The sequence below is a fragment of the Coffea arabica genome, chromosome 9c, assembly GCF_036785885.1.
Source record: "Coffea arabica cultivar ET-39 chromosome 9c, Coffea Arabica ET-39 HiFi, whole genome shotgun sequence".
In the NCBI taxonomy this organism is placed as follows: domain Eukaryota; kingdom Viridiplantae; phylum Streptophyta; class Magnoliopsida; order Gentianales; family Rubiaceae; genus Coffea; species Coffea arabica.
Genome location: NC_092326.1, coordinates 32,320,930 through 32,393,018, shown reverse-complemented (window position 1 = coordinate 32,393,018; position 72,089 = coordinate 32,320,930). Strand labels below are relative to the sequence as shown.

At 34.5% G+C, this 72,089-nt stretch overlaps 2 protein-coding genes and 2 long non-coding RNA genes across 9 annotated transcripts in view; 2 read left to right on the top strand and 2 right to left on the bottom strand.

Annotated features, from left to right (window-relative positions):
- Positions 1-3,014, top strand: part of LOC113708083 (F-box protein At3g07870) — a 3,087-nt gene extending 73 nt beyond the window's left edge. The window contains exons 1-2 of one of the 2 annotated variants that reach the window (XM_027230547.2): positions 1-1,375; positions 2,712-3,014. The exon at positions 1-1,375 is cut by the window's left edge and continues 73 nt beyond it. In XM_027230547.2, coding sequence (XP_027086348.1) covers positions 1-1,375; positions 2,712-2,817 — 1,481 coding nt within the window. In that variant the 3' untranslated portion in view covers positions 2,818-3,014. Of the gene's footprint in view, positions 1,376-2,705 lie in introns of both variants that reach the window. The other variant, XM_027230546.2, reaches the window with a different exon arrangement.
- A 12,126-nt stretch (positions 3,015-15,140) lies between these two features.
- On the bottom strand, positions 15,141-30,351 carry LOC113707964 (cation-chloride cotransporter 1). 4 transcript variants are annotated; one of them, XM_072064329.1, is made up of 14 exons: positions 30,297-30,351; positions 29,331-29,634; positions 27,617-27,766; positions 27,425-27,509; positions 27,061-27,152; positions 24,824-24,938; positions 24,566-24,666; positions 24,246-24,307; positions 23,678-23,905; positions 22,973-23,087; positions 20,462-20,656; positions 19,299-19,699; positions 17,348-17,509; positions 15,141-16,508 (listed from the first exon to the last, which is right to left on the bottom strand). In XM_072064329.1, the coding sequence occupies exons 1-14, from the start codon at positions 30,334-30,336 to the stop codon at positions 15,427-15,429; spliced, it is 3,132 nt and encodes a 1,043-aa protein (XP_071920430.1). In that variant the 5' UTR covers positions 30,337-30,351; the 3' UTR covers positions 15,141-15,426. The 4 variants fall into 4 exon arrangements, with proteins under 4 accessions (XP_071920430.1, XP_027086177.2, XP_027086176.2 ...); XM_027230376.2 differs by lacking the exon at positions 30,297-30,351 and adding an exon at positions 29,810-29,965; XM_027230375.2 differs by lacking the exons at positions 29,331-29,634; positions 30,297-30,351 and having other exon boundaries at positions 27,425-27,522; positions 27,617-27,756.
- A 541-nt stretch (positions 30,352-30,892) lies between these two features.
- LOC140014044 (uncharacterized) lies at positions 30,893-37,527 on the top strand. The gene is made up of 3 exons (XR_011820921.1): positions 30,893-31,283; positions 33,979-34,047; positions 37,252-37,527. It is a non-coding gene; the product is annotated as an uncharacterized lncRNA (long non-coding RNA).
- A 6,174-nt stretch (positions 37,528-43,701) lies between these two features.
- On the bottom strand, positions 43,702-51,356 carry LOC140014065 (uncharacterized). Of its 2 annotated transcripts, XR_011820952.1 has the most exons (5): positions 51,125-51,356; positions 50,792-51,001; positions 47,351-49,699; positions 46,812-47,204; positions 43,702-44,292 (listed from the first exon to the last, which is right to left on the bottom strand). It is a non-coding gene; the product is annotated as an uncharacterized lncRNA (long non-coding RNA). The 2 variants fall into 2 exon arrangements; XR_011820951.1 differs by having other exon boundaries at positions 47,351-51,001.
- Positions 51,357-72,089: the final 20,733 nt, after the last annotated feature.

Sequence of the window (72,089 nt, the reverse complement as noted above, 5' to 3'; positions counted from 1 at the left end):
GAGAAGCATCTGAAGAGGTTGCACATTTCGGTACCTCTATCACGGATGTACCTGAGCCTATCTTCAAGAATATTGTGCTAAGACTGCCCATTAGGGCAATTATCATGTGCAAATGTGTTTGCAAACCTTGGCGTCGGGTAATTTCAGACCCTCAATTTGCTAAGATGCATTTTGAACTTGCACAGCCCTGTCCTCTAGTCCGGACCTTGGGTAACGCACGAGTTGCAAGAATGCTTCACCTAATTGAGCCATCTGACGTTGACAACTACGATTCATTTTCTGATTCTCGTTTTGCAAAGCATCTAAGGCTTAATTATGGTCGGGATTTTTATTTGAAACTGGATACCAAGTTGAAGATTCCTTTGCGCAATGCTGAACAAATGCCACAGCCACATAATGTCAGTGATACCAAATCCCGTCTTAGTAGTGAGCGTGGTTTTAAGAAGCGTTGTGTAAAAGTGAGACCAAAAGAGCATAAGTTCCAGATCGTCAATTCCTGTAAAGGATTTGTCTGTTTGTCAGAACCTTCAAGCAACAACCCACTTGTTGTGTGCAATCCAGTCACAGGTGAGTATTTAAACCTTCCAGGAACAGATGAATCTGATAACAATACCGAGAAAGATATGGTGTCTTGTGGATTTGGCCTTTGTGAGGAGACTAATCGATATAAAGTTGTTAAAATGATTGACCAAGGATATTTTGAATCCGTGTATAGATGCCCAATTACAGGGGAAAAGAGTTACAAGAAAACGTTGGTCGAGGTACACACACTTGGCACTGGGACTTGGAGAAGAATCGGTTATGCTCCATACTATCACAGCAAACTGAAATTTACTACATATCTGAATGGATTTCTTCATTGGATTTCCCTTGATTTCGGCAAACGTATTTTGATATATTGTTTTGACCTTGGCAGAGAGGAGTTCAAGTCAGTTCAGCTTCCTCCTCTTGGTGATTATTTTGATCCCATCATTCGATGGAATAATCAGTGTAACACAAGCTTGGGAGTATTAAGAGGTAGCCTATGTTTGTGTACTTGGTCAGGCTATGATTCACTCGACATATGGGTGATGAAGAAGTATGGTGAACCAAAAACGTGGACGAAAATTGTGTCAACTTATTCCCTTTGCGTTGAAAGGTGGCCTTATTGTGTGTACCAGCCGATCAGTTTTGAAGAAAACAAAGGGTTGCTGATGTTTCTGTCCCCTAAGAGTGCCTTTATATATTACCAACCTGAAAATTATGGCAGGTGGAAGTATTTCAGAATTCTTGATGTCAAAACAAAATATGAAGCGATTGCTCATGTTCCAAGTCTCATTTCTCTCAAGGATGTTTTGAATGGAGATGGTATGGAGATACTGAATATTAATTTAAGGTACGTGGTTTGCTTTTTCCAGTCTTTTACTGTCCAAAGTGATTGAACTTTTCTTTGGTGTTGTTATTTTTGGGTTTCCAGTTAGGTATCAGTAGATTTTCATTTGAAATATGGTTAGATGCACTTTTCTATTAACCAGGATGGTCAATAATGAAAATAAAGTACATATTGATTTCATGGTCTTGCATGTTTCTGGTGGAACATCTGATTTCCAGGTTTTAAGCCTCTCCCCCTATTTAAGATTTTAAAGTTAAGTTTCTTTCAAAAACTACGCAACTCTGCTTTTGGACGAATTTTGCCGACTTTTATTAATATAATCTCAGGAGCCATAAAATCATGGTGTGATATCTGTGCATGAGAGAGAGAGAGAGAGGCATTACAGTATGTCTATAGGGTGGAAGAATGTGATGATGAACTTGTCCACTTAATATTCATGCATCTTCATTCTATGCGGACCAAGTTACACATCAAGCACTATTGAGAATACCAGAAAAAATTGCTGTTTGAATAATGCTAAATAGCTAAACTAAATGAGATTACATGATGAAATATTGATTTTCATGTCAATTAACACATTTTTTTCTTCAAACTTGTTACATGTCAAGTCAAATTCAGAAGGTGTTGAGACTAGAAACCAATTCTGGTTTCTTTCTTCTGGATTATGGATTTGCCATAGGCATCTGATCATAAAGCTCGCTTTCAAGACAAATATGCAGCCATCTAATATCATGGTCTCTGGGTATCCGCAAGCCAAAGAAGACTAATGAGAGACAACATATAAGTGACTATACTAACATGTTATCATTGTCTGTTACCTGCAAGTACGTTAGATGTCTTTTTAATTAGCTTTTCTAAGGAATTCAAGACTAGGTGTTTTGGGAGGGATAAGAAATTGATTCTTTAGAGGCTATGAGTCAAGCTTGCTTGAAGGTGACTCATCCTTTGCATACGGTTTTAGTATATGATTCCTTCAGTTTTGGAGAGGTACTCTTGAATATACATTACTTCAAATGTGTTGTAACCTTAATTTCTTGTTCCTCAGAACGATGTACTTGCCTGAAGTAGCAGCTTACTTGTTACTGTTTAGTTAGATCTTCTTAGCTAAAGCCATTACATGTATGGTAGTTTTTGCTTCATATTATCTAGGAGGCGTTTATTTAAGTACGAGCAATAGAAAAACCATAACTATTTTTCCAAATACAATTTAAAGGAAAGTGAACAAAACGAGCTGCTTGATGAACAATTTCTCTTCCTTTCTGGAGCCATAAAATGGTGTGATTTTATCTCTCGAGGGTAACACTCATGTGGCTTACATGTTGGTATGCTCTAGATGCAGTGAATACAAGTTGTTGGGAGAGACCAAAGCTATTTATTTGCAGGAAGTAATAAGGGAAGCTGAGACCGATACAGATCATTCACCCAGCGAAGGAGACTACGACTGAATCACCCTTCTGCATGGATTGCTTTTCATTTCTAGAGAAATCGTGAATCCTTGTAAGACCAGCTTTCATCTAGATGAGGGAAACGACTGTAAATTCATGCTAATAGCTGGTTCTTTTTGCTTCATTCTATGTAAGCATTCGCCTTTGAACCTTGGTGGTTATGTATTTGAAGCATAATATTTGATCCTTTTTTTCCCCGCTTTCTGTTTAATGTAATGCACTTTTTTTTTTGAAAAAAAAAGTGCCATTAAACAACTGATATAAATCAACTGTGTAAAACTTTGTGAGGCCTTAATATAGGCCTGCTAGCGGGCAAAATTTTTACACATTCGTCATACTAAAGGCAAAGTTTAAGCTAGCGCTTGTCTATCCCATGTATGGATCAATATGATGGTTTCATTAGTTGTAATTAGTTACATGCCCTTGGATGGTTTGAAACCATTATTGTAGTACACATGATGTAGAGCACTTAAAATATGATTGAATCATGCCACTCAAAATAGTTGCAGTCTTTACCACCGCCGCCTCTGTTGCCCAACAGAGAATTAAATCAGGAATAAATACAAAATTAAACTTCATAACCACAAATACAAAGAAAAAAAATCCATATGTTGAAGGCACAAGAGAAGCACCTTCTCCCAAGTCCCAAGGTTGTTGCTTGTCCATGATGTAATCATTTTTGCTGGTTCATCACACTTGCAAAATTTTTCTGGTACCATGAGTTCAATTCTTGCTTTGATGGGTATAGATTTCTGCCCTAATTAAGGAATAGAAAAACCTTCTCATTTTTTTGGGTTTATTGACTAATCTTGGCTTTTCCAGATGTTAGTGTGTTTTAACCTCACTAATAAACAACAAATATTGAGTAATCTTGGCTTTTCCAGATGTTAGTGTATTTTAGTCTCACTAATAAACAAGAGTTAAAAAGAAAAATGGACTAGTTAAGTTTCGGATGGTTTTTCTAATTAAAAAAAAAAAAAGAGGAAAAGCTTTTAAGTGTCAGTCATGTGACTGCACATGCCATGATTCCATTAAAAAATTGAAAGGAATCTCTCAATTGCTCAATTTTGCGCAAAATTGGATAGATTGAGGACTATATTTACTTTTATCAATAGATTGGAGACTAGTTTCGTGTATGAATTATAAATTAGGGACCAAAACTGCAATTAAAGAATTCTACCCTGCTTGATATGGCTCTAAAGGTTGCTCCCGAGAACCCCCTGGATAGCAATTCTGCAAGTCTTCCAAATAAAATGATTCTGTCTTGATGTTGTGGTGTAGAACGTGATGATATGGCCTCTGTGAAGCTGGAGCGCAAAAGGAAATTAAAACGTTTGTTGTGCAAATGGAAACTGATGCTTGTGTTCCCAATGACCTTTGTGTACCCAATGGAAACTGTTTTGTGAAGCAATAACTCATCTCCAGGATTTGCCTGCGTAAATTTCTCGCCGGACTCATCCACATTTTTGCTGTTATTGGATTGGTTCACACTGAAGAGGGTGCATAACTGGACAAGTAAGCTTTTCAAATATAATTAAAAAAATATATCTCAAAACACTCCAAATACATCTAAAATACACGTAACAAAAGTGCTAAAAAATAACTAATAAAAAGTAGTACCACACCCGCCACTGTCAACCTCCAACACCAACCCCTCCTCCACCCTCTGCTTTAGTTTCCCTTCTTTCTCCCTGCGTGTCCTTTTCATGACCAAATCTTTCCATGATCAGAGAGGAGAAGGGAGGGGTAGGATTGTAGGAATAGAGGAGGAGGGAGGGGGAAGAGGAGGAGAGGAAGGAACATCTTAACACACTATATTGATAGGGGAGATAAATGAGATTTCTGAAAATTTCGAATGTGTTAGGTAATATTAGGATAAACCTCAAGGGAGGATAAGCAAGATTTTTAAAACTTCTGAAAGGATAAACTAATTTGCAAAATGTTACAACTAAAACTACTAAACGATAAGGCTTGAATGGCCTACCAGTGCTTGAGGTAAATCATTTAGCATGGGAAAGCGTGGATTTGTCCCTCCAATAATGAAATTAGTAGGCAATCAACTTAATTATGATAGAAAATAGAACCCCCGTAATTTGTAAATTATCAACAATCTCTCATTTCACTTATGTACATTGGTGTTCGCTATACTGCCCCAGTAATGCCATTTCAACAAGCTCCCCTCTCACTACAGGTGATAATTGTCTTTTACCAACGTTTTTCTCCAGCAGCGAAACAGACCACATAAACCGCTTAGATTGCTATTCACTGTCTAGATCATAAAATACTTATCAACAAGTTCACCTGGTATCCAACACGCTTTAGTTAACTTTTCTCGATCTTTTGGTATACCAAATTGAGTACTTAAAATTTCACTAAACAATACTAGAGTAAACGTTTATCTTTGTTCAATGTAAATTCTTCCATTTATTTTCTTAATTTTAGACACATTTGAATATTTTGGGGATTAAAATGACAAAAAAAAAAAAAGCAGTGGACACATGGTTAGCAACAGTGAATTTCTTGGAATAATGTTAAAATAAAAAATTATCACAAAAATGGTATTATGTAGGATATGTGGATAATATAAGGGTTGACGCAGGTGGAAATACAGGTGCAAACAAAAATCCGATGTAATTTTGCATTTATTTTCAACTACTTAAGAATTTTTTAAGTTAAGATTTTTGGTAAAATTTTTTATTTTAGTTGCAGATGGACCGTTGATTAATATATATGTCAACGGTCATGATTTGATGGTGAAGAAAAAAAATATTTTAAATCCTGTTGTTGCACACAAAAATTTTTAATTTTTTAATGCTGCACATAGTGAAATTTGTGGACCGTTGATCCACTTGATCAATGGTCCACAAATCGGCGCAAATTAAATTTGCTGTGATATGAATAATTTTTTTATTCCGCACAAGCGAAATTTGTGGATTGTTGATCAAGTGAATCAACGGTCAACACATCGTCGCAAACTTGATTTGTGGCATTGTAAATTTTTTTTTTATTCCACACATGCGAAATTTTGTGGACCGTTGATCCACTTGATCAATGGTCCACAATCGTCGCAAATTACATATGCGGAGAACTGAATTTTTTTTTTTTTGAAACCGCAAAGAACATTTGCGGCATTAATTTTCGGACCTTTGATCATGACTTGATCAACTGTTGTAGCTCACAGGTTTTTTTCATTTGCCACAAATTCGATTCGCCGCGATAGAAAAATATTTTTTAAAGTGCAGTAGTTCTAGACTGTTCATACAAGAGATCAACAGGGCCAGCTTCGGTCAAAAAAAATTTTCAGTCAAAGTAACATTGCAGATTTGTTACAATTATTGTATCATGTCGAGCCCTTGTTCACTCAAGTGAGAACCCTAACTTCAAACTAACATTTCTATTTCTCTCTCGCACAACCCCAAATCCAAATCCCCCTCATCTTCTTCTTTATCTTCTCAAACTAGCCATTGTTCTGCAGGAAGACTATCTGTCATTATCCTCTAGATCGAAAAAGGTGGTGGATCGAATGGCATTGTCGTTCCGGTGATGGCCTAGATTGAAAAAAGTGATGAATCGAGTGGCATTGTCGTTCGAGTGATGAAAAGGGTGGTGGATCGGAAAAAGGTTTTTTGACGAAATGCAGAATAGTACTGTCTGTTGTTATAAAGGTTAGTTTATTTAAAAGTTTTATTAGTAATTGTTTTATAATATTTGCAATTATTTTAAGCTATACATATTATGCTGCTTTTTGTTTATTCAATTTGATAGTCAGTAGTTCTTAGTAGATGATTATTTACTGTTTGTTTTTAGATTAAATGGGTAATTTGTATTTTGGAAGACTATTTAATTTGTTTATTTTTTAGATAATTATTTATTGTTTATTTCCTGATAGTCAGTGGTCCTTTGTAGGTTATAATTTTTAGATCAATTTGATAGTCAGTAGTCCTAAGTCATTAGTCCGTATATGATTAACTTTTGGACAAAATGCCCTAATGACCATCAAACTATTACGAAATTCACATTTTGCCTCTCGAACTATTAACTAATAAGTTTTTACCCTTCAACTAATTAAGACATATAATTCTAGTCATTCTATCAGTTTGAGTCGTTATATTTAAGGATTCATGAGATGCTAGTGACCCTCAAACTATTACAAAGTTCAACATTTGACCTTTCAATTATTAACTAATGAGTTCTAACTCTGTAACTAACTAAAACGTATAATTCTATCTTTTTCGTCAACTTGAGTCGTTATATCGAATAGAAATATCTATTGATAAAGAATTAGGGATGTGCTCAATCGAGTGTTTGACAAATCAAAAAGATTTAGATATAATAATGTAAAGTTTAGAGGAATCTCATTAGAGAATTGAATATTTGAGAGAATTAAAGAGTTCAAACTTGGAAGAACCAAGACTTGTTGCAATATTCCTAAAAAATGAATTGTATGCTAGATTTATGTCATTAAGAGAAGCACATAAACCACGTGAATTTGGAACAATGCTGAAAAATGAATAAAATTCCAAATGAAAACAATTCAATTAATTCAAGTTACCTATCCTCGTTGGAATTTCTCTATTCGGGATTTTGGGTTTTAGATTTTCAATTGATTTTGGTCAAGTTCAGCAATTGGAGATTTGATAAATTAGTTTATGAGTCAAATAGGGGTAAAACAATTTTACCCTAACATATCCTATGAAGACGAAAACACCTCTCGATTTTACCCTTACTGCACACGTGGTGATGTTTTTGTTCGACATAACGATTCAAATTGATGGAACTGTTAGCATTATATATTTTAGTTAGTTGGAGGGATAAAATTTATCAGTTAATAATTAAAGGGTCAAAAGTTCAACTTTACAAGAGTTTGAGGGCCATTACTGTGCATGTCATGTTATTTTTGTTAAACATAGCAGCTCAAGCTAACAGAAGGGCCAAAATTATTTGTTTTAATTAATTGAAGGGGTAAAACTTATCAGTTAATAGTCAGAGTGTCAAAAAGTTAATTTTGTAATAGTTTGAGGGTCACTGGGACATTTTACCTTTAATTTTTTAAAACTAGTGAATACTAAATAGTAAATAGTGAATAAGAAAATGTAGAATAGTAAATAGTAAATAGTAAATGTACCATAAATGGTAAAATAGTAAATAGTAAATGTTAAATGTTAAATGATAAATAGTAAATAGTAAATAGTAAAAGTAAAAGTAAAAAGTAAATGGATAAATTAAATACTAGTAATAAATAGCAAATAGCAATAATATAATGTAAATTGAGATAGTAACTGGTAATGAATAGTACTTGTACTATTAATTGGTAAGTAATATTTATAGCAATAGTAAATAGTAAAGAATACTAATATTTAAAAGAAATAAGTTACACGAATTTATATTAGTGATCAACAATTTAATAGTAACTATGATTAGTGAGTAATAAATAATAGTAAATTATAAAAAGAAGTTGGTGGTTACAAGTTAATTGTAAATAGTATTTAAAAGCATATAGTAATAATTATTTGATTAATAGTAAAGAAGAGCCATTAATCATACAGTTTGACTAATACTATTTGTTTGATAACTTTCTGTTTATTTATTCATTTATAATTGGTGATTTTTTTATTTGTGGTGTTATTACTAATGAAAATGTTTGTTGAGTTAATATTAGTAATTACGAAAAATTGTCAAAAAATATAAGTTGACATAAAAATATTTGTAAGATTAGAAAAAAAAATGTCGACAGATATCGCATTAGTAATTCAATTTTATTGGAGAGGCAAATTAGTTGAAACCGGAGGATTATTCGAATATGACCCTCCGAGGTGCAAAAAAGGCATATTAGTGAAACATCGAATAAGTTATGATAAATTAGTAGATAGAGTGTATACTTACATGCAACTAAATTGGAATGTTTTCAAATTGAATCTATGGTTTAGGAATTCTGTTAATCAAAGTATATTTGCTGGAGTGCAATTGGGATGCAAAGATGACATTGACATGCTATATCATATGAATTCGATGTCATCACACACGGCATATGATATATATGTGGAGATGGAGCCACAAAACCACCATATCCATAGTGATTACGATGGTAGATAAACATCATTTGTCCAATTTGGCTTTGAAACGGAGTCAAACAACACGCTTCCTACTTCTGTACGTAAAAGTAAAAAAATAGTAGTACAATCGAAGTACGAATGAATGTTGCATGATAAGTCAAATCGTAGAGAAGGCTGTATAAATCGAAGTTTCAAGGATGGTAGAAGTAAATGCATGTTTCATAATAATAATTCTCTTGATGAATTTCCTTAAATGAAAATTCCTTCAACGTCCTTCCTATTGAATATGCAAAAAAGTGAGGGTGTTGATGTTGATTAAGACACAGAACCAAAACTTGACGACAATGACTCAGACAATAATCCATTTGTGCAGTCAGGTCCTGATCCGTCAACCTTGTGTCATATATCACCCCATCTGCATGACCTTGAAAGAGTCGAAAATTCACTGAATTTTGACCCCTATAACAAGGCAGTTGCCAAGAAGTACAATGTGTAGGATGAGCGAGTAAAGTAACTTAGATTGAGAATGGTGTTTGAAACAAAGAAAGGCATGCAGCGAGTCATTAAACTCTAGGCAATCGAGTACAATAGGGATTACAAAGTGCTAAAATGTAAACTAACCACCTGGTATATTCGCTGCGTCTCATAGTGCCTCCCCACCATGTAATTGGCAGCTAAGAGCCACTTTGAAATACACATAACATGTGAAAGATTGTAACATTTGTGCAAGAGTACACATGTGTGTGAGTTTCGAATACTCATGACCACCGACAGTTGAATTCATAGTGAATCACATAATACACCATATCGAGAACGGCCCACTTTATACCATCAAGAAAATACAAACAACCATTAAGCATGCTTTTGATACGGATGTTTCAAACAAAAAACTATGGTATATTAGGCGACGTGTGATTGATACTATGTATGGTGATTCACCAAATTCTATAACTGTACTGCCGACGTACATGCAAAGTTGGTGAAAGTTAATTCGGGAACAGTTGTTGCATGAGAGCACATCCACAAAGCACTGCTGGATGCACAATCTTTCATTATGTGTTTTAGACATTTGGTCCAATGATTGAGTCATTTCAACACCTTAAATCAATTATTTGCGTTGACAACACATTTATAAAGAGCACGTACAAGGCAAAATTATTAATTACTATTGGTTTTGATGCCTCGAATCAGTGATTACTGATTGCATTAGCACTTGTTAACGAGAAGACAAATCGGAGTTGGACATAGTTCATGTCACAATTGCAACATCACGTGTGTCGACAGGTGGAGAATATATGCGTTATTTTAAGAAGGCACAAGGGCATAATACATGCTATGAATACTTTGTTTGAGTGGAAGGAACTGATGGCTGTGTACCGATAATATTTGACACTTGCAGAGCAATTTTATGAAAAAATTTTGAAGTGAGAGGTACGTTTTATATTTTAGAATGTACACTAATACATTAAAAGATGCACCAATTGTGAATTTAAGCGGTGCGCATTTATTTTTGTCTAGATTGAAAGATCTTATACGGGCTGCCAGAGCAGCAAATCAGGCCAAGAAGTACGAGATATTTATGAAACAATTTGCCTCTTAAATGAAGAGACATATAAATGACTTAATGGCGGCTCTGTCAAACTAGAGCAATGGGCATTATGCAAGGATAGAAGATATCGATGGGACCACACGTTCACAAACATAGCTGAGTATTTTAACAACATATTACGAAATGCTCAATTATTACCAATAATAACATGCTTATAGCTCACTTTTAATCAGATAGTTAAACTTTTCATTTTGAAACGAAAATTTGCTTTCAACACAATATACGCTTTCCCCAAAGAAATATTGAACAAATTATTGAAAAATGAGTTAAAGGCAAGGATGCATTTAGTACAAGTGTATGATCACAGAGGTGAAATTTACTGCATTACCACTAGTTGATGCGATAATAAAAAAAGGTGATAATGCACAGATTATCAAGTTTGGAAATAGCACTTGTACATGTGGCAAGTGAGCTGAATTCAGATCTCCATTCTCACATGTATTTGCAACTTGTTATCGATCGGATACTAATCCATACCATCTGATTGGTCTCGTGCATATAATTTCAGCCTGACAATCTTCACTTTAAGGACAGTTCCAACCACTGAAAAATGTGATTTATTGGGTCCCTTCGGAGTTTTGACTTAACTACAATGTAGAAAGAATTACAAAAAAGACTCGATTCTAAAGCTATAGTTAGAATACATAACTAGATGAATCGTCGATACCCCAATGCTCCTCATCGCTATAGCCATTATTCATAGATATGGTACAACACCTCCAATTCCCCTTATTCTAATAATTTTCATGTGTAAAAATATTATAATACAAAAATATTAGTTATAAGTTGTGTGATTGTCGAAAGATATGTTTGAAATCGATGTTAGCTGTTAGCTGTTAGCCATTTTTGACTATATGTTTGTTATTGACATGCAATTTATAAATCTAAAAATATCTCACATAAATATTAATAAATTTTCTTTTGTGCAGACTATTATAAACATATCAAAATGGCCTAGGATAGGGTCCACACAAAAATAGTATATTATATGTGCAAGATACATATAAATTGAAGACAGTATTCTTAGAGCACGAGAGTCAACTCGATATAAAGCTAGCCGACGAATTTTTTGAGGACCTAGTGAGAAATCAACTGAACCCCCGAATAGCAAACTATCTTTGTGATGTAGGCTTTTAAGGGATCGTACAGGCAGGCTATTTTGAACTTAATCATGAATTGATTATCGCGCTTATTAAGCACTGGAGGTAAGAGACTCACACATTTCATCTTTCCGTGGGTAAGGCGACCGTTACTTTATAGGACGTGGAGGTATTATGGAACTTACGTGTTAATGGATTATTAGTAACGCTGGTCGATCAAAATAGAAATCTTATATGTAACAAGGATTTGATTGCAGACTTTCTAGACTTTAGATCTGAGACCCGTTACTTCTAGGATGGGAGGTTGAAATTTGTGCATATATTCTACTTTTTGTACGAGTCTTTCCAAATGATGTATTAGAGGAATTAGTACGACAACATGTTCTGTACTACATTTTGATCTTATTTACTAAATAGCTATTTGTCGACACATGTGAAAACGTTGTAAGTTGCTATTGGTTGAATTACTTATGAGACATAAAGGGTCTGAGTTTCAGTTGGGGCAATGCCATACTTGCCCGTTTGTACTCTTGACACTATAAAGTATCTTACGCAACTACAAGCTACACATCTGATCCATACATGCTTTTTATAGATACTGGATGCACAATTTTGAGATGCCTGAACATCGATATTTCAGTTGAAAGTATTATTGATTGACGAGCACAATTCGTATTTTTAACAGTTATAGGCGTGAGAGAGGATGTCCAAAATTCGCCCTACCGTGCTGGTTCCTACTGTACAGGGACATGATTTTCCTAAGGGTGATCGCTGGGCAGGCGACCATACGACTGAATATGTGTCTTCGCATGTCATGTCATTATTTCGTGATACATTTACCAAGATGGGAATCGACAAGATACTCAACTAATATATAGTTTTGTTATCGTACTGGTCATGATGTATTTACTATCGCGCTTAACTCCACAGTTTCATTGTCATAGTTTATTTGAAAGTCTTATTCTGCCGACCTTGTTGCACTCCGTCCCACCTATTGCTCAACCGGACAACACATATGACTGTCAGTAGTTTTGTTGATATATTGGGAGGTTGTCGAATCGAATTTCATCTTTCACAACGGATCCTACAACAATTACATTCTCTACGACAATTTGGGATGTATCAGCCGATAACTGCCTTTTTTGACATAGACACAAACAAGAAATTACGTTCTCTAGATCGCTTAGACTGTTTCGGGAAGGATTAAGCCCGGTACCATAATTATTGGGTGTAATAGTAGGGGTGTTGCACTCAATCAATTGCTGGTGGCTATCGATACGATCCAATGATGCTTACGGATGAGTATATTGCATGGTACTAAAATAGTACCATTCACTATGTAATGCCTCTTGTTTCGTAGCAGGTCCGACATGTCGCTCAACGAGAAGACGGGGAGACAGTTTAACTATTTGGTAAATTATTTAATGCTTACATTTTTTTTATCAAACCATATGCTTGCTTTTTTATTTATGAATATCCGAAATGATTACAATACACAAAATTTTCTATTTTTAGGTTGATTCTATATCTCGGATTGGTTCAATCTATGGAATGTACCTCGATCTCACGAATCTTGCATAGTGTGCTCATCTGGAACTAACAGTGATTCGTGAGAAGGCATTTGGGGTATTATAATACTTGAATTTAGGATATAAAATGATAACTGATTTATTCGACCGTCAAAATGTTGGCCTATTTGCCACGCGTACTGCCCCTTTTCAGATGCCTGTTGAGTATCTACTTAGGAAGGTTCGTGGTAGAAAACAAACAATTAGATGTCGCAGAGGGAGCACCTCCACACATGCTGTTGATGTACTAGACACAAACATAACGCAAACTTCATCATTATCCGGATACTACTCACTTATTGGCATGCACTTTCCTCACACTGAAACTTTCTTCACATCTCCCCCTGTGCCAGATTTCAGAGATCATTTCAGTGAGACACCTACTCCGATACCCGTATTTGGCTATACGTCTGTTGCTGCACCGTTCTCTACTATGCTTGATACATCATTTCATGCACAAAATAAGTTCCAAGATGATCTTGATCATATGTACCACTTCCTAGAGATCTTGATGGGCTTCTCATCTGTTTTCATATAGATGACGACAACGTTTCCGTTATTGCTCTTTCCTAGATGTCTATACATGGTTTTTGTCCTAGGTGCGGTCAGATTCCTGTGCTGGATCCCTTCGTTGATGATAACGAGGACCAAACACCTGAACAAGTGCATGGCCATCTCGGAAGTCCAAATGACTACAATTGGGATGAGATCTACCACACACAAAGATACATTGAAAATGTAGCTGCTCTACCACTCTGCACGATAAGAGCAAGAGACTCGTTGGTGGGTGATATTCAGATTTTTAAGAACTTTTCTTGTCAAACCTCCTGTTTTATTATCATTTAAGTTCATGTGCTAATTATTATATCTATTTATCGTTGAATGCTGCATTATTTATCATTATTTAAATTAACATTAAAACCAAAAAATTTAAAAAGGGATGACTTGGACAAATTTTATTTTCATTTAATAGCATGCTTAATCACCGTTTATGAAATTAGCACAATTCTTGTATGTAAATTAAATTTTAGACTTCCACGGTTAGAGTTTATATTAGGTGTTAAGGTTTAGAGATTTCAATTTCAGAGTTAGCATTAAATTTTAGAAAAAAAATTAAAACGAATCGCCGCATATGAACTATGCGATGATTCCTTATTAAATAATTATGCTTTGCTGCTGCTTGTTAAGAAATTTCGCCGTGCCTTTGCCGCTCATTTCAAGAGCAGCAAAGGCTTTTTCCAAAAACAAAAAAAAAAGTATCGCTCACCCTTAATTTCGTCATCGAAAAACATAAAAATTTAAAATAATATTTTAATGAAACCTCCATTATCATTTGCGGTAACCCTTAATATAAAACAGATTCTCAACTTATACTACTTTTGTGATATTTTTTTTATTTTAACAATATTGCGAAAAATTTGTCGCCTAGCAACCACATGCTCCTGAACAGACCCTCTCGCATATTTTGTTAATTTAAAAGTAATTAATATTATTTGCAGCTTAAGAAACAGAGAAAAATATATGAACGTACCTTGGAATTTTTTTTATAGTAAATTCTAAAGAAAACAATTTTCCCTCATGTAAAAGTTCAAACATTCATGCTTAGAAATTGACTCAATATTTAAAAAACATAGATTTGGTAAATATACCCAACCTTGGATAATAAAGTAGCAGAGATGCTCACGTACTTACTAAAGTTTTAGCATTCAGTCCCTTTCTAGGAGATTTACAAAACTAATTTTGAAAATAAAAGAACTTATGGGAGTCCTTAATAAACGATTATCTCATGAAACAGTGATCTATACCATTGCAAGAGTAATTTTTATGGGAGATCGCACAAATAACCAGTAAAATTACTTATGAAAAGGCCTTCAGACAAAGAATTCAGACGAAACTGTCAAATTAATTTCTTCTCCCTCACAATGTTGTTAATGGAAAACAACATATAAGTAATACACGAGGAAACCTGTGAACTAGAAGTTCCAGTACAAAATTTTGCCTTGAAACAAAAGCATAACATCATTTCATGATCAAAATGACTAATTAACTCAAATATTTAAATACAACAAAATTTTCTATGCAATGATGGGTAAAAAGAATTAATGACGTATAAACTACAAATCTACCCCCAATTCTAAAAAAGGAAAACCAAAGATGAAAAAAAAAACTAAGCTATATTCATTAATAAACATAAAGGGGCAAAGAAACGAACCTATTAACAATGTGTAAAGAAGAAAATTTGTGTTGATTACCAGGTGAGAAGGCAATCTACAATCAAACTATGTGAACAAAGTGACCACATCACGACGATATCCGCGAACTATTAGAAGTCTAGGAACATTTTCAACCAACAGGTCCATGTATTCCATGTAAAAGTACGCGGGATGATTGACTGGAGGCGGAGGTAGACTGACAAGCACAACTGCGGCCATTCTCGAGTACTTCAGTATTGTCGAGTTGAGCTTTAAAGTGGTGTAGAGGAATTTCTCTACCTGCTGTTCGTTGACGACCACAGGCTTTCCATCAGCCATTAAAGCAGTCCCTTCTCTATGAGCATTCTCCTTTATCCGTGCCAAGTAATTAGAGATTCTCTGCTGCGCACCAGTGAAAGCCTCGAAGGATTCGTCTTGCTGCTCTGCTTGGGCATCCCATGACTTCATTGATATAACAATTACTTCAGCTTGCATGCGGAGATCATAAAGAAACTTCCTGACATCAGCCTTGAGTTCCTCTGCATCAGAATCCTCCTCAGCAATACAGAAAACCTGGATTTTACAGCTCTCAAAGCTCTCTTTAGTAAGAAGAAGTTGGGACAGGAGAAGCATAAGACCACCATCTCTCACAATCCAGTACAAATCAATGCTACCGTACTGTCTTTGGTACTCGTTAGGCCACTCGTCGAGACCCTTGACAATAACAACCGCCTTGTTTGCAACAATACAGTCATTTATTATTCCAACAAAACTGGCGGGAATTTCAGTTAAATTTTCACGCCGCCAAATTTCAGGATACCGCATAATGACCATATTAGGCTTGAGATTACCAAGGCCCATTGTCTGAACAATGCCTCTGAAGCCCTCAGTCATACTGGGAGCAACTACTATCTCTGCTACACCTTCACATTGCTTGTAGTCAATGTAGGTACTAAGCTGCTTACATGCAATCTTGGCATCCTCAGCACATTCATGGTAATCTCCATCCATAATAGACAAAAAAATAGACATTCCCCTACCCTTTTTCTTCATGCAGTTGGCAAAATCAGCGAGTTTAGGGTGGCAAGGGACATTTTCAGGAAGTTTACCCCAAGGTCGGCAGTATACAAGGGGGATAGGGTACCAATTCTTTGGGTGTACCTGATCAGCTGTGCAAAGAATAGATTGATCACAAAATCAGACAACAAATATGGTCATGTACAATCTCAACAATGCAGAATATGTAAGTATCATTCCAAGGCAGAGACTGTGGCTCCCAAGTCTGGCATTTGTGGCCCAAAGCAGAAATGCTATTAGATCACTCTTGACTGCCAAGCCAAAGAGCAGGCAAATTCTTAACTCGAATTTTCTATTACTAATATGTTAAGTACTAAGACTATCACAAACAAACTTTCCCTAAAGTCCAAGTAACGACAATGATAAACAACTAGGGATGCTTTTGATGGCTTGTTGCCAAATTCTTAAAAATGAAGGATCTCTTTGAAACTATAGTAAGGGGTCATATTTCTTCGGTGAAATACAACTAGGTGTGAATTCAGGCCCCAATGCTCAACAACCATTACAGTATGTGCAACTGGAGATTTGGGGTTATATACAGCCCAATCTGGTTTTGCATCATATGTTGGTAAGTCTGGTAATTTCCTTTATTGACAAAAAGTACAATGTGCCAGGGACAGTTGTAAGATTATAGGTAAGCTTGGCTTTAACCCTTCATTAATAACTTATTAAGACATAAATACTTCAAAATTATTTAACTGTAAAATGAAGACAATTTTTACTGCCATATGACCTTGGAGGAGAAATTCTGAATTTCCTAGGTTAGAGCAGAAGGCATGAGATATCAGATTTTCCATTCCAAGAGGGGTCCAGTCAGGGAAGAGAGTTCATTATATATGACCACAGAATATGAAATGGCAATCGAGAAAAGCCATAAAAGAGTACTCAGATGCCATATGTACACCATCCTTATTAGCATAAGGACACAGACCTCCCAAAGATCGCAGACTGCGCAGAGCAAGTTGAAAGTATGCACTCTTGAAACCATCACCCCAGTCTCCAGCTTTGCCCTTGATGCTCACATAATAATATATAAGACTTGCTAGGGCCAGGGATACCACGGTAAATGCCCAAGAAATCAAGAACATGATTACTGCAAAAAGACATGATTGAAAGGTCAGCCAACCCATTTACGACATGTTTGAATAACTAAGCATGTGGTAGAATTCCCTTTATCATGATATTGCAGAAATCCTAAAATATAGCAAATTACATAGCACTGGGCTCCCCCCTTTATCTGGCCAAGCAAAACAAAAGCAAACTGACCTACAATCTGAACAATAATATATAATCTGAATGTGAACAAAATAGAATACTCCACATTCTCCAACATGAATTAATGAAATCATCTTCTTTTTGGGTTAATAAACAATTTAGAGTTTTTTGTCCAATAAAAAAAAAACCTAGCAATCTTCTACACTATCTTAGTCCATGTCATTCTCCTCTCTTTCACGTCATCTGGTTTGACAACCATGATGCAGAACATTAGTGGGACAAGATTTCTAGTGCAATTCCCAAGTTTGCTACAAGGCGCAAATTCAGTAATTAGTCTCTGGTTAAGCAGTTTCAAGCTAGGTCAGATTCACAAGTCTACTTTTAAGTTTAGCACCACATCCACTGACGGTTGTTACCGATAGTGGAAGATATGGTGGTTAACCCAACCTATAAGAGTACACTTGTTAACCTAAACTAGCTTGTTAACCACCATCAGTGGGGCTGACTACCATATCCCTCCACTATGGTGTGTACAACTGGAGTCTCTTATCTGCTTCATAAGTGTCAAAAACAAAAAATACACCTCAATCAATCCAAAATCATCCATATTTTATTCTCTTTCTCACTACAGTTATGCCTGTTCAATATGCAGAAACACTTGCATTATTAACCACATATCTACGTGTCAGTTTGTTATTGATAGTCTCTAAATCCACTGTCATCTTTTCACTTCAACACAATAAAGTACTATGTCTCTGTTTGGATTCCCTAGTTTTTCAACTACAATGCTACAGTAGTGCACCGAACAAAACAACTAATCCATACCAAAGAAAAACAACTCCAAAAGCACCTAATCTATACAATATCTCTAAAATAACTCACAAACATACAATAGAAATTAAAAAAATTACCATATTTTCTTCTTCCACCGCACACCACCTCCTGCCTCTCCCACCTCTCTCCCCCCCCTATCTTTCTCCCCCTCCTTCCTCCCCTCCTTTTTCCTCCCTCCCTCTTTTTCCTCCCCTCCTCTTTCCTCCCTCTTCCTCCCCTCGCCACCCCAGACCCCCCCCTTCCCCTTCTGCAGCAGCGACTCTCGACCAGCAGCCGCGAAAGGTCACAGCCTTTCGCAGCTGCAGGAGGGGGAAGGGGGAGTCTGGGGAGGCGGAGGGGAGGGGAGGGGAGGAAAAGGGAGGAAAAAGGAGGAGGAAGGGGAGGGGAGGAAAAGGGAGGAAAAAGGAGGAAGGAGAGGGAGGGAGAAGAGAGGAGAGAGAGGAAGAAGAGAGGAGGGAGAGGGAGAGAGAGGAGGGAAGGAGGAAGAGGAGGAGGGAGGGGGTGGTGGCAGTGGGGGGCAGCAGTGCTGGGTGGCAGTGGTGGTTGGTTCAATTTTCAAGAAAAAACCCTAAACAAATTTTAAATTCTAAAAAATACCCCAAAATACATCCCAAAAGCACCACAAATAACATCTACAGTAAAAGTTTTCCAAATACAATGCTACAGTAAAATTTTTCAAAATCACCCCCAAAAACAGTTAATCCCATATTTCTCAGAAATTAAATCCCCTGAACATATTAGACCTATTACATGGACAAGTAGCTTCAAGCTGGCTAAATTAACAGACAGCAATCAGATACGGCAAAAGGTGCTGGATCGATTGAAATACATACCAATACAAAGCAATGCTCCAACAAGGGAAAGGCTCCAGTGGTGAAATTTCCAGCGAGGACGCCAGCTAGGAGCATCTAGAAGATCCAAAAGAAAGCAGGACAGGTTCACACCAGCATAGCAGAGAAGGTAAAACATAGTTATGGTTGGAGTGATAAGATCAAGATTTCCAATCACAACACATCCAATACAGAGGAAGGCAGTAAAGAAAGTAGCAATATGAGGTTCATTCCCATCTGCCACCTTGAAGTAGTTCAGAACAGGCAAGATGTCATCATTGGCTATTGCTGCAAGAAGACGTGGTGCTCCTGTGAGACTTTGAAGAGCTGCTCCTAAGGTTGAAAGAATTATACCAATGTAAATGATTGCTGGGAACGGCCATGCAATAGTTGCTGTAAGTAACCTGCAAGAGTATATACCCTTTTCATATTCTTGTGATCTACAAATTAAGAAGCAAAACTTGTATTTTCAACAATAGTAACATAATCTATGATGCTGGTTTTCGACATGTTGACAGGTCAAGTACTAAAGGCAAATCGAAGACATGGAGCAATGTCCAACCAAAATCCAGAAAATACTCCCTGTAGATAACTCTGCTCGCCCTTGAGGTGCAAAATCTTGAGATGCTGCTGGGAACATCTTGTCATCAAGCAGAGCATCAATTGGCGGCACAAGACGCAGCCATTCAATGTATACGCAAACAAATAATAATAATGATAACAAAAATAACCACCACCACCACCAGAGACTGTAAACTCAAACCAAACTTACACACAAAATGCACACCAATGTGACTCAAAATGAAGAACATTCCATTCTTTATAGAGACAATTTGCAAAAGGAAGAAACGCATTGCAATTTATTTACCATTAAACTTCTCCTTGTACAATATATAAATCATATTATTTTACTAATTCAAAACAAACAACAATTTCAAATTGAAAGTATTACACTTCCTAAACAACAGATACAAAGTAACCACAATTTACAGCAGAAAATTAACAGATCAAATGATGCAGAATTAATACAAAGCCACAGTTTAAAAGGATGTAACACGAAGCATCCTTAACAAACCAAATCCACAAATCATTAGGAAACAGATTCGAAGCACAACATACGTGATTTCAATGAGTAAAGCATTTCATTAAACAGTACATAGACTTGCCTATCTGTCAAAAGTTTCTCTCGGGTAGCAAGAGCTCCAAAAAATAAAACAGAAATCAGATATAGTCCAGTAGTCGTCAAAGTTGCAGCTAATGTTCCGACAGGAATAGACCTCTGAGTGTCCTTCAATGAGGCAGAACGGTTTGAACCAGCCATAATCCCCGTAACAGCAGGAAAAAATAGACCTACCAATGCACTGACAACAAAGTTATCGTCAGCCAAGGAAACAGATTAAATCCTATTCTACCAATATTTTCAAAGGCAACAATAAAAGGAAAACTTGGCTGATGCCACAACAACTGGTGACCTAAAAGTTGAAGATATTGATTTTAAAGGCCACCTATTTCGCCAACCTACTTGCACAAAATGAAAACCATTATCCATGGTTCCCAGTGGCCACAAATTGAAAAGACAGATAGCAATACAAAAGTTGATAGCTATGAAATAACCAAGAACGTCAATGAGTATCAAACCTCAAACTACATGATTGAAAACTGCAGATTGTGGTGTAAAGATTTAAAACAACCACCTCCAGCATAATTTTGCAGAACAAGTGTCGCTTTCAGCAAGGTTGGGTTTGACTACAGGGTCTGGGAAAGTCAGGGAAAGTTAGATACTCTGTCTTCCTTGAGAGTTATTTTGAGGGAAACTAAACATAATTTTCCCTTTTTCTGTCCTCAAAAAATTGCAGGCTCCTGCAAAAAGTCAGCTGGAAACAACAATTGTATAACTACATTTTATTACTAACTTCACTCCAAAATCTGTCTTGTCCAATGAACAAACAGATGAAAGTAATTTTCTCTCCACCTCGTATTCTTGTCACTACATTCCCATAAAGCTTTCCCTCTGCTCAACCAAATGCCACAGTACATTTTTTCCTCCTTCAAATACAAAAATAGAATATTTTCCGTATGGGGAAACGACAACTTCCAAAGTACAAGGTTCATACAACCACAAGTTGAGGAAGAGTTTGGTCTATCTAGCCTCAAGTGGAGACAAAAAAAATGAGCAGTCCCTGATAATCAAAACCATTCCCTTCCAAGTTAACAATTAGCACAAATTTCTTAGTTGAAACAATCCCAGCCACTCTTCTGTTTGTTAAGTATAGATATAAAAGGACAAATCTGCTGTTCTTTGGATGAAGCTTTTGTTCCTGGGGACCAAAATGTAATCATTGAGAAGCTAAGGGTCCATTTGGTTCATGAGATGATACAAGATTGGAAAAGTAATACCAAGTCATCCCTTATTTTATTGATTTTTACACATGCTATTACTATCATGGTTGACTGAAATAATCCGATGTTCAGGGGATAAAATAATCTCATGCAAGGATGGGATAAGGAATATTATGAACATTTTGTGTCATTTGAACTAATTTGGTAACTATAATATAAAATCTAAACTTTTGAAAAACAAAATTTAACTTTTTATGGAATATCCCATGAACAATCCGATACTAACTGAACTTAGTATAATTATTGTACAAGGGATGATAAATTCTAGGATAAGTAATCTCAGGACAATTAATCCTGGTATTACACATCCTCCCTCAGCCGATCCATGAACCACATGAAACCTAAAAGGATGATTTCGTTATTGCGTGACATCAGGTTCTGACAACGACAGCTTAGATTTTTCCAAAAAGGTAGAAATCCTAGTTCCCAACAACAACAACAAAATCCTAATTACTAATAGGTTCTTCTCTCGCATGAGCTGCAAGGTTAAATTTCAAAATAATTTCTAATATCAAAAATACATTATTCAGATCAAGAAATATAAATGCAGGTAAAATGAAACAGGAGTGCAAAGGATAACGCTTAGTAATCCAAGTAATGCATCCTAATCCACAAAATAAGAACACTCATCCAGTTTGATGGGTTGAAAATGTTGTTGCTTGCTTTCAAAAGACTTTTTAAGTGTGAAAAGTGATGACACAACTATCACTCTACACAGTAACACATATCTGATAGCAAATTTGATCAAGAAGCCAGCAAACTTCAAGTTCCAAGTGTAAGGCAAGTCTTTCAAGTGCACATAACTAATTAGCCGAAATTCAGGAATGGATAATAGACTAAACTAAAGAACATAAACAAATGAGGACAGAAACTAATCCTATGAACTGCCTGAGGCATATAATTAAAATGTCCAAACAAAAAGGGACAGACATACAAAAAACTGAGTCACAAAGTTCTAAAAGAGCATAAATTGTATACTATAGTTGAAAAAAGAAGTACACAGCATGTAGCCCCACTATTATAAATAAAATTTTTAATGACAAGTTAGTGGGACCAGTACCTATTTTTGTGTATAAAAGATATGTCCAAGTTGAGATGGAGTTGTGACAGTAATGGAAACAGAATAACAAAAAGGAGGGAGCACCGCTGGGGTGTGCAGGGGACAAACCAAGCCATCCACCCACTCACAGAGAGAGAGAGAGAGAGAGAGAGAGAGAGAGAGGGGGGGCAACAATTAAAGAAAAGCACAAAACTAGAAAAGTTTTTGCATGCCATACTTGAAGTTCCAGTATATCTTCCCGTCAGGATCAGGAATTCCAGCGTTATTAGTTGTTTGATAGTCCGAACTCCAATTTTCTTTGAAAGACTCCAAACTCAAGCCCGTAATCCCAGCTGCTCCATGCATGGCAAGGGAGATATTTTCAGTATACAAGTAATATCCAAGAGCCATGAAATGAAGGATAAAAACATTTTTGACCCATTACAATCCTGCCCAGATGTAATGGGTCAAAACAACTAAATTGAGTCATTTTTTATTAAAGCAACTCAAGTATGATTTCAATGAAATTAGTCACACTTGGGCCAAGAACTATTAAGTCTAGAACAGCCCATAGTTGTTAATCATCCATAGCAAAGGTCCACTTGAGGCTATACCACTGTGGGCACAGAATCTGAACTTTTATTATGCATAGCAATTATAAAATACAATCATTAAACTCCATGGTTTTGGAATTTAAATCAACCAACATTATAAGCACAAAAATGAAAGTACAGAACACAATCGCATCATTGAGAGCCATTTACATAGATGCCAATCGAAAATCATATGATCCGGACATATGCATGGGAACAAAGATGCCTGATATGATCCATCTAGTGACAAAACCAGCAGTCAGTTACAACTATGAATGTTCTAAACAAGATAACCTAAAATAAGCTTTCAAACTAAAAACATTGAAGATAAAAGGTGCAATGAATCTCACCTGCTGGATGATCCTTTCGAGCCAGCAGTATCCCAATAAATATGCAGAATAATGAGAATAAAACAGCTACAAGAAAAGCTGGTGCAACTCGATTGATCATTTTCACACCACCAAATACTATGAAACACAAAATGATGGTCACCACAATTCCATATATCTGCAGATCATGTAAACTGGGACTAGCAATCGGTTGTGCTACTTCTGTTCCATTAACTCTGGTGACAGTCTCTGCATTAACAAATGCAGGAATTTAATCAAAATCAAACGTCAAAGTAAATCGCGTTCAAGGTAGTAACCAAAATTGCTGATCTCATCATCCTGAATACCATGTACAAGTTAGTAAGAAATGAAGTAGCAGTTCCTTAAGACATAAAACCAAAATGGAAATAAACTATTTCACCACATTTTTCTGAGCAATTACAGTTGCAGTTAGAACAGCTGTCGTCCTGTGTGAGGACAAAAATATGTGACTTTATGAATCACCAGACAAACCATCATTCAGGCAACAGTTCGCCACCTCCAGCATATAGTTCAAATAAAAACCTGCGAGATCTCCCAGAGCTACTACCTTTAAAAATCCCTGCACTTGGTACAGCATTCAGAAAAGTCTCCACAGCTCCCAATACGTAACTGCATCACATGGAATAAAGATACAAGATATGTTAATAAAAACCAATTTACATATTACAAACCAATTTACAAATTACATTCGAGTAAAGAAACAGCAATTAATAACATGGTCACCATATGTCCATAACATTCAATAAAATACGTTCCAACAATCTACTGATGGAAAAGGTAATATTGCGAGTCATATTTCCATCTCATCATGCACCTCTGTAACATAAGTCACAGATTGATATAAAAATAAGAAGATAGAACACTCACAGAGCTCCAGCAACTGCATTCCCAAGGAAAAAACAAAGCCCAATGCTGACTCCTACTTCAGGACCCAAGGCACGACCTATGAGATAATAAGGTCCTCCACCCTAGACAATTATACATCAAACAACTATCAGTAGCCATTCAACACAAAGACTTTAACATAAATGGAGCACCCCAGAGGAATAAGTTACGTGCATAACATAATTGTTTAATCTTCATAAGTTTAGAAAATCTTTTGATAACAGTAATCAGTTTTCTTACTTTCATAGCACCATTAGTTGCAATGGCACTCAACGAAATTGTAGTCAAGAAAGTGCATGACCCACAGAAAGCAACTAGCAACAATGATTCACCTATACCACCCATACCAACGATCCTGCAATTATCAAAAGCAAAAATTGTGAAGAGTAAATTAAACTACTTCAAAAACTTTCTAAGGTAAATTACAGCAAGCTGTTTACTAAGACCGTAATTAAGGGGGAAAAAAAGGATGACTGTAGCTGAGAGTCAGCTGTCTCAATAAACTAACAGATGAGACTATTATTATAGCTCTTATATGATCTTCTGCATCTGTTATAAAATTTAATTTAAGTACTCATCTCAATCATCCTTATATGCTATAAGTTCCATTTGTATGCATCAGTTGACTTCTTTGAGTTTGTTATGAATGCTTAAAGGTACAATGCCAGAAGAATTGTCACTTGCCATCCACATTGATCTGAACATTTTACTTTATACTAATTTGTCATTTGTTGATTTTGTTATTTGTTATCTTTTATGAATTTGATGGGCAAGCAATATAAGGGTGAAAATGAAAATAACTAATATTATTTAACTTATGCCTGTAAGGTGAGACGAATAAAGAAGAACTTTCGCATTACCAGCATAAGTTAAAATTCAAGAGAAGTTCAAGGGCATTGCAGGCACTACAAAGATGCATTTTCAAATGTCACAGGACTAAGTGATTGTTTGCCTAGATGAATAGCTCAAAACCGAAAGGAAAACATGTCTCAAAATCTGGTATCTAGTATTAGAAAGAATTCCCAGACAGAAGATCCATATTCCACTACTATTATTTTTTCTGAGTCAATGATATGTTACATTCATTTAGGACTCCTCAATTCTTTTAGCAAAAATTGGGAATACAGCAATGGGAAGAATAGAATTTTGTAGAAGGGTACAACTTTTGACAAATTTGGATTTGGGGAAAAGACTACTATTCATCAAATATAAAAACTAAATATTTGCAAGCCCAAATTACTTTATTATCCCTTATATACGTCCAACTAAAATTAGAAGAAAAAAACTGATAAAAGGAAAACTACTGCAGCCAAATGACGAATGACGTTGGCTGTTGGACATGAACGGAACAGCCTGAAGTGACTGTGCAAAAGTGCAGACCAGCCAACAAGCCCAAACTCATCAGCAGTGCAGCCTTGGCCAAGAGAAGAACCAATTTCATGAAAATAAGAAAAGAAGAAGAAGAAAGGAGAGTAAGAGCCACCTCGGATGTCCACTTGATTGGTGGCTCTCCAGACACTTTCGTGAAATGTTTATACTAGATCTGTGATCCACTTTCCGAGAAGAAGATTTTGTTATAAATATTTGTGGGTTTGGGGATGTTTTTATAGGTTGTGATTGGTGGAGCCATGATTTTTGTCAAATACTGAACTTGCTTACATATTTTGGTGAAAAAAGCCCCACGAAAAGTGGTGGCCAGAGGTGATGCTTGGTGGTGGCACCACCCACCTAAGGCCCGAGGGACGTTATTCAAAAATCAGATGTATCTGGGGACAAGGTTGTGAAAAATTTTGAATTGCTAAAGTATGTGGGTATTATAGTAATTAAATACACCACTCATTTTTGTTAAAATAATTTTTGAATAGTAACCAATGCCCCAATTTGTTAAAAGTTGCACCCTACTTAAAGGTTTAAATTCTTCCTATTCCCATTTTTCCCATTCTTTTATTTCTAAAAACCAATTGAAAGTCAGGTCATATTTGTAAAGGAGATCTTAAATGTCAATTTTCTTGACAGAATTTACATTCAAATGCAATATCTAGCTCCAGAATTGAACTTTCCCCCAAAATAATTTTAGCTTTACCATATGTATTCCCTTTAGTTTCAAACAGTATTATGGACCTGATATTCACATCCAATTTACATCGTAAAGCAGAAATAATCAGCTCCAAGATAGTCACGAAACCAAATTCCACCTTAAACAATCCGAATACATGTTAATGGAGAGAAACATAAGGGCTGACTAAATCAACAAAGTTCGAATATGGTTAAATGCAAACTTTTATAAACGGCCAACAATGGTAAGTTCAAAATTTCTATGAGAAGCTTCAACTGAAACTAAACCACCTTCCGGAGGCGCACTTTAGTAGGCACATGCTCTCACTATAATAGTAAGTCAGTTCTAACGCCAATGGATATATATTTGCATGGTATATTGTTGCAGAGTATATTTAGAAAAATAAGGCAATTAGATGTACCATGAAAATCTGATATAGTAGATAATTCCCAGAATATTTTGCAAGCACGGAACAAACACTCCCATCATTGTCCCTAGTTTGACACCAGTATCCTACATAAACCACAAAAAAGAATAAAATGATTTGACAAAATAAATAGCAAAACGAAGACTATTATAGCATCTTTGTTGTCTTAGAAGTCTCTAGTCATGCCTTATAGCACCCAAAAAAAAAGATGAACTGTAGTATCGTAGTACATGTACGAAGTTTAACCATACCATGATAGTAACCAACACAAGTTGCCAATAAAACTTAGGATACAAAATTTAAACATGATAGCATAAAAAGCTTAAAGAATATCAACAGCAAATAGAAGAACACATACAAGCACCCTAGGACGTTCCAGATTGATTGTGCCATCATCTCCATCTCTAGGACTAGAGGGTGCAGGAGTCTGATCTTCCGTCATACTGGAATAGCAACCTTTACGTAAGAAGAAAGAAATACTCCAAAAATGTTTCGAAATTCAAAATACCAGAAACATAATCAGCTTGAACATAAATGAAACACCTCTTACCTCTTAAGACCTAAAATATTTACGAGTGAATCAAACCCAAACAATTCCAATTTGGAATCCTTCTGATTGCCATTGGCATGTGCACGAGTGGGCAGTGAGCCTTCTCTTTCTTCAGAAGCCATGTTTGTCTGATTGCTAGCTTTAACTTTCCTGCCACATTAATAAAAAGTCGAAATCATTTAGGCCACAATATAATCCAAGAACGAAAGAACCTGGCTATGGACAAGTTAGCATTTTAGTGAAAGTCATTCAAATAGGTAGCATAGTACATTAAGGACACAGTTTTAGCCAAATCTTATAACTGGGAACTGCTTCAAGGATAAACTTGAAGTTCTTAGTAATAGCCAAACTCGAATCAATTCCACATTTGAGAAGAATCTAATTCATGACTGGCAAAGTTTTCAAATCCATTACGAATAAGCTGTTTTGACCTCAGGTTCCATGTACTTTACAAATATCTTAGAATGTCACATTGCATTCATTAACATCCACATAATTGGCATTTATGAGTATCACGGTGATTAGTTAATGTGAAACAACCAAAAAAGGATTAAATAAATTAAAGAGTTTCCTGAAACAACACCCAAAAAAAAGAATTTAACCAATTTCTCAAGAGCTATTAGGTTTAATTAATACAACCTGGGAAAAAAATTAAGAACAATCAACATGATGATGAACTTCAAATCAATGAAGTTGTAGTAGTTAACGGCACTCCCAATCAATACCTGTAACTAAAGATTCAACCCAGCTATCTTATTCTGGAGTTCCAAGCCCCTAAGCACAATACAAACTTCTTACCAAGACTTTTTCAACCTTTTTCAGATCTAAAACACTGTAAGCATAACATTTTAATGAAGAAAGTTTCCAAATATTGTTCTACATCACCACTACACAAACCAGCAGAAAAGACCAAAACATGTAAAACGTACTGCTACAATTCAACTAGGCAAGAGATAGAGTAAAATCATCAACAAGGCAGAACTACACAATCTATGGCAATGCTCAATCTTCCATTCATTCAGTGTATGCCATTGAATCCTTCCCGCTACTTGTCCTCTCAAGTTTCCTGTACAAGCTTCCCATTGCTACCAGCAATCAAGTTTGCAAAATAATAGCTTCTGGTCTTCAAATATTATTCACCGTATCATCCTCAAACCAAAAAGTACCCAATGAGAGTTAAATTCGAAACGAGCCTATGTCCAATAAATTTTACAGCATACTACTACTTAAAAAAGGTCCCAACCGAAGTCCATCAAGTAGCAATTAAGCTCAAACCCCTCATTTTCAGCATCTTTTAACCATATACAACGGCGAAATCCTCCATGCCCCTCCTGAAGCCAAAATGTTCATCGACCACACAAATCCAAAGTACTTTATCCACATTTCCAATGTACAACTAAAACATATACTTGCATGCCAACGTTGATACACAGATTTCATACAAAACCTCTGGCATCTATAGTCACTACAGGCTTCCTAAACCCTTGATTCATTAGTATATAAACCTACAAAACAGATTTTCCCCCGGGTGTTAAACCCTTCTCCAAACCCTCACTCCTAGATCATCTAAAATCTCCGATAAAACCAATACAAACAAACCAAAAGATGATCCTCTAATCAACAGCAGAAGTACAATCTACTCCATTGCAAGAACAATTAACAAAACTTTGCACAAAAATACAAAGAAAATGAGCAGAGTAGCAGCAATTATTACATAGGGTTACGATTGGGAAACGGAGAAGAGGAAGAAGAAGAGGAGGCGGCGGCGGCGGACTCCAGAGAGGACATTTCAACGATGGCGCGATCGTTATCGCTGGCCACCACAGGCCTGTAATTCCGGCCGTGGCCTAGTCCTTGCGACGACGATGACGACGACGAAGAAAACTCTTTCTCGTCGGACACTTCAATTTCTCCATTGCCCGCCATTTTTTGCCGTTCGCTGGAGCTTAATTCTACTTTTGCCGGTGGATTGGATCCAAATCTAAAACTACTCTGATATTTAACTAGAGAGAAAAGATCTGACAGGAGATTTGGAAAATGAGTAATTGAGTATGAATTAATCAATAAAAAATAAAATGTGAATATTCAAATAATTTGAATAATAATTTAATAATAATAAAACAAATCCAGGAAGGGAAGTAGGAGTTCTTCTCGCGTAAGGGTGAATTTACGACTACCACAGTCTACTAGTACCAGGAGAGTGGGGAACACGCGAAGATAAGGAGCTTGATAGTCTTTTGAATTTCTCGGGAATGTATAAAGAAAGAGGGCGTTCGAAGAAGAAGAGTAGGCGAAAAGGACCTCCATTGTGTTGGGATTGCGGGAATATTCAACTCTTTTATTTTTTTGGGTAAATTTTTCATCCAAAAATGGGAAAGAGAGAGAATCACGTTGGATTTTGGGGCCTAGGGCGCAATTATTTGGTAAACTTAATTGAAAAAAATATTTAAAAAGCCCGCATGATTAAGTTAATTTACGGAAAAGTCTCTTATGTTTTTAAATCATACATTCCAACCTCTTGTAATTTGAACTAATTTGAAACAACAACAAAAATCATCAAAACTAAACAGAGGCAAATGAAATGACATAATTACCCCAAAATATATAAGCAAAAAAGACCGTAATAACCATCCTAATTAAGCAAACATACGAAAAATCTCCAGTAGTCAAACCAACTTACAAAAAAATCCCTCATGATTTCGCATGGATGCTACCACCATTCTCCATCTTCTATTGCCACCCTCCCCTCTATCTAAACCTCATCCTCCTCATTTTTCCTCCTCTCCACCTCTTTCTAATGACTAGGAGCGTGCAATTCTAAAAAAATCGATTTTCCGACCGATTTCGATTTCAATTTGGAAAATCGAAATTGAAAAAAAGGAAAAGTGGAAAGAAAATCAAAATTTTCATTTTCGAATAGTTTAAATTAGGTTTGAATTCTGGATTATGTTTTCCTAAATTGAAATTTTCGATTTCAAATTCACATTTTAAAAACAATAAATTGGCTACCTATTTCGATTTCAAATTAGTATATATAATGCACATATGCATATACATTAATGCATATATGTAATATAAAAATATTTATATGATATAATAATATCTCTAACTACTAATTATATTTTATAATAATAGTGGGTCTAATTAAGTTAGACTAGTTAGTTGTATAGAAACAAATATTAGCATTAAATTTATCAAATTATGTTATGACTTTATAAGTTAACTTATAATACAAAAATTAGAAAAAGAATAAAAAGGAGTACCAAAACAAAACTAATTCCTATCTCTTTCCTTTTCCACACTTTCATTTCCCCGTCGCTCCTCTCCCTGCCACCGCGCAACCAACCTGAAACCTCTCCACTCCAACCACCAATTCCATTCTTCAATCTTCACTGTTAGGCGCTAGGTCCACTACTGCTTCATCTCTCAGTTTCCATCTCTCTCACCTCCCACTCAGTCTCTCTCACTCCTACTTTCTCAGACTCTCATAGTCGCACTCACACCTCTGGCTCTTACTCTCACCTCTCGGCTATCACTCTCACAGTCAATTGCCCCCTGTTCACCACATCGTTTCACACAGACACACATCGGCATTGATGCGCAACTTCACTATTGTTGCCATTCACCACTTAGTCTGAGCCCCTAATATCCGGCTAGCAACAACGAGGTACGACTCCAAACTCCACACTCCAATACTCATCTTAATTTATATGTATTCAGCCACAGAATTTTTTGCAATTTTTAATTTACTTGAATTAGTTTAGATAAATGAATTGTGTCACGTTGAATTCAATTAGTTTAGGTAATACGTTTAGCTCAATATCTCTAAGGGACTAATTTAGCTTAGGTCTAGTGTACAAATTAAACTCCCTCATTTTCTGACTAGAGTTTTACCTGAAGGAATAGAGCCAAGCCAATTAAAGGATTTTTGCAAGTCGGATTTAGGGTGCCGTTTGATAAAACTGAAGTCTGAAATTTGAAATATAAATTCATTAAATTATTGAATTGTTAAGTATTCAATCTAATACATTTGAGTGTATATCACATTCAGTGATAAGTGAATAGCTTATCACTTAATTTTGGGAGCAAATTTTGTCTAGAAAATTTAGTGCCACTTAATTAATTCAGATGTTCAATTTTTGATTATCAAACGGTTTGAATATATTAAAATCTGAATCCATTAAATTTAAGTTGTGAATTGAGTTATTAAACAGGGCCTTAGTCCTGCTGCTACTTATGTCCTATGATATAAATTAACCTGAAATCAAGCCTATGCGATAAATTAATCTAAATTTTTTCCTACCACTTATGTCCTGCTATTTGAAATCAAGCCTGCTGCTACTTATGTCCTGCTGCTACCAAGCCTGTGATATAAATTAATTTGAATTTTTCCATTCTATTGCTACTTATGTCCTGCTGCAAATTGTTAACAAATCATATTTGTCGTTTCAAACAAAACCAAATGTATCCATGTCCAACTCCAATCAAATATTTGTTGCTACTTACATTGGTTAGAGGTTCTGATTTCATTTTCAATTTTGTTTTTATACTAGTAAACATGTTTGGGAATATCAAGGAGAGGGAACGTTCAAGTGACTCGCTACAAGAAAAATAGGGCTTTTGTGACCTGTAAAATTTTGAGGGTCATAAATATGAATTCTTTTATGACTACAAGTTGCATATCACAACAAAAAAAAAAGCAATAAAATTGCATCATTTTACAATCTTATGTGACCTGCAACAATTCCCATCTATACGAGTTGCAAAATGTCCATAAAACAGTGTCGTATCTCTTCCTCATTCTTTTGAAACCCATAAAACTGTGTCATATCTCTTTCTTTTCATAAAGCTTCAAATCTCTCTTTTTCTAATATTTTCTCCAAACCACTCACTTTAAGTCTGCTTTTTAATTCAACCTCAACTTTCATCAAAGAAATTTCTTCAAGTTTCAACCACATTTTCGTTAATTTCTTATGAAGCTCGCAATACAACAAAGCAAATTCTAAATATTGGCGAACCACCCAGAAGTCAAACTCTTCAAGTTTCAAATTTTCGCCTGACCAATTCCAACTCTTCGAGACCAAACATGAAACGACTAAGATTTCCCAGATACTTCAGCTCGCTTGTTTTGATTTTTTTTCAAATTCTCTTTTTTTGTGATATTTTTCAATGTTGTAGTATTCCAAATAAAGAAGGAATTTGGTATTTCTTTCCCCTAATTTGTGCTTTTTGTTGAATGATTTCTTTTTATTTGATGATCTTGTGTGTTTAGTTGCGCTATTTAATTTGAAGGTCTTCATGGATATATATATATATATATAGAGGCATGCAATTGTTTCGAAATCGATAGAATTTGAACTTTACTGCAAGGTTTGCTGTTTATTGAAGTTAGGGGTTTTTAACAGGAGTAATACTACTATGAAATTCATATAGTTTTGTTGTTATCTCTCATATTGTTACTATAGTCTTAGCATTTTTCACAGATCAACTTTAAATTATGGAATTATTAGTCTACATGTTCATATACGTAACTACTAATATGCAAGTTTTATATTTTTTTAAATTTTAGTGAGCATATCAATGTCTTGTTTGCTCTGTTTTGCATTTTTGAGAAATTTCTTATTATTATTCTACTCAAATGACTTTAATTTTGCTAGTAGTAGTTGATTGGATGGAATGGCTGAATTAATTGTTTAAATCAGTTGGAATCTAGCCAGGGAAATGCTTTCCCTACCTCTTTTCCCTTTTCCAGTTTATGTTAATTGTGCTGAGGCCTTCTCTCTGCATAATGAAATTTAGTAGTTGTCTATGATGAATGTAGCTCAGCACTAACTTGGTTAAATAAAAAAAAATCTGTGTAAACATTGACGATGCCAATGACAACACAAGTTATAGTGTCAAATTGGTTAGAAACTCTCCTTTGCATATGATTTTTTTGTAGGATTTGAGCTTTTAGTTACTTATTAGTGTTGTTTGGATGACACTTAGAAAAATGAGATATGGTTAGTATTTTGTTGGTTTGAAGGAAAGAAAATAAAATTATTTTAACATATCAAAGTTTAGTAGATATGCATAATTTAGGTATGGATCTTCCGTCCTTACGTTTCATAGATGATTCCCATTGAATTCTTTTTGATGCTTATAGGTATGTCACCCAGTTCTCTTATATATTCATGCTCATCACCAGGAAAGTTTGAATATGTGGGGAACAACGAGATTGTGTTCTTCAATCTGGCAACATAGAGAGTTTTAACAATTCAGCTTCTAGTAATATGCTTAATCACCAATGGTTTTGAAATCTTGCTATATGATAATCTTATTTTATATTAGTATCAATTTACCTTCATTTTTGGATTGAACAGGACAAACTGAAGTGCTAGAATTTCATATACTTGAGTGGTTATCCCAACTTATAAGAGAGTTACGTACTGGTAGGTTTCCCATCTCATCAATTTGATATTTATAACCATTGTAGATTCGAGAACCAAATTAGCTATTGTTAATGTTTACTATAAAATTGATATGCATTTAGGAGAAATGGGCAAAGAAAACAACTCTAACTACCTAAGAGAGTTACGTACTGGTAAGTTTCCCATCTCATCAACTTGATATTTATAACCATTGTAGATTCGAGAACCAAATTAGCTATTGTTAATGTTTACTATAAAATTGATATGCATTTAGGAGAAATGGGCAAAGAAAACAACTCTAACTACCTAAGAGAGTTACGTACTGGTAAGTTTCCCATCTCATCAACTTGATATTTATAACCATTGTAGATTCGAGAACCAAATTAGCTATTGTTAATGTTTACTGTAAAATTGATATGCATTTGAGAGAAATGGGCAAAGAAACAACTAAGTTGTAGGTGGCCTTTAAAAAGATAGAAAAGTTATTAGACGGTGTTAGATTGGTTAGTTTTAAATGTTACATGTCTTTGTGTATTAATGGTGCTTAGCTGGGGTCTGCTAGCTTGCTCAATGTTATTTGGTGATTTTGATTTAAGGTTGTTCTTGGTGTTTTTTCTTCCTTCTATAATTTTTTCTTATACATATGGTAAAAAACTGCCAGTTTCTTCTCATCAAGTCAGCTAGCATCTGTTGGTGAAATTCAGGCAAAATTTTATTGTATTGAAAGGAAAAATAATGAGTGTAATGAAACTTCTTCTAAAACATTCATTTTATAATTGTATTTGGAGAAGCTAGTCAAAAGCAAGTGAAAAACATATAAGCCTACACAGTCACCATCTAAATTCAGGGTTGAAGGATGAAGGCCTATTCTCAAAAATCCAATTTGATGGTGGGCCAATCAGATTTTTAAATGTTTGAGAAAATTAGATTTCTAGATGGTGGGAACAGTTAATTAATTGCATCATGTTACCTGGAAATTGCATTTTTGTTGTCAAAATTTGCATCCTGGGGCTTCTTTCCTCTTTTTCTAACCTTAAATTTGTTTACAGACTTTAGTGAAATAGCTTATTTATATAAAGACTTGCATACTATTGATAACTAATTTTTCTTTATTAGAGACACTGGATTTCGCAAGTATAGATTTGAATTGTAATTTCTGCTATTAGAATATTACTTTAATCATTCGCACTGCTTATCTGGAAAATTTTCATCTTCCATTGAATGGGTATGCATTCATCACAGCGAGAGAGAATATACTTTCGTATTGAGAATACTGGAGACTTAACATATATCACAATGCAAGTTGTTTCAGTGATTGAGAAACGAGTAGATCAGTTGGACTATATTTGAATTGACACTCTTGGTTAGATTGAGATTTAACCTAATCTACCTTTGGGGCCATCATAACGGAAGCTTTTCCATCAACCTTCAATACTGTGATTACATATGTTGTTGTCACACTACGATTAACAGGTCCGGCTATTGTTATGAGTACCATGTATGCCTGTAGCATTCTTTACAACACACAATTACCACTAGTATTGCATTCAACAAGACGGATGTAGCACAAGATTAGTTTGCTTTAGAGGTATCATCATATAATCAACTGCTTGGTTATGTTTATGCATCTCATTCTGACCATATATTTGACAGTTTACTGGGTATAAAGTATATAAATAACTGTTTGCTTGCTATCATGGACAGTTTTAGCAATAGTCTCTCCTGTGCATACTTTCTTCTAGTCTCTATTTCTTAGGCTGACTTTATGCATCTCAAATTATTTTCTTAGAGATAAGAGCAGATTTCAACCTCAATGTGGATTATATGCAAAAAACCATTAGTTTCTAGATAACGCATTTGGAAGTCAATGCCTTACCCATGGTTCCAGATTGAATTTTTAGTACTTTTGATGCATGAATTTTCATGCATGACTTTTGACCATGTATCACTTAGAATCACTAAGTTTGAATATGGAATCCTTTACTTATTTGTTTCGTTTGAAAGAATCTAAGTGTTACTGGCTTGTAGTTATTTCAATTAATTGATGTGCAGAAAACTGGTATAATAATATTAAGAGAAAAATGCAGTATTGGTACCCAAAATTTGACACATGAGCGGTTTTAGTCCCCAAATTTTGGACTAAAACAAATCTGGTACCCTAACTTTCAAATTTTGAGCACATTTAGTACCCTTAATGATTTTTTCCCAAATTGCTACTGGAAAAAGTCATGTGACAGTCATATGTCCGGCCACTATTGTATAAAAATGTCAAAAAAATGTCAAATGACATTCTAATACTAAGTATTAAGTTTAAGGACTAATAATGTAATAAAAAAACCTAAGAACTAAATAACATCACATGAGTCAATTGATTGCCACCAAGAACAAAAGCAACTATAAGAACACAATTATCAAGATCAATCTTTATTGTCTTGATTCTAGCCTTTTGAAAGTAGAATCTATTGCATTCATGCTTCTTGACGAACCGGGTATAAGAAATTGATGTCTTCGACATATGCTGGATCACGCCATGCCCAACTTGAATTTTTGTTGAAGTTTGGTTCTTAGGTTTTCTTTTGGAGAGAGAGAGAGAGAGAAAGAGAAATGGAACACAGATAGAAATGAGTTCGGCAGAGTTTTACATTATTTCCTTCTTCTATTATTTTTTAAATGACTCATATGACATTATTTGGTCCATGGGTTTTTTTATTACATTATTAATCCTTAAACTTACAACTTAGTATTAGAATGGCATTTGACATTTTTTTGACATTTTTTTATACAATAGTGGCCGGACATGTGACTGTCACATGACTTTTTTCGATAGCAATTTGAGAAAAAATTGTCAAGGGTACTAAATGTGCTCAAAATTTGAAAGTTCGAATACCAGATTTGTTTTCGTCCAAAATTTGGGGACTAAAACCGCTCATGTGTCAAAGTTTAGGTACTAAAACTGCATTTTTCTCTAATATTAAACAAGTAACCACTTTTAAATTTGGTTATCTATTTATCAATGTCCTATTTTCCTTTGATACACATATATGAAGTCTGAAGATTATTAGAGTACTAAAATCGTAAGTTTAAACTGATTGACCATGCTGTAAATTAAAGATCATCTTGGTGCTGTGGTCAAACTGATTACTCACTTTAGGGATCATTGGTTTTTGTTATAGAAAGTTCATGTTCAGGATGTAATTCCTTTTTTGAATTTGTTTCATTTTGCAGGTTTAGGATATCATTTCTTGGATATGATGGAAAAATGAATTTGAGGCCCCAGCCATGGCTTAATCTACCTCTTAGAACGTTTTCTTATGATTCGAGCCATTCTCTGTGAAGTTGGGATGGTACTGCCTATTTGTATTTGTGGTATTGTAATTTTGATGAACATTAGTGTATACTGCGAGATTCGATTAGTATGTTAACTAATGGAAGATTTCATTCATTAATACTCAAAAGAGTAGCTAGTTAATTTGCCATAAATGTATTTATGTCTTTTTTTTATTCCTTGATGGACATCAAATGAAGAGGCTTGTGAATGGACTTCTTTAAGTCTTGGCCTTCCAAAAAAAAAAGAGAAAGAAAGAAAAAAAAAGGAAAAAAGAATATGTTTTTGTGACTTGCTAGTCGGCTAGTCACAAGGCTGTTGGGGTCTAATTCAACTAGTGGGTCCCAATAGCACTTGTGAATTGTGACCAATAAAACATGACACAAAAGATCTTTTGTGACTATTATTTGCATGTCACAAATAAATTCTAGATTTTTTGACTTTTTGTTACATTCAAAATACAAGTCATAAAAGGTATTCTTACAAGTCACAATTGATAATGTGATATTCATATACAAGTCATAAAAAATTTGTGACTATTAAATCCTTGACTTTTATATATATGTCACAATGCGGTTACAAAAGTTTCTATGACTGTTTAGACATTTTTATGACTATCATTGATGGGTCACAAAAATAATTTTTTCTAGTAGTGACTCTATATAACCTTCAAGTCAAACTCCTACTTTGGACAGTTGTGAAGCATCCAGACTCGACGTTAAGAAGAAGAGAGCCAAGAACATGAAAAGGTCACTTGCTTGGGATCATTTTCGACCTCACTGCTTCAAAGGTGTTCATCATGGAATATGCAACTACTATACAAAAATGATCACTGCTGATTCAAAAAGTATCGGTATTACTCCTTCTTATCCCATATTAAATCATGTAATATGAATCCTGCAAATAAATCAGAGGGGCAAGATACATTATGTTTGGGAGAAATTGATACTATTGCAAGGATGTTAAGATTGCACTTGTTAGTTGGTGGTACGACCATGATGCAATTAGAAAAAGCATTATTTACATGTTAATTGTTGATGAATTGCCATTCAAACATGTAAAAGGTAAAGGGTTTTAACATATCATGAAAACTGCATGTCCTTCTTTTAAAATCCCTTCAAGGTGGACAATTACTAGATACTGCTATCAGTTTTATTTAGATCACTACAAGAATAAATAGCTTTTTGTGACCTGCAAAAGTATGTCACTTGAGCCATTGTCAGTCACAAAAAGTATGTCACAAATACTTTTTGTGACAGTTTGTGACTTGTTTTTGCTAGTCATGTTCTAATTAGTCACAAAAGATTTTGTGATTTGAAAAATAATGTCACATGATAATTGTTACATCCAATTTAGGTTTATGTGACTACCAAATGATAGTCATAAAAACATTTCCTATTTTTTATGACACATCATTTGCAAGTCATAAAAGCTAAATGAGAGACATGTTTTTTTATGACTCCTATTTTGCAAGTCACAAATGTCTATCCGACATACATATAAACAATAGGTAGCTCTGAATATCTTGTCAAATTGATAGAATTACCCTTTTCAAATTTTTTTTTCTTTCATTTATAGTATAGCTATATGATATCAAAATTCAAACATCATTTATTGTACAGAATTTCAAACTAATAATGGTCAAATTCCACTAAACCAGAAATTTGCAAATGTTCAATACAAAATCAGCCTTAGAACTTCTAGCTACTACAAAGTCACCATAAAACTTGCGCAAATTTACAAATCTAATGTCTAATTGAATGACTATAGGAGATCATCCACGTCAAAGAGTTAGCATAATTTGCCTTTAAAAAGCATATTCAACCAATAGCTTACCGCTGTTCAGAATGATAAATCTTAATCCATGAGACTTAATGTGCTATTGTAAAGCAAAACAAAACAGAATGCATATTTAGCCAATTTGCTGCTTTTCCTCCAAAAATCTGTAATTAATCCCTGTTAAGGACATTAGAAACAAAATAGCAGTTAGGCAAGTAACTCAATTCACCTGTGCTTCTAAAAGGAGATGTCTTAAGTTCTTGGTCCTTTATGACCAAAAAAACTAATGAACCTTAAAAAGCAATAACCAATCTCAACTATTGAAAAGTGACCGATATCTTCTATACAAAAAGAAAAGAATAATTAATACAAATTTCAAAAAGAAAAAGAAAAAGAAAAGGAAGTAGTCACATGCTATTATTGAACATGCAAATAAAAGTTCATCCATAACAAATGAAAATAAACATGCAAAGAAAAAAGTTGATCCAAATCAAGCTAACAATCACGGGCTCTTTATCACATTCTTGATTATGCCTTTTATTTTTGGCAATTGCTATAACAAGTTTTATGTGTTCAGAACTATAATCAAAGGGTGTTGCCTGACTATTATGAGGATGCCTTGTGATGTAATTTTCAGTATTGTTCCTGTTGAAGAAAAATTCAGAAAATGCATCAAATATATACATAAAAAGTATATGAAATACTAAATTGAAACATGTTACAATGTATAAAAGTTAGAAGTTATATACTTCTTGTCATTATTACAGATTTTATAGCTGTAGGGCTCCAAGAAAGGTGGCTAGCCTTCACAATTGCTACCATTGCTGACACGTGGAGTAGACATGGAAGTCCAAAAAATATGTTATAATCATATGATTATGGGCCAGCTTTTCCAATTACTACAGGGAACCATGCTGCCAAAATGTTCACTCCAGATGTCTTAATGTTATGCCATATTGGTGATGTTATGTGTCAATGTTCATGAGATACTTATATATACCTATTATTTATCAAGTGAGAATACATAACATTGGATAGTGGATAGACAAGAAACCATGAAATGGTAAATTTTATAGATTGGAGAGGACTAATATGTATGATATCATGGTCAAACATACTTTTATTATATCTAGAGTAATAATGATTGTGTATGGATATCTAATATTTGGAATATTATTTGACATAATATTTGCCAAAATTTGAAGATATTTCAGATAACACAAAAAACGTTTGGATTGCAAACTTCATGCGTTGACCAATATGTTATACTCAGAAGACGTATTTTCACAATACTAAACAACAGCTAAAAGATTTTCATTTTGCTTTCCAACCGTTTCATACAGACTACAACAGCTAAAAGATGTCACCTGCTCATTTGATTGGAGAAACCGAGAAGCCAAGCAAATTATACAAATTCAAAACCTCAATGGCCAGACATTGAGGAAAATATCGCTCTTCCCAACACGGCAACTTCTTGACCAGACTATTAAAGATCACGAAGAAGAAAGTCTTGCTTTTTGTCGTTATGTTCTGTCCATGTGCATTGTTGGAAAAAGCTGCAGTCGTCGCTGGATGTATTGGTTGGCCATGGTTTGGACCTTTATAATCTGTTCAACTTGATAATAGAGGTGCCGTTGACTGTGCAAAAAATTCGTTTGAGTTGAATATGCAAACTTGCATGGGTTGAGGCTATAAGCAAACTTGCAGTGAATTATTTATACTGGCCCCATATAATATTTAACAGCATAGAACACCAACAACTTCTTCTATTACATTTGGTACTATACCACCAGTATATCACATACTACAAATGCATTGCTAGAAGTACAGGAAATACCACCCTGTCGGAAGCAACGGATGATACAAACTTTGCTGTATAATTCAGAGAACATCTCCTATTCTATGGCACAAAATCAAGTTCCTAGTAATAAATCACCCCGGCATGAATGAGTTTATTATGAAATTGTAGAAATCCACTGATAGAGCCGTCGGTATCTTCCACCTTGGTGAACGTGCCAAAAAACTTATTTTGTCATTAGCTTTTACTATAATGGCGCTCAAGTCATTCAACTACTGTCTTTGCCTTCATGATACGACATGCATTTGATTAGCAAATTCTTCTTTCATTGCCTTTCAAGCTTCCATTTCTTGCAGGAACACTGCCAACAGTTGTATCTGAGGATATGGAGCAACTCCACCTTCGCTTTCGACTGGCATACCTTCTTGTTTATATTGCATGAAGTTATCATTCGAAGGTTAATTTTTCCTTAGAAAATTGTGCAATGCACAACACACTATCACTAAGTTGATCTGCTTTTGCATATATGAATATAGAATCGGGCCTTTCAAATAGGCAAAACATTATTTCGAGACACTTCAATTACATTACGAAATTAAGAGTGATGAATATTAAATAACTCTTTTGGCCCTTGACCTCGGCCATGTCCTTATCCAATTCCTAAATTACGTCCTCTCTTGTATGGTGCTAAAAATCCTGACACCATCTTATAAGACACGTCAACGAGGTAGTACTTACCTACATCCATAAAAAGTGAAATCCTTAATATTTTTTAAATCTATGGGTTTCGAAATAGAAAAATACATTAGTTTCTAATGTTAAATATTTCAAATAATATCAAACTTCGAACTTGGGGGAGAAATTGGGAAGTCGATGTGCATTTTCAATGCACTTTCTAGTACACATGCATCGTGTGCACTACTTTCTCATCCGACATACACATAAATGAATCGTATCTCATGGTCACATACAGCTAATACATTTTACGATTGTGTCCCATGTCTATTAGTGTAGGCCATTTGCTCTTTTGTTGAAATAAAGTAGGGACATGAATATCGCTCAAAACACCTACATAGTCCTGCATTTTATACAATATGTGATAGTCAGTACCTCTGCCTATGAACAAAAAGCTTCAACAAATGTAGTATGCTACCATATTTTATCAAGAGCACGTCCTTGTCTAATTCTTATGATTTACTATTGGCGCATTTGTCTTGGACTTACTAACGGGGTTAAATCACATATCAAACTTTTAAACCACGTTGACATTGGATAAATACAATAGCAATGAATCGAAATCAAACAACCAATTCAATATGGTATTCTTGTCATATTTATTAGTAGGAGTTTGGACATCTCTTACCTTGAACCAAAGTTAGTATTTGGTATTATATCTTATTCGTGGATGCACATCATTATTTATTTTAGTCGAATAATCTTTTGTACAAATCTACATAACCCCAAGCGCACTTTCACTACATTTCTATGGATGATTTCTATTGATTGTTGGAATCTCTCAGTCACAACACGAGTTCGTGTGCTATGACTCGACATAACTAGTGTCATGGCTAACGACTCTTCAATTAACACATGCTTATGGGGATTTTGGAGAACGTAGTTATTTTGCACAAGAATTTCACAAAGTCATATGAAATTGTCAACAGTTACTCGATCATTCTCCAATATACGTAGAGAGTGACCTATTATTAGCTCTTGTACCCACTTTCAATCAGGCATGTCTCTGTTGCAGCAAGGTACTTCGATAAGAGACCCATCATAACGTTCCACTTCTAGTGCAAAAAGCAGCATCACTGCACCATTTAGATTGCCTCTTCATCTTCTTGAAAGTTGGAACCAGAGAAAGAAGAAGCAAAGTATGGGTTGAAGTTGGCCATGTAAAAACAGGGAGAAAGGTGATTGCAACTAACAAATAACGTAGTTTAAAAATACAACAAGTATCAGGTGGTTATGAGTAAATGCCGGTGGGATGTCAGCTGGAACGTGAATGCATCACAGGGCTCTACTCTACTACATTTTAAATTGAAGGTGCAGCTATAACAGACCATCAAGACTCTGCTTTTGAGGAAAGTTAAAAAATATAAGTCACCCGTTGTTGTTATTGAAAAAGGAAGATTCAGTATTTGTTGTTGCACCTGTGGACAAAAAGTATGTTACAATCAAATTGATGAGTACAAAATGTTTACCTCTTAGGTGGAAGTTCTGTCGTGGTAGAGACTAGCAAAGTAGTGGCCCACTTTTTGGCTATTGCTTCCATTACCCAACAAGCATGCCATGTTGTGAAGTCAGCCAAATGGTACAAATATTATCCCAAAGTGCAAAACATATATATAAATTCATGTAAGTAGGAACGTAAGGATAAAAAAAGGGCAATAAGAGATGGCAGTCAAGAGAAGAGAACAGTTGGCAAGTGTTTTAATTGCCATGGATCTATTGGCGGTAAATTGTAAGTAGGAATGACTACTTAAATCATAAGAAACTAAATTGAAAATAAATCAATAAAATATAGGAAATCTACTTGATATTAAATTGTTGGTTCCAAAGGCTCATGGCTATGAAACCAATCAGTTGATAAATCACATGCTAATAAATTTTTATAACAAAAAATGAGCTGCTTGGTAAATAACAGCAACTGACATACATGCTTTAATAAGAAAATAGCAATCCGCCCCAAAATTTGGTGGACAATTTCCATGAAAATCCATCACAGTATGAGTACAAAATGATAAATATCAATCATAAAAGTCTTGCATCATAACAAATCGATGATCTAATTGTTAAATCTAGAAGTTTTGAATTTCCTCACTTCCCTTCCATCTTCGGCATGATGAATATCTCTATCTATGTCATCTGCTCAATGTCATTGAAACTAAGAAATAAAGTACGGAACTCTTCATCTAACAACTCTTTCAATAGAAACATGTATATCCTTCTCTCTAAATTCAAACCTTCTACAAACTTTTTGGCTACTTCAATTGAATATTTCTCCTTTGCTGCTCTTTCATTTGAAATGATAGAATAGAATCTGTTGAAGTTGCTAAGTGTCTCTTGATAGTTATTCGAACCCGACCTTCGGGACTTGGAATCTCTTGAGTCCTCCTTCTCAGAACAGTAGGCAGCACTACACATTGGTCGCTTTCTGGGATTTCTTCGAATAGAGCTGCCATCATCATCAGATCAAACAAACGAATTTGGAGGGTTAATAACAAAGCTTGAAGTCACGCCTTTCCCGTTGCCAATTGAATCTTCCCTACATCTTCTTACTTGGGGAGACATATTGGGATGGTAATTGGCCCAAAAATTGAGTTCAACTGCCAATGGCATGTTTGCCGTCCATCACCTCATCCTATAGAATCATCAAATTAGCACTATGTGTATGTTGGAAGTCCACATATTGATGGTTCAACCATTATTCAAACAACAAGTTGTTTATTAGGTTCATAAATAATACATAAAAGTTACTTGCAAATGTCAAAATTAAAGCAAGTTGTACTTGAGTTCCTGAAAGTGCCGTCCAACTTGTAACTATAACATAGTACCCGAGTGTGTTTAACACGTGTATGTAATGTTAAAATAGGTGAGATAAATGAAACAAGAACTCAGTAAATTAAATTGAAAAAAAAAAGATAAGAAACTATTCATAAACTGTCCACAGGTCATGTATTTTTTTTAAATCATAAAAAAAATCACCACAAACCTCAACAGTAGGTATGAGTAATGTAAATTTGTTGCACTTCCAAAATAGGCAATATGGGATTTTTCAATTGTTAGTATACATCCAAGAACTTCCACTTAAATAGACATACAAAATTTACAGAAGTGAACAACAAGTGCTATAGCTGTTTTTGATGATGTATAAAATTATCAATTTCCACTGAAATCATTCACCAATTTATGACCTAAAATTAGGCTATGTGATAAAATTTTTTGATGAAGTATAACTAAGTAGCAGTAAAGGGACAATTCTTTTAAATCATACAACTGCCATAAAATCAAACTACCATAAAATTTGTCAATAAGTTGTTATTGATTGCAGACACACTAAGCCATAAACCCTACCTATATGATTGGAACCAAGGCTCATGAAATGGAATATGATGCTACAGCTAATTTCCTCTTTAACATAACAATCTGGGACAAGGTTGAGATGACATGCATGTTTTATGATTTGGAGTAGCTAGTTGTTACGACAGAATGGTTAAAGGATAAATCAGCAAACAAATTGCCTCACTCCTAGAAATGAACTGTGTTTTGCATATTACCAACCACAAAAGGATACAAATTTAACTATATCAGAATGCTAGCTAAGTCACTTAGCAACAACAAGGTCTCAACAGACCATTGAGAATATGTTTCTAGTATAAAATATTGATACATGGTACAAATATGCCCATTGATCTGTTCCGGCTAAAAAGCATTTGTGCTCAGCAGCCCACCCTATCCCTGTCTCTGACTTGGCAGACTCTCCCCAGAGATATTCTCCACTTGTCCACCATTCAATAGTACTTGGACTGGCATTGAGTTCTAGTGCAATTTATCCCACATTCTTGAGTCAAGTACATGGCCATTGTAGTGTAGTTTGCCAAAGTGCTCCGAGTTGGCTCCCATTTTTCATTTTTCTACGACTCTATGTAGGTGTGGATATAGAGGTCGTCCTCCCAGTCCAGCTAATATTATTTTTTCAGACATCTATGGACGAACAAATAAGTATTTTTTGAAAAAAAAGGGCTCTACATGTTGTATGCACAAGTTCCAATAACGTAGAATCAGCCAACCCAAAAAACTCACCTCAAAGTAGTTTATTAGGCTGACGTCAAAGTCATTTGAGTCGTACACGAAATGGGCACTAAGAGAAGAAAAAGGGCTGGATAGGGATTCTGATAAAATAAAATACAAATATAACATTCAGCTTCATTATGTGAGTCCTGGTGGAGACAGGATGTGTTAGAACAAACTGTGATAGTGGAATGTCTTAACAGTTAGTGAACTTGGTTTCTTCCTTTTCCCAGTGGGTATGAACACTTCTGTTTGATATGTAGCTTACAAATTTGTAGTTTGGGCACACACAAATGTGACGAAAACAAGTAGAGAAGAATGTCCATAACAAGTTCATGAAAACAAAACCAATAAATGTCAGGGAAGATGCATACAAGAAACACTTTGTGGTCTCTATATCCAGACAATAGCGAATGAGTCAAGAAGTTCAAACAAAGGAAAATAATTTGAAAAGCGAAGTGGTTGTCTAGCTACATCACTTTTTTAGCAACATTCTTGAATAGAGTAGGACAGCAATAAAATTTTAAATAAATAAAAACTGCATCTCTGCCTCTGATGTTAGCATATGTGTGTTCTTTAGATGAAGCCTTATCGAATGCAAAGTAAAAAATTTGCATCACTAAGCAGTTAGTTTAAAGTTCGGTCTCAAATTTATAAGTTGGGGTGTATAGGTGGTTTTTCAAACCACCCTCTGCATCAGAACCACTTGATTCTTCCTATTTCGCGTAGCATAATGTCAAATAATACAACCTCATTTTACTACAAATTGTCTTCCAAAGGAAGCAAGCATTGAGGAAATTTTATGACCAATTACTACTGTAGGCTGGAAGGGGATAGTGAATAAGAAACTGAAGATAAGGGAGATTATCATATTCACCATGAATATCAATTCGTCATACTTGATTCAAAAAAAATGCATGAATGTAGAAATCCAAAGAACCCTAACAACATCTAAGTTGGTAAAATTTCATGTGTTTGGAGTTACCCCAACAAGTATCCAGAAGTAAATTAGTCCTTTTACATACCACAATTGTAATCAATTGAGGAAATAGAAACAGCAATTGCACCTTCGGAATAGCAAATTACTACCTGATGTGCACCTAATAGGAAGGGTTAGGGCAATCTGATTTGAGGAAAATATCATTTAGTCGCTCCTTTCCTTACTCTTGGACACAGGTCAAAGACCAGCCACACATGATGGCCAGTAATTCAATCCCGATCCGTCACCCTTCTTGTCCGACATTTCTTAGTCTTTTTGCACATCTAAATCCAATCCACAGCAACTTTATAGTATGCTCCTACCCTCTATGCGCACATATGGAATCAGTTTCCTTTCAGATCATGAGTAGAGAAATCGAATCCTTCGACGAATTTTGCTAACAACAGCCTGAGGTAGAAATGCAGGTACAGCTTTTGCAGTAATTGATTGGAGGAGATGAAGAGAAATCAAGTGCAGAAAGAAGCTGTAGGCGAATAAATTATCTGAAATGGCAAGTAGGAGCAGCTTTAGCTTTACTGAGCAGCTCCACGGTAGGAAGCGATGGTACAAGAAAACATACTATACTGAGTTGGGTATCATGTCAGCAATTCATATAAGTTTTCCTTTTGCCTATAAACATGACACTTACGAATGGGTTTGTGGAGCCATTTCCATGTGAGCTATCTCTTCTTATCGGTTTTCATTACACCTTCCATGTGGGAGCTTTTTTTTGGGGCATATATATTGAGCATTATTTGTTGGGAAAATCTCAAAAATTATCCATCCAAACACTTAATATTTGGAACCTTTGAGGAGAACATTGACATTGCCAGTGCTAGTTTAGTCGACATAAGAGGGGATGTTTGAGATATTCTAGCCACATAATTCCTGTAATGAGAAAAACATGGCTTAGAATATGAGTTGATTGACTTACTATACAGTTTTTGGATTTAAATAAATCATGAAAAATCTAATAATGGTGATTTACACGATCAAACTATCACATATGTGATGACATAATTAATTAATATCAGCAGTTTACTAAAAGATGAAACATTTACGAAATTTAGAACATATATTTCCACAGCTATGTATCTTTGCAGCTCCATTTCTTCTTCTTGACCTACCACAAAGGCTTGAAGTCCAAACTGAGCAAATATGTCTCAAGCAAGTGGATGAATGAGTATCATTCCTACGCCTCCAATGCGTGTTATGTAAGCATGCATTTGAATCCAATAAACATCACCATTCTCGAGTTTTTAGACCACAATCTTCCCCTTAATTTCGGATACAAGGAGTTCATTTGGCAACTATTGCAAAAAGAAAAGTGAACTACCTATATGATGATATTAAACTCCACTTACAATCCTAGAGCTACTAAGTTCTGATTATCAACATGTATTTGGAATTCAATAATCTTGAAATTGAAATATGGGAGAGACTGAATGTTTAAATTCCTTTAATTCTGTAAGATTTACTTAGCATTAGCTTTGGGAATTCCTAGAGCATCAGTATCACTTCCAACTATTAAGCTCGAAGCACTATGCAAGTTTGATGGATTTAGGCCAAAACTTTGGATAGAATAACAACTTGATTCAATTTCTAATAGGTTAAGATAGAAAAATTGATTGCTAGCAAGACTAAACTATGTGTATCATTTATGCATGCTGAAATGTTGTTTTAGAATGAATCAGGTTCTTGAAGAAACAGTTCAATGACTTTTGAATTTCCTAGATAAATGTTGGACTGCAGTTCACAAGAAATTTTTATTATTGAAAAGATCATTGAGGAAATATTAAGAGTTAGAAAATATCTACCATAGAAAGATTATTGAGGAAATGAAAGCAATAGAATGAATGTTACCTTTCTTCTAATGTTCTTCACGTCTATCCTGTAGACATCAATTCAAAGACAACAAATAATATCCAAAAAAAAAAGAAAAAAAGAAAAAAAGCTAAAACATTTTGCACTAATCTCCCTGAGATGCTCACATTTAATTGCAAAACCAAGAAAAGAATCACACACACACATATTAAATTAGTTAAACAACATTTGGTTTACAACTAAAAAACCCAAATTATCCATCCAACCTGTAAAAATTTTATCCTGAGAGTCAAGTTTCATAGTGACATCAAAATGCCATAAAAATGTCCTGTTAGAAGTAGGTGGAAGGGAATTACGTTGCACTTGAGGCATTTTGTAGGACAAATTCAAATGCTGAATTAAGAAAACTGACTTTAAGATGTGATAAACAAGCTTAAAGCTATACATTACTTATTTAGTTATGGTTAGTGATCTCATTAGTCAATCCATAGAAATAGCATTGCTTCTGAAATTAAAAGAAACACAAACTCTCTTGTTGCATGCTTCACCAGGGAGGCTCAAAATTTCCACACAATTGCATGTTAAATTAACCAATGTTACACATATGACTGTTGTTCCTCTCTATAGTTTCATAAGAACAGTCCCAACAAATTTTGTTAACAATGCCTCTCTATCCAATTTAGGATAAACCAAAAATGAGCAAACACTTAAACTAACTCATATAGTATAATTTCAGGCTAGGTAATGTAAAATTAAATGCAAAATTATTGTTAACCCTTCACTGGACTATCCAAAACTCTATATATTCTCGATTTCTGATCAAGTACCGTGAGTAGCTTCTAGTCAAATGATGCATTCTTTAACTCCCTCCATAAAATAGTGAAACTAATGTTCCTCTGAACCTTCATGAATAATTTGAAACCAAAAACATATTGTTGAGTCACTGGCAGTAAAGTGACAACATAAACTAAGTGGTGTACCTTCAAACTCTGATCCTTCTCCGTGCCCATCACAACACAAAAACTCTTTCAATTGCAATTGCAAAAATCACAGGTGACACCACCACAAGTTAATCCACATATTAAAAGAAGCAAGATCAAGCCCAATATGAAAAGGAGTGAAAGTTTGTTTGCACTTTCCCAAAAAATACTAGATTGTGCACTTCAAGAAACACCTACATGGCAGCAATACATTGATCAAAATTATCAATTAAATCTGCTTATCTTATCTTAGAATGAGAAATGCATGCTATAAATAATAGTACGGAAGCAAACTCCCCATGCTCTACAACTTGAAAGCGCATCAAATCCTAGCTCAACTAATTCTTTTTTCATATCTTCAATGTCAAAAACTTGAGCTTTTACTTGAATCAAAGTACATTTGAGTTGTATACTCATTACACTTTGGAAAGTGGTTGGCAATTCTTTATCATCTATTGCTTTATGTACATCACACTGCAATTCTCAAACAGTCCTCAACTAAAACCTTTACCTAATTTACGGAAGTGGGATTTTTGGCAAGGCTCGGCTTAATTCATCTCGCTCAATAACAGGGACCAAGATAGATACATAAAGAGAGCAAGACCAGCGAATGCAACCTATGTTACCCGTATTCAAGTCAAACTCTCCATTTACATCTAGAACGTGGGATTATTTATAACTATATTCAATAGATGCTTGTAAATGACTTTACTGTGAAACTTTAAAATGCACATATCAGTTCTAAAGACGCTAATAAAATGCATTTATATTGAGGTTATATGGCATAGAAAACTGACAATGGTAGCATGCTTAGGTAAAATTACTTAAGCAAAAAACAGGAAAAAGAAACTGATTAATCATGCAAAATCATACTTCACAAAGCAAGTTTTCTCCCTCTCTTCTAACATCTACAATGAAATATCTCTACATCAAAATAAATAACTAAATCAAAATCAAACATATCGGGGAAAAAAATATTCTCTCCACAGCATTTCAACGGTTGTACGAGCATGAGGTATTAATATCTATCATCACACATCTCATCAAATTGTAAGGTTATCCATCACAGTTTCTTGAAAAATAATATTAGATTAAAGTAGAAGTACAACTAATGAAATAGAGTTAAAGAAAAATTAGAGTTTACTCATTACCCAAAAAATAAAAAACAAAAAATAGATAAATGATTAAACTTTCATATCTTAAAAACTATCAAGAAAAATGAAAAATAAACATAGAAAAATCTAAAATTGATTTAGCTAATCATAATTCAAAAACAAAAAAGTCACCTTAATTCAAGAATCAATAGAGGAATTGTTAGCCGAATTTAGCCCTTTCTCACATTCCGAAGACTCCATAGTCATATTCCATTTAAGCAGTGTCTGCGATTGCGGTTGTAGCTGAAGCATAGAAACTATTTTGCCACCATTAACGGTGACCAGATGACTGGAGCTATATTTTCTCCTTAGAAGCATCTGATCACCAACCCAAAAAAATCCCTAAAAAAGCAGAAATTAGAGGAAAGCAAAAGCAAAATTCCTTCTTCACGGAAACAACAACAGGAAAAAATATCAAAATAAATTGCAAAAAAGAAAATAATCAAAACGAGCGAGCTTAAGAACCTGAGGAATCTTGATCCTTTGATGTTCGACCTCGAAGGATTAATATTGATCGAAGCAAAATTTTGAACCCTAAAATTTGGATTAAGGAAACAATGATGAGGAGGAAGGAGGAAAAAAATACTTAGAGCAAAAAAATCTAAGAGATAATCCGAAACTAAGAGAGATGATAAATCATAAACTTATCATCAAAGATGAAAGAGAGAATGGTTAGTCAGCAAACAGACAAATACAATGTAGCTTCAACCTTTTTATGACTTAAATTAGTTGCTTGTCACAAAAGATATTGAAATTACATTGTTGTAGTGCCCTTTATGTGACATGCAAATTGTGATCATAAAAAATTCATTTTGTGACCTCCAAAATATTACAAGTCACAAAAGCCTGTTTTTTCTAGTTGTGGATGAAAAATTAAATTGAAGAACATGATAAGGCATAGTGGTGGTAGAATTTGTTTGACCACTGATTCCTGGACATCTATCCAGTGAACAAATTACATGTATTTGATAGCTCATTTTATTGACTGGGATTGAAAATTGAACAAAAATTTTTTTGATTTTTGTCCAATTAATAGTCATAAAGGGAATGAAATTGGGAAAAATATTGAGAAATGCTTGTTGGAATAGGGGATTGATGACATCTTCAGTAACAGTCGATAATGCTAGTTCAGATGACTTGGTTGTACAATATTTGACGAAAAAATTGCAAAATTGGGGTAAGGTTGTATTAGGAGAGAAGTGAGCTCATGTGAGATGTGTAGCTTATATAATTAATTCGATTGTGACTAATCGCCTAAAAAACTTGGGGCTCCATTGGTTGCATCTGAACAGTTGTGAGATATATTAGACAATCATCTTTTCATTTAAAAAAGTTCAAGAAATGTGCTGAAATTGAAAAAATTCGCTGTAAAAGATCACTTAGTTTAGATGTGGCAATTAGGTGGAACTCAACCTACTTAATGGTAGACATTGGTCAGAAATTTGAGAGGGCATTAGAGAGGTTTGAGGACCGAGATCCATATATGATTCATGAGTTAGACAACTTGCCAACAAAATCTGATTGGAAAAAGGCAAGATTCTTAACTATAATTTTTTGAGAACTTTTATGATTTCAAAGTAAAGGTTTTTGGCTCCAAATATGTGACATCTAATAGTTTTATCAATGAGCTTAGTCATATTAATGGCTAACAAGAGTATATTTTACGTATTTTTAATATGTTTTATTAATTAAATTTCGTGTATTTTATTTAGTTTTATAAATAATTAACTAAGATTCTAGTGAAAATATGTATTTTGTGGTTAAAGTGTGAAAATTACATTTTTATGGATTTTTATGTTAAAAATTTCATATTTTACAGGTTTAATGATTCAATCATCAAATGGAGACCATTGAGAAGATATTTGGATGATTTATGATGATTTAGAGTGATGAAAATAAAATATGAAGTGTAAAAGGAGAAATGCAATTTGTGGACAAAAGAATCAAACAAAAGTCAGCTTTGACATCTGTTGGTATTTTGGCTATATTTTGGGCTACATACATTGGATTGAGATGATCTTTATACCATTTTGAATCTAAGAGACGTATCTACATTTGGTATTAAGATATCAAAGTCCAATTCAGCCGTTTTCATAGTCCAAAAGTTGAAATACCAAAATTTAACTCAGCTATCCAAAGTTGAAAAGAGAGCTCTGACCAGGTTTTGGTATTTTGGTCATATCTCGGTTTAGCGAGCTCCAAATTAGATGATTCTTGAGGCATTGGAAAGTTAACTCAAAGGACTATAACTTTTATGTTATGAACAAGAGCTAGTTCGGCCTTTATTATTGTAGAAATGGCATCTGAAGCATGCAAAACTCAAAACGCGACTGTTCAATACGCAATTTCTAGTCGCGTATTTGGTAGTCGTGTATTCGCTTCTGAACGCTGCAAATTACAGATCAACTTGTCCTGCATTCACACAACATTTTCAACTCAATTGCAGCCAAAAATTTCGGCTGTATCTGATCAAGAAGAGGCTGGAAAGTTGGAAATACAACTCAAAAGGTTTCAAGAGTAAAAAATGACAACTAAAAACAACTCATTTGGCTCTTGAATTCTTCTATAAATAGCAGCCTTGGAGAACCATTTTTATAACTTTGCAAGGCTAGGAAAACTCATCAAAAATGTAGTGTTCACTAGTTTTTTTTAGTTCATTAGTATAATATAGGTAGAGTAGTTTTTCCTTTTTGTATTTGTATCTAGATTTGGATGAAGATTGGAGGAGCAAAGATGGAGAGTTAGAGCTCATGTGACAAGGGTGATATCTCTCATAACATTTTCTCTTTTGTATTTGATTTCATGTTTAACTATAATACAAGTTTGGCTTTGTTTTTCTTCATGTTTTTTTTAAAGTTCATGCCTAGAGTGTGGATGAACTTTTTATATCTTGTTTATGATGTTTACTTAGTTATTTGGTGATATTATTTTGACCAATTTATTTATCACTTTTGCTTTTCTAATCATGATTAACCGGCCATTAGTTGTGATTATTTTAAGGTATTAAGTTTGCAATGAAAATTGGAATTTAATACTAATTCAAAAAAGTGATAAATCTAAGGAGTACACTCACGAGAGTAGAGGTGCACCTATGTGGTTTTAGTGACTTGTTTCATGTAATTTCATAGAAAAAATGAATTTGTAATTAATTGATAACCACAAGAGTAGGTATGATTTAGTTACAAGTATAGTTGATTCACTACGAGAGTAGGTTTCACATACATTAGGAAATTACGCCATAACTAACTAAGATAATAGCATTCACTTAACCGGTAACTTCACTTGCAAGAGTAGAAAGGAATTCCATATCTCTAGAATCTTTCTAGCATTATTTTCATTAATTTTATATTTATGGTAGTCTAGATAATAATGGAATTCGAAAACACCGGTAATTGCAATCTTCTCTGTGGGATCGACCTTTAATACCTTATACTCGCTCACGATTCGTATACTTACGATAAATCGCGTGTGGGGTATTTAGAAATTATAAATGTAAAATTTAATTGTGGATAAACTTATTGTATATGTATACCCCACGCACGTCAAGTTTTTTGCGCCGTTGCTGGGAAAGATTTGTCAATATCGGTGTTAAGAGCAACTTTATTAATTTAGATATTTTTATTTCTTTTTCTTGTGTTTGTTGTGTCTATTGTCTCAATTTTTGTTTTTAGTGTCTTTGTGAGTTTTTGTATTTTTTTTTTATATTTTTATATTTCTTATGTTAGAGTTATCTATTCTTCTTGGCTAAATTTATTTTTAAGTTATTTTAAAGACATGTTTAAGGGATCAAGGAGAGTAGAAAATATAGGGAGACAATGCATGAGAAGTGGAAGATCGGCAATGGATGGTTACCAAGTGCAAAACTCCTTTAATAGAGGTAACCAAGAAATTACCGAATGTCTGTCTTTCGAAAATGATTTAAAGGCTAAATTTGATGTTATAATGTTAAAAGTGCAAATGGACACCATGATGCATGAGATTGAGGAAAAGAGGAATGTTAATACTTTTAATTCTAATCAAATGATTTGTGACTTGTGTGGAGGTTATCATGCTATTCATACATATAGATAAGCACAAAATGTGGATTATTATGATGAATTTGGGGATTGCAATCCTTATCTTGATCAATATGGTCCTAATTGGGACAATTTTGTGCTTATGATTGGGATAATCAATGTGCTAATAGTGCTTTTTTTTTTGTTTATATGATTACCAATCCGAATATGTCTACTATGAATCAAAACCATCTTGGAAATTAGCAATAAAGAAGTTAGCTAATGCACCTCTACCTTGAGAATTAGAAAGTGAACCATTAGCTAATGATTCTAATGCATCTTGGGAGCTAGCTGTAGAAAATTCTTCTAATCAATTTGATTTAGCCATAGAAAAGATAACTAATGTGACTTCCGATCGTCTTGATAGGATTGAGGAAACGTTAGATGAATTAACCTCTCACTTTTGTAGAATACAAGAACAATTACATGTATTGTGTAAAGTTATTTTTTCTAATAATATGCAAAATGACCTTATTATGAATGGTGGGAATGTTGTAAGTGAAAATGGATTATATTTTGATCAAAATGATGAATCCAATTTGTGTTTCAATAAGGAAATATCCACTTCACAAGATAGTACCTTTGGAGCTAACATTGAACCTCAAGAGGTGAGTTTTAACGACTCATTTTTCACTCCTCTTGAGGAATGTGTTGATTGTATAGGTTCTAATGGTATTATAGCTCAAGAAAGCTATGTAAATGTTCCTTTAGTGAGTACTCAAGTGGTGCATGTTCAAGGTAATATCTATGATTCACTTGAGATAAGTAAGCTTTTTCCACCTCTCATATCATTTGAACACGTGACTTTTGCTATAAAGTCGCATTTTAAGATCCACCACGACCTAAAATGGTGGATTATTCTTTAACCAAGTCTCCTTGAAAAATGAGGTTCAATAGTCGAGCCAATGACTATAAACAAAAGTGCTTGTTGGGAGGCAACCCAATGTTTTAGTACTTTACGTTATTTTGGTGTGGTTTTATGTTTAAATTATATGTTTGAGTTATTTCGTTATATTTCATTTATAGGTATTGGAAATGAAAGCAAAAGTGACCAAATGAGGTGAAAAAGACGAAATTTGATCAAGAAACTTAACTCCTCGATTTGAGTAATTGTTGTTTTTGATTTGTTAGTAGGGGTTAAAATGCATGTTTTGATCATTTTACATGTACATGCATTGAGTATTTTAGCAAACAAATGATCTATGATGCATTTTGTGAAATTGGGGTACCATTTGTAATTTTTCAAAAGTTAAATTTCTGCAAAAATTCGCAGAAGAAAACGCACTTGGTTTGAAAAACGCGCCTTGGAGTCGGGTTTCCCAAAGGCGCGTTTTCAATTCTGCACTTATACTAAAGAAAACGCGCCTTCCTGTCGCGTTTTCATCAAGTCGCGTTTTATAGCCTGGATCAGAAACTAAAAACGCGACTTGTAGTCGCGTTTTGCCACAGAGTCGCGTTTTCAATGCTGCAAAATTTGTGAAGAAATGCGACTTTACAACACGCAGCTTGATGGCGCATTTTGATGAGTCGCGTTTTCTGAGCACGTTTTTTTAAAGAAAAATGCAGGTTCTTTGCTTCTCTGTCTTCTTTTCCTCATATATTTTCTTGTACCTTGAATTGCTTATTGTGTATTTTCTATAGGTACATCACTACCATAAAGGCATAGGAGTTATGGATCGCCGTTATATATTTATTAATGTCTTTGTTATCACCTTTATTTCTCATTTTCCATTTTTAGGTTTATATAACTAATGGTTATCCAATGGAACTCATGAAGCATTGAAGATACACGGACACTGGATTTTGGAGCTTCATATTCAATCGCAACAATAAGGGAGTATTACTTTCCTTATCTTGGTTTCCCTTTCTTTTTACACATTGAGAACAATGTGTACGTTAAGTGTGGAGGGAAGAATTGAGATTATATATATTGTATGTGATTGACTTGTTGGTTGCAAATATTGGAGTTGTGTTTAAATTCAAAATTTTTTTAAAATCTTGTCCAAATTTGCGAATTTGCCCCAAAAAAGTTTCAATTTTTTTTTTCAATTTTATCCAAAGGGGTAACAAGTTCCTTACCATTAGTAGTTCAAATTTCTTCTACATTTGAGACAAATATATGTGATTTGGAAACTTTTTTTCTTATTTAATTTGGAAATGACTATTATGTGATTATAATTCGTGTACTTATACGAAAGTATATCTTGTAAAGTGGAAAAATTTATGCCTTTTTTTTGCATATTTATTGAAATTTCTTCTATTTATTGGATTTTATAAGTTAAGTGATAAATATGATTAATAAGTGTAATACTCTTCTCATGATTATTTTTTTGAGAAAATTATTATTATCTTTGCTGTTAAAAAAAAAAGAAGAAGAAAACAAAGTGGAAAGAAAAAAAAAAGAGAAAAAAATGAAAAAAAGGAAGAAAAAAGAAAATAAGATTTGTTCTATTCCAATGATTCTTGTATTTAGTAACCGGAAGTCTTCATCTACAAATGTCGAATTTCACGTAAAATGGTATTCGAATTAAGAGTATGAAAACTTGAGTATGTGAAATGTTGAGTAACCGGCGATCTTCATCTAAAAATGTTGATTTTCGCGTCAAAAGGCACTTTCACAACTTAGGTAATATTTAGCTATATTATATGAATAAATCTCTTTTTTAAATTTGAATAAGAAATGATCATGAGTTTAGGAAGCATTTTATTGATCATATGAGTTACTTACTTGTAAGATTGGGCAATGATAAAAATTGATTTGAATTTGTTATAATGACGGTATAATTGGCTCTCCTTTACTTGATATTGTGAGTACTTGAGCTTAATTGAATAATTGCATAATGGTTGTTTACCTTATTTTTGAGAAAATAAAGTGGAATGGTGCACATATGTTTATTTTCAAAAATTGAATCATTGTTGGTTTGTATTTTTATTGCTTGAAGACAAGCAATGGTTCAAGTGTGGGGGTATTTGACAAGAGTATATTTTACATATTTTTAATATATTTTATTCCTGGACATCTATCCAGTGAACAAATTACATGTGTTTGATAACTCATTTTATTGACTGGGATTGGAAATTGAACAAAAAAAATTTTAATTTTTGTCCAATTAATAGTCATAAAGGGAATGAAATTGGGAAAAGTATTGAGAAATGCTTGTTAAAATAGGGGATTGATGACATCTTCAGTAACAGTCGATAATGCTAGTTTAGATGACTTGGTTGTACAATATTTGACGAAAAAATTGCAAAATTGGGGTAAGGTTGTATTAGGAGAGAAGTGAGCTCATGTGAGATGTGTAGCTTATATAATCAATTTGATTGTAACTAATCGCCTAAAAAACTTGGGGCTCCATTGGTTGCATCTGAGCAGTTGTGAGATATATTAGACAATCATCTTCTCATTCGAAAAAGTTCAAGAAATGTGCTGAAATTGAAAAAATTCATTGTAAAAGATTACTTAATTTAGATGTGGCAACTAGGTGGAACTCAACCTACTTAATGGTAGACATTGGTCAGAAATTTGAGAAGGCATTAGAGAGGTTTGAGGACCGAGATCCATATATGATCCATGAATTAGACAACTTGCCAACAAAATCTGATTGGAAAAAGGCAAGATTCTTAACTATAATTTTTTGAGATCTTTTATGATTTCAAAGTAAAGGTTTTTGGCTCCAAATATGTGACATCTAATGTATCAATAAGCTTAGTCACATTAATGGCTAACAAGAGTATATTTTACGTATTTTTAATATGTTTTATTAATTAATTTTGGTGTGTTTTATTTAGTTTTATAAATAATTAACTAAGATTCTAGTGAAAATATGTATTTTGTGGTTAAAGTGTGAAAATTACATTTTTATGGATTTTTATGGTAAAAATTTCATATTTTACAGGTTTAATGATTCAATCATCAAATAGAGACCATTGAGAAGATATTTGGATAATTGATGATGATTTAGAATGATGAAAATAAAATATAAAGTGTAAAAGGAGAAATGCAATTTTTGGACAAAAGAATCAAACAAAAGTCAGCTTTGGCATCTGTTGGTATTTTGGCTATATGTTGGGCTACATACATTGGATTGAGATGATCTTTATGCTATTTTGAAACTAAGAAACGTATCTACATTTGGTATGAAGATATCAAAGTCCAATTCAGCAGCTTTCGTAGTCCAAAAGTTGAAATATCGAAATTCAACTCAGCCATCCAAAGTTGAAAAAAGAGCTCTGACCAGGGTTTGGTATTTTGGCCATATCTCGGTCTAGAGAGCCCAAATTGGATGATTCTTCAGGCATTGGAAAGCTAATTCAAAGGGTTATAACTTTTATGTTATGCACAAGAGCTAGTTCGGCCTTTATTATTGCAGAAATGGCATTTGAAGCATGCAGAACTCAAAACGTGACTGTTCAATACGCGATTTCTAGTCGCGTATTCGGTAGTCGCGTATTTGCTTCTGAACCCTGCAAATTACTGATCAACTTGTCCTACATTCTCACAACATTTTCAACTCAATTGCAGCCAGAAATTCCGACTGTATCTGATCAAGAAATGGCTGGAAAGTTGGAAATACAACTCAAAAGGTTTCAAGAGTAAAAAATGACAACTAAAAACAACTCATTTGGTTCTTGAATTCTTCTATAAATAGCAGTCTTGGAGAACCATTTTTATAACTTTGCAAGGCTAGGAAAACTCACAAAAAATGTAGTGTTCACTAGTTTTTCTTAGTTTATTAGTATAGTATAGGTGGAGTAGTTTTTCCTTCTTGTATTTGTATCTAGATTTGGATGAAGATTGGAGGAGCAAAGATGGAGAGTTAGAGCTCATGTGACAAGGGTGACATCTCTCCTATCACTTTCTCTTTTGTATTTGATTTCATGTTTAGTTATAATACAAGTTTGGCTTTGTTTTTCTTCATGTTTTTCTAAAGTTCATGCCTGGAGTGTGGATGAACTTTCTATATCTTGTTTATGATGTTTACTTAGTTATTTGGTGATATTATTTTGAACAAGTTATTTATCACTTTTGCTTTTCTAATCATGATTAACCGGCCATTAGTTGTGATTATATAAAGGTATTAAGTTTACAATGAAAATTGAAATTTAACACTAGTTCAGAGAAGTGATAAATCTAGGGAGTACACTCATGAGAGTAGAGGTGCACCTATGTGACTTTAGTGACTTGTTTCATGTAATTTCAAAGAAGAAATGAACTTGTAATTATTTGATAACTACGAGAGTAGGTATGATTTAGTTACAAATATAGTTGATTCACAACGAGAATAGGTTTCACATACATTAGAAAATTACGCCATAACTAGCCAAGATAATAGCATTCACTTAACCGATAACTTCACTTGCAAGAGTAGAAAGGAGTTCCATATCTCTAGGAGTTTTTTAGTGTTATTTTCATTAATTTTATATTTATGGTAGTCTGAATAATAAAGGAGTTCGAAAAACACTGATAATTACAATCTTCTCTATGGGATTGACCCTTAATATCCTATACTCGCTTACGATTTGTATACTTGCGATAAATCGGTTGTGGGATATTTAGAAATTATAAATATAATACTTAATTGTGGATGAACTTATTGTATATGTATACCCTGCGCACGTCAATGGCATTCTAAAGGAAATGGTAGAAAGTGATAGTCCTGACTTGAGTGGAATGGCAAAAACAATGAAATACAAGTATGATAAGTATTAGGAAAGAATTGAAAAATGAATATATTGATTTTTATTGCTTACATGCTTGATCCAAATTCATTGCTTGTAAAATATATAGTGACCTGAGGGTGCCATTGTGGCTCACCTAGCCAAGGATGCAATATATCATTTGTTGAGTACAAGAAACTCAATACTCCTACTCTGTTGGCTACTACCTTCCAATTCTCTACTTCTTCACTTTCTAGTGGATTTGAAAATAACATCTCTTCCTTTGATGGAGATACCTACAAAAAGATAAATGATAGATATAGAATAGAGTTCAAGAAAAGAAAAGTAGAATTTGGAGGAAGGAATGCTAAATCTAAACTTGATAAGTATTTGAGTGAAGATTGTGAGGATGATGATTCTGAGTTGGATATCTTGAATTGGAGGAAAGGTAATATTCTACAGTTGCATCTGAATACGCCTTTAGTATGGGATGTGTTCTTGACCCATTTAGAAGCTCTTTAACACCAAGAATTGTGCAAGTCTTGATATGTGCTCAAGATTGACTTCAGGCGTCAACACTAAGTTCAATAGAAGAAAAGTTGGAGGACCTTGAAGAATTTGAATCTCGTAAATTATCTTCTTTAATATTTACAAGTTTGAAATATTTTTTCTATTCATAAATGCTGTAAAGGTACTTCATTCTTTTTCTTTCTTGAATAATAGGTTTGGTTAAGGGAGATCCAGAATCCACAATTGTTGTTGAGTCCTCTAGTAGTGATTTGGAGTGTAAAAATGAAAGGTTGGAGTTTCGAGACCTATCCCTTATTCTCTTGCAAGTTGTGAAATTTGTGTCAAATTTGTGCTAGAGTTTCTCAGTTCTGTATAGTTGCAACCTTATATATGTCGAATTTGTGTTGGAATTGTTATTGACATTCGAATTTGTGCTAGAATTTCTCGTTTTTAGTGAACTGTGACTGTTTCTTTGTGACAGCCCCACCTTCTCCCTAAGAAGAACCAAAGGGTTCTGTGGGCCGCCTTAAGGGGAAGGTGGGGCTATCACAGGTGGTATCAGATGTTAGACTTCAGATTTTTGTAGTGTATCCTAGGTTGAAGTTTAGGATGCCGGACTGTGGGACTGGTTTGAAATGGTAAGCGTAAGATATGACTAGGTTGCTCCCAAACGTACATCAACCGATTCTGGTACTAGCGTACGGCCTGAATTGTAAAGTTTCGTAGCTTTGGATTCCTGTACTTGAGTACTCGATACTTGTCCTAAGGAAAGACTTATGAATTTGGAAGGAACGTGGTCTAGTGTATGATAATGTGTGAGTTTGAGATAAGTTGTAATAATGTGAATAGAAATCATAAGTGAATTTGAGATAAGTGTAATGGCGTAGGTTGGAGCACAGAGAATTTCGTATTGTACTCGAGACTTAACCGAATAAAGAAATTGAAATGATGAATGTTATTTTGGACTTGTTCAATAAAATTTTGGCTAGGGTTTGATAGATTGTGGTGGTAGTCGAAATTGTTGAGAAAACTTCTGATTTTTGCATCATTCTTCTAGCCTTCTTGTTTGATTAAGATTTGCACTACCCGATTTGTAAGTGTTGGGTTATGAACTACTTGAACTATTTGAGACTGACCTTGAACTGCCCGAGACCTACTAGACTGAGCTCACTTGAGACTTGAACCTGTTTAGATGAGTGTGTTCTTATTCATACTCGTGCTCCTTTGACTTGGAGTAATTGACCCTGCTTTTGAACTTGTATGTTTTATGTGTGGTTGTAGACCGGCTACTGTTCCTCTGTAGCGGTTGAACTGAACCTCTCTGGCGAGGCATTGCCTGTTGTGTTATCAAACACCGCCATTCTTTTGACGAGGCATGCCTATTGTGTTATCAAGTACCACCAGGAATGAACTCCTTGAACTGAACCTCTTTGGTGGGACATTGCCTGTTGTGTTATCAAGTACCGCCATTCTTCTGGCGAGACATGCCTATTGTATTGTCCAGCACCACCAGGGACGAATTCCTGAGCCTCTTTGGTGAAGTATAGTCGTTGTGCTAACTTGTTATGTTGTCCAGCACCACCAAGGATGAAATTTTTGAACTAAAGCTCTTTGATGAAGTATAGCTATTGTGCTAACTTGTTGTGTTATCCAGCACCGCCAAGGATAAAACTTCCGACCTGAGGCTAAGCCATGTCCTGAATTTTTTCAAATATCTGGGACTTTGCGTCCACCTCAGGGCTAGTTGTTTGAATCGAGCCCTTTTGTATGTTCTTTTGGTTACTTGTTTAGCTATCTGTTGGCCCGTTACAAAGTGATAAGTAGGATTGGAGTGATTCTTAGTACTTAACTGACTTTCGAGAACTATTCTGATTTGATGAGTACAAGTTGGAATGTTGAGGACGACATTCTTTTAAGGGGGGAGTTTGTGACTCTTGAAAGAAAAAAGAAAAGGAAAAAAATTCTGGTGAACAGTGATTTTTTGCAAAATTCTGTCTCCGGCCAGTTCTTGGCCGGATTCTTGGCCGGTTTTGAAAAAAATTTAATTCGCCACTGCCTTGAATCCGGTTTGGAATCCAACCAGATTCTGGCCGGATTGTGACGTGGTACTCCGGCAGCCAACTTTGACTGGCTGTTTTCCTTCATTCTTATCTTATTTTTGGTTGAATTTGGTCTTCATTTTTGCTCCTTCTTGGCTGGCTGTTTTGAGGGAGAAACCAAGTGAGAAAGTTCTTCATTTTCTAGCTTCAATATTTGCTCAAATCTTGAGTTTTAACTGGTGAAATCACAAATTACTCCGTACAAGTGTATACTAAAGAGGTTTAAAACTATTAGTGGAATTGTTTTGGAAAAGAAAACTCTAAATTACTACCTTTCTTGAGTTTTAAGGTAAGTTGCTAAGGAACTTCCTCTTTGTTCTTAATAATGGTAAAATAATGATTTTTAGTGGCTAAAATTGCTATTTTGTGGAAGATTTATGGTTGAAAGTAGAGTTTTGATAAATTTTAGATTTATTGGTGATTTTTCTGATTTTATATGATAATCATTGGTTGGCCATGGAATGATAGATTGATATGGAGTAAAATAAAATTTGTGTATGTTAGTTGTGATGGTTTGCAAAAAATTTTCGTTTGTAGAGTAAATTTCAGTATTAGGGTTTCTAATTTAGGGCTTAGTTGTGTTTAATTGTGGAGCTATCAAATGGTTATATGTGAAGGGTGTTGTGACAGTAAGCTAGTGTATGTACTAGCCTATGATTTGTGTGTGCTGTTTGAATAGATATTGGTGATTGTTGTAGGATGGAAATAAGAAAATTTAAGGGGAAGCGCTGTCCAATCTTTGAGGACGTTTGATCGCTTTGAGTGAGTGGGTTCTTGGCAGGAATGAAATGCTTGGACTTGAACAAGCAAATGTCTGTGATGGATGGTTCATGAGCCGTGATTGGTGAGTGATCCTAAATTATTTCTAAAGTTACTTATGAACTGTTTCTTGCACTGTTTACTCGATTGCTTATCATTTGTGTTTGTGTGTGTGCCATGACATGATTTGGCTCTAATAAGTTCTTGGAAAATCTTGTACTTGGAACCAACGTCTCCACCACTGGTTATTTGGAGCAAATGGCTCCCTTGTACTTTTTGACTTACTGGATATGTTTGAGCTCTAAGTACAATCACTGATTTCTAAGTACAATCACTTCACGGGCTCACAAAAGCAATATACGTACATTTGATCACTGATTCATGACATCATTTAAATGTACTATTGTGAAACTTATTTGATTTCGGATTTTTACTGGACACTCGCTGAGTTTCTAACGTACCCCAAAACATATTTTCTCCCCACAGGGCTCGAGGCAAAGGAAGCTTGTATTAAGTTCTTTGTGTGACTGGATGGATTATATCATGTACAGTTTGAGATTTAGATTCATCTTGTGTAATAGTTAGGATTGTATGAATGTTTGGAATTGAACGAATGTATGTGTACGTTCCACGTTTGTGATATGTATCCATGGAGGATTTGATGTATTATTTTTGAGATATATCTTGTAATTTATTGGAGGACTGTAGTGAGTGAGTGAGTTTTGGCGCGAGTTGGGCAAGCGGTCCACCGAACCCTTTGGTTCGCCTTAGGGGGAGGTGGGGCTGTCACATTCTTCAAAAATATGTTTTGTATGCACAAGTCAATTAGCCATGACTTATTATATTATTGGCTGCCAATGTTTGAGTCTAGTTCCAGATCCTTTGTTTTTGGAGATGAACTTCCTTTTAGACTTAATTGACTATGTTGAAGTGCAGTTGATTTTTTCTACACTAGGTATATTTCCTATCATGTATGCTGATATTTGTATGTATTTGGATGGTTTTGAGTTGGCCAATTAGCTGCTCAATATCAGGGGTCAATGGCTGTGTTTCTTGTGACGACTGGAAAATTCGCACATATTTTCTTAAAATTTCCTTTTATTTTGACTCCATTACTTTGTGATAGTTTTACTATTCATTTACTCCCTCAATAGTTGTAATAAATAAGAGATTTAAAAGTTATACCCTTAATTTTATAGTTCGGGTAAATTAGGGTTTTCGTGTATTTTGGCCGTGTGATCACTTGGTGAGATGTGTGTACTAAATTTGATGGTTAAGAGTGAGTTTTAGATAAGAAAAAATGTGTGATTAGAAATGATAATAATAAATTAGTGAACCATAAGTAAAAACACAAGTACGTGCGAGTTAAGGAAAATAGACTTGAATCGACGTGCACCGTTTGCTACCGAATGAGTACACCATTTGAACATTACTTTATTACCTTAATTTCCTTACTTTTATTTCAGTAAAATCAGCCCAAAATATCCCTCAAGTCAGCCAAGAATTTTGACCAAAAGAAAAGAGAGAAAAGAAAAAAAATTGAGATCTAACCTTAAAGCGACACTTGGCGGAAATCAAAATTAACTTTGACCAAACAAATTTCTATCTTCTTATCATTCTTTTAGCTTCATTTCTTCTCCATTTCTTCATGTTGGGCGAGCTTGAGGAGGGAAAAACAGCAAGATCCATCCTTGTTTGAATAAAAACAACCAAACTAAACCGATTAAACTTCTCTTTTGGTAGTTGGAAAGTTTTGTGTGGTAAAAGTTTTGGAAGAAAGGGGTGTGGTTTTCACTTACAAGCAATTATTGGGTATCATGATTTTCTTTCCTTTTCTCTTCCTTAATCTTGTTTAAATTTGGATAGAAGCTTATATTCTTGGCTTATTATGGTTAATGATTCAGTTTTGGATGATATAATGGAAGGGTTAGCTAGGGTTTACATTTTCAGCCTTGCTTATGGTTGTCTACCTAGTAATTGATGGTTTTGATGATATAGGACTTGATAGTATTGAGTTAGAATATAAATTTTTAGAGTAGAAGTGAATTTTCAGCTTTGATAATGAATCTGCCCTGTTTCTAATATGCATATTTGTCCATGATAAAGGCCGAATCAGGTCTTGCCCAAAACATGAAAGTTGTAGGGAATGGAGTTAAATATCTACCTGCAAAATTTCATCTCAATCGAAGCACTGTATCTTGTGAAATGACTAAACTACCCCTAACTGCCAAAAGCCTATTTCGCGAGCAACTTTCTGTTTTCTCTGAGATTTCACATTTTGACCTTGAAAATGTACGAACTGGGTGTTGATGCATTCATAAGAAATGTAGCTCTCTTAGTTTCGAAACGCCATAAAGTGTATCCTAATCCGATAAGTGTAACTTTAGCTGTGACCAAAACGCCAGAAGATGTCAAACCTGTTACTTAGTTTTTCTTTTTTAATACTAGTTTCTAGCTTTGATTTTGATAGTTGTATTGCTAGAATTGCCTTATATTTGGATGACATTGAGCCTAGTTGTAGGCTATTGTGTTAAGATTGCTTATGTATGAATTTGGACTGAGTAGAAGAAAATAATAAAGTCATAAATGGTTGGAAAATACCTAAATATAAAGGGCATGTCGCCTAAATTTTCACTCGAGGGTTAGACATGTGTACTTGCGACTTGAGCAAAGATTTGAGGTCGAATTGAACTTGGATTATCTATGGTATTCGAGTCTTCTTTCGTAGAGATATATAAGCTGAAATTTGGTCGAAACTCGTACCCTTGAAAAAATTAAAGTAGTAACCACTCTGAATATGTTTTTCTTGTCTTTTAGACTCAAATACGAATTCCAAAGTTTTAGTTGCTTCTTTAGCAATACCAAAAGAGCGAGTATGAATTTTCTAGAGTTTGATATGTAACATGAATCCTATCTAAATCAGTTTCATTTACTTGATCTTCTTGAAGCGAAACTCCTATGTTTCGAACCCTAGTTGATTTCAAGCTTTTAAATGATATTGTATCGCAGATTTGGACTCAAACTAAGGTTTTAATCTGAACGTGATTTTTGACAAGCACTAAATCTTTGGTGAGTGCTTCCATGTACATGATTGAACATGATACTTGATTTAAATACATGATATTTGATTGGTTTGGTCGGGCAAGGGTGTACTTTATCGCACTTGCCCCAATATGATATGTATTAGTTTATTGTTGCAATTGACTTGATATACTTGTGCTTGACCTGTAAGTGCTGAGCGACAGCATGTACCACACTTAGTCCGAGTGGGAGGTGCCTCTCATTCCCGTTTCCGTACTTTTATCTTGATTCAGTCGATTGGAGATGTTATCTCATCGACTTCTTGGGGACCCAAACTCCACTGGCTAGTTAATCGAGTCGAACCGGCAAGAGTTTGGTCGATTAGATAACGAACCATAGGTATCTAGTATTGTCGAGTAGAGTGTTATCTTCTCGACTAATCGGTATGCTTGAGTATTATCATCAGTGTTTGGTGATGTTTGGGCCCAGTAAGGGGGTTGGATGGTGGACGGAGATTGTAGTTAAGTGGTGTTCTACTGGACTGGTTACTTTACTTGAAAATTGACGGAGTATCAACTACTACTTGATCAATCTCTGGTGAAGCAATGGGAACTTGGTTCTTGAGAGCCATCCGTATCCTTATACTTTGACTTGATTATTACTTATCGGGTTATTGTTTCTTTTGAAAAACTTTACACTCGCTCATTTTGAGATTTTCTATTTGAAGTGTTATTGTTTACTTTTATGAGCTTGTTATGCTCGCTATTTTGCTACGTTGAGACTTGTACTTTTAAATAATGGTCAACTTGCTATTTGGAACCTCACTGGACTTTTAGCTTATTTCACGCCATTTGTTTTCCTTACAAGGGATACGAACGAGGCGTGAGACTGAAACAGGTTAGCGTAGTCTAGTTTTTGAAAATTTTGTAATTGAACTTGCACTAGTCGCTCGATTATGGTCGAATGTATTAAGAGTTCAAATCTTTTGATGTATTTGGGATTGTATGGAAGTATGAGACAGAATTGAATGTATTTGTATGTTCCAAACTTGAAAACTGTTGTTCCATTTACGTTTGAGGTTGTAAATTATTTTATCCGAAATAAGTGAAAGAGTCCTGGCGAGAGATGGGCAGGCGGTCCGCTAAACCCTGAGGTACACCCTAGGGAAAGGTGGGGTCGTCACATTTCTGAACTATATATCAAGCAGAAGTATAAGAGGCAGCAAAATTCGATAAATTTGGCAAATTACCGAATTTCAAAATAAAATCAAAGCAATTTTGAAATTGAAATTTGTGAATTCAAAATTGAAATAGGTCAAAATTTTCAAATTCATAGTTCCGAATTACCAATATCGAATTCGATACGCATCCCTCCTCGTGACCAAATCTGTCACAAAGAGATAGAAAGGGGTTACAAGGAAGGAACGACCTAGTTGCGACCTCTTCCTCACACCCCATTCACTCTCTTTCACGTTTAATTATGGTCATTACAAATAGAGAGGATGCAAGGAAATAGTTGTGAGAAGATGAGAGGAAGTGGGATGCAGGGGAGAGAAAAGGAGAGAGAGGGAAGGGAAATGAGAAAGAAGAAGAGGGAGGGGGTGGTGACAGAAGGAAGAGTGATGGTGCGAGATGTAGGGGTAGTGGTGGAGAAAGAATTGTAGAACTGTCAATGAGGCCGAAGTACCCCGATTTCAACCCGTTCGATACGAAAAAAGCTCACTGAACCTAAATTTTGATTGGGCCAGACAGAATTTGGGCCTAAATATTAGGTCCAAACTAAATGTGAGTTGAGTTTTTGGACTATATTAGGCTCAAACCCGATTAAATCCCGATCCATATATATGTATAATTATATATGTAAAGTATATATAATAATAAATATAATTTATAATTATACATATTATGACATAAAATATTAATAATTTATATAAATTTGTATTAATTCATAATTATAAAATATGTATTATATACAAGGGTTAAATGTATAAAACCTCAATGAACTATTATACTAGTTACACTTTAAAATCGGTATCATTCTATTAAAATCATAATTTTGCTTATTTCATATTTGTTAATAAATAAAATCTACTTATTCTCTAGGTAATCATGAGATCCCCAGTACGGATCTCAAGTTTTTTTAAAAAAAAATAATTCAAAAATAATTTCACTCTTGGTCAACTAAAAAATAATTCAAAAATTAATTTTATCCAGGTATTTGATGAAATGATCAATTTATTCTCCATTAAAAACTTAAGTGACAAAAATAACATTTTGGTGGGAAAGATTAATACTTTAAATAGATTAATTTTCACTTTATGTCAAAAAGTCTAATTATTAACAAATAAAAAAAATACTGCTTCGCTTTGAATGAGACATTAGGGTCAAAATGGAGGCAAAATAAGGAAATATTAAGTGACTATTGTTGTAATTTTAAAATGTCATAATTTTCTTCAATGCATCATAATGCCATAACTTCATATAATAAACAAAATTTCACTTGAAATCTTTACAAGAATAAAATTGGAATAGAATCAAAAAATTTTCATTGAATTTAGCACAATAACTACAATAAAGTTGCACTACCGAACTGAAATTAAAAACCACATATAAGTAACAAAATATTGGACTCAAAAATTTCTATAAAAATCCTAAATTATTTACTTTTTCTTGATAACAAACTTTTCTTACCTAGGCTAACTCGAAATATGTTGTAAAATATGGTTATTGAGATTCTTGAATTGAACTTATTCCTTTTCTTATTTTTTCCCTACTTCTTTTGTTTAGTTGTCATTCAAAGTCATGATATATTTTATTGTTATATGTTTTCAATTAGAATTTTGTTATGAAGTGAAATTAATCCATTTAAGGTGACAATTTTTTCTACCAAAAAATAATTTTTTCACTTACAAGCTTTTAATGGAGGATAAATTGGTCATTTCATCAATTATTTGGATAATTTTCTCACTATTTTCTAATTGCCTAATAGTGTAAAGTGCCTATTATAATAGTTTAGGATGCAAACTGCAACTAGTGCAATAATTCATGGGGTTTTCTGCATTTAATCCCATATACAATTATGCATTTAATTATAAGTTTGGGCCATGTTCAATTTGAGTATGAAACTCATATATTAGTATGAGTTAAATTTGAGCTTTTCATATGAGTCCGAAGCCCAAAAGCCTCAATCTAAAAAATTCATATAATTTGTGAACCAATTTTGGACTTGCTAAAACCTAACTCAGAAAGTCCAATTGACACCCTTAAAAAAATGATGATGGTATTTTATTTTTATCTATTTATTTTGTATATAAAAATAAGGTGAGTTGCATTTGGGAGTTGTATTTATTTATTTTGTGTATAGAAACAAGATAATTATATCAAAGTTCTAAAAAAAAATGGATAGGAGATTTTAGGTTAATTCTTTAGAATATTGGCCAAAAAAATTCTAAGAAATATGATTTTGGCACTCTTGTATTCTTAATCTATGCCTGCTATACAGACTGTCCACAACATGCAACAATATTTAAAAAAAAAAAAAGGGAAGAGCTGTTAGCATGATAGCTCATCATTTTTTTAAAGCTAAACCAGCGCAGCAAGATTGCAATTTTTTTTTTTAAAAATATAAACGCTGCCATGCAAAGTCAGCATGACAAGGTTGTTAGTTTTTTTTAATTCTAAAATGCAAAGTCAATTGGAAAAAAATGGCCATTGGATGTAGAAATTAATGAACAAATTAGTACTGTTAAACATTTTTAAAGTACAAAATATATAACATTATATTGTATAAGTTATATGTTTAAAACCAAGTAAGACCTTTTGGTATAGAAATTAACGATCCAATTATTAAATTATGTAACATTATATTATATGAGTTATGTAATTGACATAATTCATTTAATCACTTATACTTTTGTATTTTGAAATATATAACGTCAGTCTACTTTAAAGCGGTTATGTTCAATAAAAAATAGAAAATTATGGTAATTACCAAGTAATCAAAGAGTATCATTCAAATGATGATGTTTAAAAACATGTGCAAGAAATGAAAATGTCAACGATTAGTGCGCCTCTTGTCCTTGCCCTTATCACGAGATATTATGGGCAAGTAGCAAAATCTATCGCGCTGCCATCTCTAATGTTCACGAAGAACTCTAGATGCTCTTGGAGCAGCAATTGGAGGTATAACATTTTCGGAAGCATCATCAAGCATTACATCGTCATCGCCAATCGATTCCACGGTGGCACGGTTGAAAGGGTCAACTCCAATACGCTCAACCACCCATCTCCTACCTCTAGATAAATCACCAATTTCTGTAGAAGGCCATGCCATAGGGCAAATTAGTGGGATCGCATCTTGTGACGCCCCACTTCTCCCTAAGGCGAACCAAAGAATATCCGTGAGGCGCCTACCCAACTCTCGCCAGGACTCGATACAATTTCTATTTAAGTTTAATACAATAGTATCTAAAGCAATAAGGCAAAGTAAAGAAGTGCAGAAAACTTCTATAACTTCTCCAATCTTACACCACAAGATCACAATACATAAGTTATCCAATTCTTATATCAGGATTTCCAAAAGATACATTCGATTCCAAAATATGCAACAGTCAAGAGTCTAGCCAAATACATTTGAAACCTAATACAAGAGTACATCAAAAGAGGGTTCCATCAACTTCCACTTTATCCATCCCTGTCACAGAAAACAAATCTATGGGGTGAGCAAAACGTTCGTAAGACAAAAAACACACATGCAGGCACATTGTTCAAGTAACAATCCCAATTTTTCAAGTCGAGTAATAACATTTCAATAAATGACAATTCAAGCTAGAAAAGTAAACAGAAACAATTCAAGGATATAGAATCTCTCAGGAGTTATTTTCCATTTGCACGATCATGAATCTTCACGAGTTGACACTCCATCAATCGGGTAGGTTTAATCCGTAGAAACTTCACTTACACGATCCCCTTCCACCTTACATACCATACCGGGCCCGCAATACTTTTATGAGGTAATACTCTACGAATATGCCAAGCAAAACCACTCAATAGGTCAAGCTTATATGATCTCATGGTTCGCCAATCAGCCCGACCAAGCCCATGCTGGATCGAGTGCAAGGTTAGCCAATGAGAGTGTTGGGCGTCCCCCACTTAACATGTAAGAGTCGAGGAGATTCACTCCAAACGACTTATGCGACCATAGCACAAACAAGCACTTAAACATTTAACTTAAATTCACTTAACAAGTCACCTTAAATAATTCAAGCACTTCATGTCACGAAATTTAAGTGTAATTCACTTAAATGAGAACAAGTACGATAAAGTACAC

Coding starts and splice junctions, on each gene's coding strand:
- LOC113707964 (XM_072064329.1), bottom strand. CDS start 30,336: ATGGTGGTAGCATCCATGCGAAATCATGAGGGATTTTTTT. Junction 27,767..29,330: donor TTTCCCAATCGTAACCCTAT/GTAATAATTGCT, acceptor TTAATGTGGCAG/GAAAGTTAAAGCTAGCAATC. Junction 27,153..27,424: donor TGGAACGTCCTAGGGTGCTT/GTATGTGTTCTT, acceptor TGGTTTATGTAG/GATACTGGTGTCAAACTAGG.